General features: G+C 43.3%; 1 long non-coding RNA gene across 2 annotated transcripts; it reads right to left on the reverse strand.

Annotated features, from left to right (window-relative positions):
- Positions 1-18,896: 18,896 nt before the first annotated feature.
- Positions 18,897-51,163, reverse strand: LOC310837055. 2 transcript variants are annotated; one of them, XR_014560385.1, is made up of 4 exons: positions 50,625-51,163; positions 45,767-46,579; positions 38,529-38,616; positions 18,897-20,073 (listed from the first exon to the last, which is right to left on the reverse strand). It is a non-coding gene; the product is annotated as an uncharacterized lncRNA (long non-coding RNA). The 2 variants fall into 2 exon arrangements; XR_014560386.1 differs by lacking the exon at positions 18,897-20,073 and having other exon boundaries at positions 37,812-38,616.
- Between the last annotated feature and the right edge of the window lie 15,694 nt (positions 51,164-66,857).

The raw sequence follows: 66,857 nt of genomic DNA on the forward strand, positions 1-66,857 counted from the left end.
CATGAAGAAGGGCCTCTACTGCTGCTTGTTCTCCCTGCAGTGTTCAGAGAGACGACTCCATTTGTATATCCACTCCATTGAGTTTGGGAGACAAAGACTCAAAGGCAACTCCCTTCAAAATGGAGATTGGCAACCCAATACCTCTCACATGATCCTAGGTTACAACTGTCACTTGTACCAGAGAACAACAATCATTAACTCTGTAAGAGCTCAGAGTCCTTTAGAAAACAACTTTGTGGAAAATAAAAATAATAATTTATTATTTGTACCCCACCCATCTGGCTGGATACCCAGTGTTGGCAATACACATTTAGCCATTTTCCATTTTAAACCTTCGTGAATACATATACATTTTTTCCCATTTCTGTGTGAATTAAACCATAACACCTAACAATAAGCAGAGCATGAATGCAGCAGCCCCCTCCTGCTGTAGCTCCCCAACAATTGGGTTTGTATCACCTTGTGTAAATTTCATGCAATATTTTCATATTGTCCGTGTGTGTGTGACATTTCCCTTCTTTTTGTGAGGGAGGGGATGCTTAAGCTGAATTCACATGTGCACTCAAGAGAAGGGCAACTTTTCATCCATGTAGAGGCCAGTTCCAGGTCTGTTTACAGTTCAGAGGTAGCCTGTGTGAGGTGTCACTTCAGCCTGCTCGTTCATTTTTATGAAGAACAAAGAAGTTATTATTCCAAACAAGAATCCTACATCCTAGCAGGAGGCAGCAAATTAGTTTTAACGCAAGAGGTATCCCAAGGAACAGGAGGAGAGGCAAAGCTATGCCAGCAAATCTTGCCAAAGAGAAGAGCAATTAATTGAAGTGAGCCTGTGGAGGGAAATGGGAGGTGGGGAGGGAGGAGGAAATGGCTCATCAGTTTCAGAAGATGAACTACGAGATGACATCAGGTGTGATAGCAACTGTGAAGAGAGAAAGAGAGAGAGAGAAATAGTTAACAGAGACCAAAGGATGCAAAAAGAAAAGAAAGGCAGCCTGGTAAGATGAAATGAGGAGTGGCTTGTTCAGGTCTGCTGTAGGGAAAGAACTCTCACCCACCCCACACCCTCCCCTAAGATGTGTTCACACAGAGAGGAAGGAAACAAGAGAGTAACTTGTGATCACACACCCCAGAGGGAGTGGAGGAGAAGAAGAAGATTGTTGGTGATGAGACAGCAGCAGATTCTCTTCCGCCTCCCGGCAGGATATGAACGACCCAGTTCACACATTCACAGAAACAACACTCAGGAACCCTTTGTTAAAAGAAAAAAGTGGCTGGTTTTGTTCTGGCAGGATTTTTCCAACCCACATTCACTGTCGCAAATATGGAAGATATTTGCATTGTTGGAAAAGGTGAGGTGAATGACAGAGACACTGTCCGTGTCCTAAGGGTTCGACAAAACAATTGCTTTGTAGCAGATGGCTGTACATGAAGCAGGGTGGTAATCAAATGTATTTTGGAGGGGGAAAGGCACAAAGGGAAGTGATGTGATGTTCGCATGAATGCATCTTACCAGAGCTGTGAAGCTGGTTGGGAAACCTTTGGGTTGCAACTCTCTGGTTTGATTTCCTTCAGAAAAGAAAGGAAGTAGAGTAAATGGCATCACTCTGCGGACAAAGAACCTTTTTTTCAGCCTAAGGTCCATTGCCCTTCTGGAAAAGCCTTCTGAGGGCCACATGCCAGTGGTGCCTGGGACCAGAGATTAGTGGGGAAAGCAGTTAATATACCTTTGTACAATAGACTTATTTCTATAGGAAGAGGCATTACAAAAGTTCAAGGACGCATTCCAGCCAGACAAAGGGCAAAGAGGGCAAAAAGCAGGGCCAGTTGTGGATGTGGCCCATGGAGAGTTTTGAGGGGCAGATAGAGAGGCGTGGGGGGCATATCTGGCCTGAGGTTCCCCACCCAACCGTTACCCATTTGCATATTATTATTTTTTTGAAAATTACCTTCTCTCTTCTTGATCTTCTTTTGATTAAATAGCAAGAGGAGCAACACCAGTAGAGAAAACCTCCTTCCCCCATAACTTAAAATATCCAGCTGCTTCTGAACATGAAGGAACAGAAATATTTCCCCACTGGCCAATTGCAAATCCCACCTTCATTAAAAGGTGCTTCATTTAAAGATGGCCAGTCCAACCCATTGGTATCTGATGGAGTGGGGAAGTGCCTGGTTGCTCCAGGACTTCTGCAAGAATCAGAGGATGGCAATGCAACATCCTCAGCCCAGAAAGGCAGAAGAACCATGGGCCTGTGGTGTAAGCCCTATGTGCAAATCCCCTTCTTAACCTCACACTCTGAAGAAGATGAATCTGGCCCCATGGTTATGACAACAACATCTGGAGGTCTGGAGGTTCCTTATCCCTGTTATCAAGCATACCTGCAGAGCTTAGAGGGAGGATAGAGCTACCCAGTCAAAGGTCCTGCAGGCAGTGGGTGCTAGCATTAAGTGAGCAATATAAAACAATCAGTGGCCATTTCTGTTTGTCTTCACAGAGCAGGTTCTGCAGGAAGTGGGCCACTAATTTGCAAGTTGTGGTTTACCACATCCTCTCCCCAGTTTCTCCCTCTTCTCTATTTATTTATGTATTGAAATATTTATACACTGCACCTGCATTTTAAAATATGGTAAGTTGGTATACAACAGCACACAAAAATACAAAAGATCAATGAAAACAGCAATTAAAAACTTAAATAAGAACATAGCTAAAACATCAAGTAATTCTGGTTAGGAAAAAGAAATTCACATTGCAATGGCCTGTTTTTAACACCATTATTGGGAGATGATAGATGATAGATAGATGATGATATAGATAGATAGATGATAGACAGATAGATAGATAGATGATAGATAGATAGATGATAGATAGATATAGATAGATAGATAGATAGATAGATAGATAGATATATGATAGATAGATAGATAGATAGATAGATGATAGATAGATAGATGATAGATTAGATAGATAGATAGATAGATGATAGATAGATGATAGATAGATAGATGATAGATAGATAGATAGATAGATAGATGATAGATAGATGATAGATAGATAGATGATATAGATGATAGATAGATAGATAGATAGATGATAGATGATAGATAGATAGATAGATAGATAGATAGATAGATAGATAGATAGATAGATAGATGATAGATGATAGATAGATGATAGATAGATAGATGATAGATATAGATAGATAGATAGATGATAGATAGATAGATAGATAGATAGAGATAGATAGATAGATAGATAGATAGATAGATAGATAGATAGATGATAGATAGATATGGCAGGAGCGATGCCTGATGTTTGAGATTTTCAGTCAAAACCACAAATGCATGATTGCCAGACAGGCACATGGGGGGCTGACATTCATAGAGTTCCTGAATCAATACAGAAGGGACTGCATGAGGTCACTTCCTTAATCCTTTGGAGGTAAATTCTAACATTAATTAAATTAAAAAATAATTTACAGATTTAATCCTCAGTCCATGGTGAACCTCTACTAGCAAGGAGTTTCACAAGCCACAATAAAGGCTTGGTCCCTACTAAAGGCTGACTGATGTACAGAAGATTGCGAAACTACAAGTGCCTCGTTAGAGGATCTCAGTAATTGAAGTGGATCACAGGGACTCTATAAGTGTGAAGGGTGGCTGTTCACAAAGCTGGTCTGCTACTTTAAAAGGATAAAGAGAGAACGAGTGGTACAAGTGTGTGTGCATGTGCCTTTAAAAATGGTTAAAAATTGGGACAAACCTGAGCTATGTGTTTAAAAGTTAGAACTATGGAGGAAATAGAAATAAATGTAGAGTGAATGTAGCTGGAGATTCTTAACAGCAAGAAGCTTTCTGAGCAGCGAAAAGGGAGGTTCAGTGAAGGATGAAGAAAGACCATTTAAGAACAGAATGAGAAATACAGCCACCAAAGATGGTAAAATAATTCAAGCATTAAATGAATACTTAGGTGTTTACAACAGAGATGACTCAAAATATGTCAGCTGATGTGGGCTGCGCATCTCTGCTATACAGGAGGGCTTTGGAGGTTTTAAGAGAGAGAGAGAGGGGACAACAGAAGTAAAGAACAAGATTAACATTTGAAGGACTTTGTCATTTTTTAAGAGCCTACATTCAGCCGGTTCAAATGAATGCACAGTGATGCTGAATGTACAAGGTAAGTCACAATGTTCTACCTATTTGAATCAACCTACAGTGCTCATTTCACATGGCCGTGTTGTTGTTTTTAGCATTGTGAAATTTTCCAGTTATTGACATAAGTCCATTTTTGCTTGTGGCCACACTCATCATTGGTATGCAGTCCTCAGAAGGTTGCCCACAATCTAATGTGGTCCTTGGGCTGAAAAAAGTTCCCCACCCCTGCACTATAGGATATTTGATTGGGTGGCATTACCCACATGACTCACTAAGCAAAGAGGAAGCAGCAGCAGCCAGAATAAACAAGAGTGCCCAATAGTATTGAGGAGCAGAGGATAATTGCATAATCTTAAAGGCACTCCATACATTTAAAGCAGATTCAAACAGAGAAAGGCCTATCAATCTGCCAGTCTTTTCTTTGTCATGCGGGTGTTAAGTTGTTAAGAATACTAGAAATTGTAGCTGTGTTAAGGCATAAACTACAGGCTTTTTAGGATTATTGGGGGAAAATTATGTGCCATTCAGATGTGACCTGAGTGTGTTTTTCAGACAGAAATTCTAGTTGACCAAATCTGCTACTTTCCATCTGAAAATTGAAACTGGAGGATATTTGGCACGACTCTTAATCACAAGCTCCTTGCTAAACATACTGTTTCTTTCATGCAGTTTATGGATCTCATCGCAGGCAGGAAAAATAAATAAACAGAAGATTAAAAGATAATTCTAGTAAAGCTCAGATTCAACAGCAAATAAGTATTTGTTTTCACATCTTAAGCTGCCTAAGTGGAGAAAAGATCCTTTATGCTAGAGATTATAATCACATGTGCTATGCCTCACTTTCTACTAACTTGGAATTCCAGGCATGTCTGTACATGCTGTCACTGCAGACTCTCACACCAGCCCTACCCTTATCCCTGTGGTGCCTTTACTATAGCACTGAGTTTGTCCATTACAGGTGTGTGTGTGGGGGGGGATTTTCCTTCTGCCATTCTACCTGCTGCCATGCTACACTGAAAAGAAGCTGTTTTGCAACTGGCAAGGATATAGGCTCAATGTCAACCACTGTTCCACTAGATTACAGCCTTGCTGAACATTGATAAGTCTCCTAGCAAGCCTTGTTTTAAACAGCACCAGCTTCATTTTGAACAAATCACTCTATACCAAGAGTTATTTAAAGAGTTCTGTATTTCATAGTCTCAGAAATACCGGACCCTGCAACTGCTCAGGAACACAGAAATGAAGAAGCAGGGACAAGATATTACCATCTGCCTCACGAAACAATTATCGCCCCACCATCTGCTTGCACACTGTATGTGTGCATTTGTGTGTTGCTTAATGCCTGATTGGAGAGCTCTAAGGATTGGGGAGAGGTGTCATTGAAGATTGCTAATCACCCCAGTTGCTCTTTTGTTTGCAGAAATATCTTCCAGTTAGATCTCTGTGTGGTCAGCAAAATGCACACAGGAAGCTGACTCTGGAACCACTAAAAAATCCTAGGTTTTTCCCACCAATTGTCCAGTTAAATGATATGTATTGACCCTTCATATTTATTCAGTGAGTCTTAAAACAAAAACAAACAAAACAAACCACAGAAACCTAGCTGGTTTAAGACCAGAGTCTAGAAAATCAGTTTCCTCCAAGAGTGCCTGGATCTGGTCCACAAACACCCACTCAATAAACTTGCCCAAGAATGGGAGATTGGCAACAGTCTGGTACTTAGATTTTCCAAATCGGACGAGGTTTTCTTGAGGAATGGTTTTACCGTTGCCTCGTTCAAGCAGGCAGGAACCACCCCCTTTTACAAGAAAGCATTAATCACCTCCCTGGCCCAGCCAGCTGTCCCCTCCCTGCCAAGATGTGCAAAGGTCCAGAGTTCAAGTGGTCACCCTGCCCAATCCAAAATGCTCCAATGTATCTTTTCCCCAACAATGGCTCAAATAAAAGAGTATGGGGGCAGCAGGGTTAAAAATCATTTCTGTAAAAAAAAAATTGTTTCCCCCATCTTCCCCTCTCTCCCAAATGCCACTTAAAAGCTACAACTGGAAAATATTAACATAGCAATAGTACATTTGTGAATAAAAGAATATCATACAATGCCAGAAGTAACCAATAGTAAGAAGCAAAGCTCTTGGCGTTGTTCAGGGTGTTTGCCACTGACCCCAAGAGTCTCGTGGCCCCAAGAGTCTTGTCTCCCTCTTTGTGCTGCCTGTTCACCTAAGTTCTCCAAGCAAAGCATTTATAGGCAGGAGAAGGGTCAGCAGCGACAGATCACTTTCCCCCTTCTCTCTGGCCAGGGCTGGAGGAATTATTCTCAAGGGATGAGAGAAGTGAATGGACAACCATAGCAATGTGGGAGACGAAGGGGTGGAACGGGATGAGTGAACCTGCCGATTTAGCGTTTCTTTCTTATTTTTCTAATCTTAAGTGCAATTTTTCAACATTTCCACATCAGTTTGCAAATTATTACTCTTTTTAAAGTCCTCATAAAAATTCATCAGCATTTTAGTGTGAATTTATCCTAATATACCCATCTTTGTATACAGTAACGTATTTTTGCAAGCAATTCTCCCTAACAAGATGCTTCTTTTATATGCAATTGTCACTAACATATGCATTTTCACATACAAGTTACCTAGTAGACACATTATTATACACATTACTTGGCTGGACAACTGTATTGAAAAAGTCAATTTCTAAGCAAGGCTGTTTCAGGAAGTGCAAAATGCGCAGACTTGCCTTTAAATGCAAAATGAATCAAATTTCTTCCCCATCATCCCTAGTGACAGACCCACTCAAGGAGAGATGCCTGAAGAGATCATGTTGCCCAGGGGCCTTCCAAATCTTTGAGCCACAAAGTGGCAATCAATTTCATGTTTAAGCCGACCAAAAGGCCAATGAGACTTCATAATTATAATAATAATTTAAAAAGATGTCTCAACTTGTTTTTAAAATGAAGTCAGAACATTGGTTGGTGTTTATGTTTGTTAAGCCCTCAATGAAAATAAATGCAAATAGATGGGGCTGGACTCCTGTTGGGATTTTTATTCTATTTTAATAAGGGCTGTAAATCTTTTCTGATGCTGCATGCATTGCAATCAGGACATTCCACCTAGCAACCTTGTGTTAATTTCTAGCCAGCTTCCAATATGCACACATTTCTCCAGGGCATAACCTATCACTTCCTTCACTTCCACAATCACTGGCGGCCCGAAAAGAAAAGAAAAGAAAAGAGGAAGAAAGGAAGCATTTATGCAAATCAGTCCTGTTCCATCGCCTCTCCAAGTGAAATCCTGCAAGCTCCAAATCTCCTCCCCTGCACACCTTCCAAAACATATGTCTTTAAAAACGCACTTATCTCCCCATACCATAAGTAAGCATGCTGACTGGCAGATAAAACTTTTCTAAGAGGATTAGAAAATCTTTACATTTTTGTCTCCGGCAAAGTAAAGTGTCACCAAAGTAATCTGTAGTGAGAGTGCAACCAAGTTCCAGTGAAATGTTCCATGCCCCAGAACTGTTCAGCAGCCCACGTTAGACTTACCCAGAACACTCTGAACACTGGTTTGTATGAACTGGCTGCCCGACACCAACTCAGATCAGTGGGTCCTTTACCTAATTTCCCCATTATTTAAGTTAGACATCTTTCTCATCTCTACTACTCCATCCTTTTACTAGAGGGCTAACTCACCTGTGGCCTTCTAGATGTTGTTGTACTGCAACTCCCACCATCCTTGACTATTGGCCATCCTAACTGTGGCTCATAGGAGCAAGCTTCTAGGGGCTGAGTGGTTCTTCGGGGGCCCCAATGAAATATTTCAGCCCCCCCAAAAAAGTTGATGGCCATTGCTATTCAAATGGTGTGCATGCACTGTGTCACGTGTCAAAGTGGGGCTTACCTGCCGCCTTCTGTATTGTTTTTCAAGTTGGCCCTCCTTCTGTGGCTGATGACAACCAGAGTCCAACAGCACCTGGAGCATGACAACGAGGTTCCCTACCTCTGTTTTAACAGATACCAAAAGATTGGACCTTGCACCTTTTGCAAATGAAACATGTGCTCAGCTACTGAGTGGTGATCATGCCAATTATGGCCAGATCCATCTTTACAAAGAAAGAATTCAAAAACTGCTAGACGAGAAAGGGAGGCATGACAGAATTGTTCATGGTGTTGAGAAAGTGGATATAGAGAAGTTTTTATCCCTCTCTCATCATACTAGATCCTGGTGCTGTCCAATGGAGAAGAAGGATGAAAGATTTAGGACTGACAAAAGGAAGTACTTCTTCAAACAGTGCACAATTGGAATTTGTGTCCATAAAACATCTTGATGACTCTCAACTGAAATGGTTTAAAATGGAGTTGAATAAAGTAATGGAAGATAAAACTAGAAATGGCTGCCAGCTATGATGGCTCTATGCTGCTTCTGTGATCATAGGATCCTTGGTTCTGAAAGTAGTGCTGGAACTCACAAGTGGGGAGAGGGGTAATGTGCTCATGTACTGTTTGTGAACTTCCCAAAGACATCTGGATGGCCACCATGAGACATAATGCTGGCCTAGGTGGGTATTTTGATAGATCCATTGGAGATCCGATGTTTATGATATTGACGTTGCTCAAGTGATTTAACCACTCTTCTATTTCAAATTTTGAAATGTTTATTTTATTTCCTAATCCTCAGAAGGTTGGCGGTTCGAACCCCTGTGACAAGGTGAGCTCCCATTGCCCGGTCCCTGCTCCCACCAACCTAGCAGTTCGAAAGCATCTCAAAGTGCAAATAGATAAATAGGCAGGAAGGTAAACGGCGTTTCCATGCGCTGCTCTGGTTCGCCAGAAGTGGCTTAGTCATGCTGGCCACATGACCTATTGTATTTTAATACTTTGTTGGAAGCCACCCAGAGTGGCTGGGGAAACCCAGCCAGACATGCGGGGTATAAATAAATTATTATTATTATTATTATTATTATTATTATTATTACCTGGAAAAACTGTCTGCGGACAAATGCTGGCTCCCTCGGACAGTAAAGCAAGATGAGAGCCGCAACCCCAGAGTCGTCTGTGACTGGATCTAACAGTCAGGGGACCCTTTACCTCTATTAATTTCTTAAGAAAGAACCCAAGTCAACTACAAAGTATTAAAGCCCTACACCAGGAGTCAGCAAACTTTTTCAGCAGGTCCACTGTCCCTCAAACCTTGTGGGGGGCTGGACTATATTTTTTTGGAGGGGATGAACAAATTCCTGTGCCTCAAAAATAACACAGAGATGCATGTTAAATAAAAGCACACATTCTCCTCATGTAAAAACATCAGGCAGGCCCTACAAATAACTACAAATAAATAAAAGGACACATTCTACTCATATAAAAACATGCTGATTCCCGGACCGTCCACGGGCTGGATTTAGAAGGCAACTGGGCCAGATCCGGCCCCTGGGCCTTAGTTTGGCTACCCATGCTCTACACCTTAACCCAACACGTGCACAGTTACTCAGTGGATAATTCAGATCCTCTGAAAAGCAGAGCAGGTGGCACAGAGAAATTTAGGACTGGCTCCAGCCCTGAGTAGGGGTAGGCACTGGTAGGGGACAAAAGGCAGCAAAAAAATTATAGCACCCTCTTTTCCTAATAGATCATCATTCGTGGCTAGTAAGCTGTTTTTGACTCAGCAAGACACACATTGTGTGGGCCTAACCTATTAAAACCTACTGTTCCTCGCTGATGTAGATCCCCACCCAAAACTACTGACATGGAACAAAGATGAGATTTTATCCTAAGGTCTGGATTTGTTGTTCACGTCTAATTGGGACTTGAATTCCAACCAGCTCATTTGATATTGGGTGAAACCATTAATTTTATACTGCTAATCCCCAAAGAATCAGTTGGGTTTGGTTCACTGAAAATATTTTTTTAAAAATTAAAAAAAAAAGACTTCAAAGGATCTTTAACAAACCTGGGCTGAATGCCAACTTGTAATAAAAGCTAAAGCCAGATTATTTTTCACATAGTTGCAGGTTTCATACGAGTTTCATAAAACTCAACTATAGAAGAAGAATTACAAATTATAAAATTGGCACCCTATTAAATGTTTAATTTGAATTTGTAGCCTTCATAACAGGAAGCAGAGACAAACATTGATCCAAGTAGAACACATGTGGTAATTGTTCTCTTTAATAGCAAACTCAAGTCTTTGAGCTCCCATCATGGCCAAACTAAAGTGATGCTAGATGTGTTGCTTATTGTTGCCTACCTACCACCATCCTGGATCTGGTCTTTCTAGCAACTCGGTTACCCATTTTTTTACCTATGGCATGTTGTATGTTACGTTCAACAAGTGTCCACAACAAAGGAATGGTATACTCATCGTCCTACAGCTCGTCCTACACTCAAGTAGGACCCTGGCAGAGACACATGCCCGACTGGCATGTTCCCTCCCTCCTGGTCGATCGTTCGGGAGCTTCATGCTTACAACCTGCCTGAACATCACAGCAACCGATGCCAACAGACATCGGCACACTTAGGGATCCGCAGAGTCTTTGCAGCTTGCATAACAGACCTCAGCAACTCAGCATTTTGGCTAATCTACTTTATTTACATATAAACACACACTGAGCATTGCAACATGGCTCCCTCTCTTTCTAGCATCAGACAGCAAAGAGAAAGAGCAAAGGACAATAGTCCCACTTCACGGAACACAGTAACACAAACATCCTGTCTCCGTCATTTCCTACTCTGCGGAATGAAAACATATACCATCATGTGATAGATAACAATCCCATGACTGCATTCATGGAGCAGGAATTCTAACAGTTTTCACATCTAACATTCAATGAGTGTACAGAACAGCTAAGCTTCACAAATCAGCAAGCATTTAACTCAAACACTTATGCAGAGACAGCTTATGATTCTGTTCATTGTAATGTGTAAACAACCCTATAGTTCACATGTTGCATTCAGTGAGTGTACCTGTTGTACATATTGAGCTGTACACTTGTATGGTTATTCACATATAACATTCAATGAGTGTACCATCTGCGAGCTGTGTACATGTGTACAGAATAGTAGAGCTGTACAAATCTTGATCCAACAAGCCACATTTTTACTCTGAAGTCACAATATGATTCTTATCAAAGGAAATAAAGGGAAACTAAGTTGAAAAGTACCTGCAGGTGGTACACAAATAGCATTCTAGCTACTGTACCATCTATGCTAGGAAAGCATTAATAAACAACTCTATCACAGGAGCCTATACTTAAAAAAAAAAAAGTCTGAAAAACAAGACCTTGTGTCATGTTACTGCCTGGGATACATGAGAACAGAACAGCGATTTCACCTAAATTATCACTGCAGGAGAAAGGGGGAGATCCCACTCTCTGGAGTTTTCTCTGCAAAACACAGCAAAGAAAAATATAATAATAAAGAGGCAAGAACAAGGAATGGTACCCGTTCATTTCAAAAGCTAGATTCAGACCTATTCAAACCTACAGAAATGAGCCACTGCTTAATGTTTAGATTGCCTCTGGTATTGAAAACATTTCACATGCCTTTTCATAGTAATCCTTCCTGACAGCATCCTTGTTAGGTAGGCCAATATTATAATTTCAAACATACAGTTGCGGTTGAAATGTTCCTGATCACATATCTGATCACACAATAATTGCTGTTATATATTATGGGCTCTCATATTCTATTAATTGTAGGCCAAACTTCCAGGGGCCACATAGGGTGGTTGTAGCCAGAGGCAAAAGTGGTCGGAGCAATGAATATAAATTTTACCTTTGTGGAGGTAGGCTAGTTTCCGCACATGCTAACTCATCCCTCTCTATCCAGGAAAACAAGTGGCATCATGAGAGTTCTATGGCATATTTCAGCCAAGCAAAAATACCTAGTGGAACTTGGGAGGAGTTGTGATCTGAGGAGAGTCCCAAGGGCTGGAGGATCTCATTTGGCCCTCAGGCCTGAGGTTCCTCAACCCTGGCACACAGCTATTGAAATTATCCTTTCCATTAATTTCAACGGGTTGACTCTGAGCATGACCAATATTGGTCACAACCATCTTATTTTATTTATTTCATTATAATATATATGTAAGCCACCCTTCAGTCATGCAGATACCAGAGTGGTATACAGTAGGCAATGGAATAAAAGTAAACATGTCACAAAGAACAATACAATACAATACAATACAATACAATACAATACATAATGCAACTGTGCAATAACAAAAAGCCAGCAGCAATAATTCATCCTTATGACTGAGACCTCTTTGTTCTTCTTCGACAGTCTGATTGGACTTCCTACGGCACCAAGAGCTTCGGTCAGGGCTGCCCCCCCCCCATGACCCCAAAGTACAGAGGTGAAGTGTGTAGCTGACTGCAGTGTGGTTCCAGTGGCCAGCTCCTTCTCCTCCATCTCCTGCCACAGAGGGGGGAAGGAAGGTCAAAGCAGCCGGGTCCCACCAGTGGTGGCACCAGGAGGAGGAGGAGGAGGAGGAACCACCGGCCATTGAAGCCTGATGTGGTGTGTGGCATCACATATGCGGCATTGCCTCCCCTCATTCTTATAAGATGGTGCCTCTGTACAGCACTCTCCCTGGCCATGCCCTCTCCATACTGCATTGCTCACTCAGTGATGGCATGTCCATTAGGGCACATGGGGCACTACTTCTCCAACCCCAGTCTGTCCTCATCCAGTCCCTGCCTGCCTTCTGTCCTTCTTGCAACCAACCAGGAAGTGGTGCTAGCTTTTGCCCACTTGGAAGAAGCAAGGAGGAGATAAGGGCAAAATGAGAATCAGTTTGGCTCTTGTCTGTCATTGGCTGCCACTCTACCTGCTGTTGGGCTTCTTGCCTTCCACTTCTTCAATCTCATGGGCACTAGACATCACTGGTGACACTGGCTTTCCTATGCAGCCCTTCTAGAATGTGTCTAGGTAAAGTGGAGTTTGCTTGTGCAGTGCAGGTGAAGTCCCACCAGAGTGGTGGTGCTCTTAGTGTGCTGGGCTGGAACTTCACTCCGATTGGCTGTGGGTACAGCTAGCCATAATGGAGGGAGAAAGGAAAGCAGTTTTGGTCCTGGTATTGAGCTTGTTAACAGTGATATCTCTGAGCTCTGTAAAATCTACCCTTAGAGGATATATACAGTCAGGGAAGGCAGTCTCTGAGGCGGGGGATAGAGTGAAAGATGGTTATTCTTTTTTAAGGGTATACAGACATGAAAACTGGGAAGCTAAATTTTGGGAGAGGAGCTTTGCTTACAGCCCAGTTCAGTAGGAAGGAGATAGATCTTTTAGTGAGAGGAGAATAATCCCAAATCAGAAGAGGAGTGTGCATTGATTCCCTGGTCTGATATGCTGGGCCCAATAGAGGAACCTCAGGTGTGAGATTTCTAAAGCTTGGGAATAAGAAAGACAATAGGCAGGTTAATACTAGCCAGACAGAAAGTACCAGCCTGTTTTATAACCCACAAGGTATTGAAACCTAAACTGTAACACCTCTGTGATAAGTTTTGGTAACTGAAGAAAATCAAAATTGTACACTTAACATCTGATTGAGAAGCTTGTGACATCTGGTGTGTGTGTGTGTGTGTGTGTGTGTGTGTGTGTGTTTACCATTCTTGTGGTGAAATAAATCCTTTTTCTCTTAAGCTATCATAAGTCTCCAAGTGCCAGTTGTTGTTTTTTAAACACAAATAGCCAGAAGGAGAAGGGGCATGCTAGAGTTTGTTTGTTTGTTTGTTTGTTTGTTTGTTTGTTTGTTTGTTTGTTTGTTTGATATCCCATGTTTCACCCAGTGTAGGACCCAAGGTGGTTCACAACATGAAAATGAAAATGGACACAGCTTAAAAAAATACAGCAACCAGTCATAAATATTTTAAAATAATAACAAGTTACCATATTTAAAAAACCATGCTGAATCAAAACATCTTGAAACTCCCTAAGAGCACAGCAGGAGCAGAGGAAAATATGCAATACCCACTCTCAGAAGACCCTGATGCAACAGCCAGCTAGCGGCCAAAGGCCTGTTGGAACAAAAAGGTCTCTGCCTGCCGACGAAAGGAAAGCAGAAAGGGGGTCAGCCTAGCCTTACATGAACTGAAGTTCCACAATCTGGGTGCAGCCACAGGAAACACCCCAAACATTCCTGTGAGGGTGGCAGGGCTCCCCTGGAGATCTCAATACCTGAGCACGCTTATATAGGGAGATCCAGACCTTCAGGTCATCAAGCAGTATAGAGCTTTATAGCTCATAACCAGCCCTTTGAATTGTGCCTGGAAACAGAACGGGAATTTCTGTTCTCCTTGTAACTGGCCGCGGTCAGCAATCTGGCTGCAGCGGTTTCCACAGGCAGCCCCAGGTACAGCATGTTATGTTAATCCAAACAGATTACATGAACTGTGATAATGCTTTCCTCAGTGGAAATGGGAAAATATATTTGTAGAAACCTTTGAGCTTTGCACGGCTGGGATCAATAGCAGATGGCACGGTGGGGAGTGTGCACTTACCTGACCTACCAGCCGCTGAGTTGCTACTGCTTACCAGGAAGGGAAGTAAAAAGGAAGCAGGGAGGTTGGTTACTGTGTTTGCAACATGCCACCCTCCTTGCTGCCTCATTCCTCCTTCAGCCACTAAGCAGCAGTCACACACCTGCCAGGAGGCCAGGTAATCCACCCACCCCACCATGTTGTCCACTAGTGTCTGGAATGAAGCCTACCATGCAAGCCTCAGATCCATTATTCTGACCTATTTTGCCCTCTGAGCTCACCCACAACTGGCACATGCCCCCTGGGAGGTTCTACATGGAGAAATGTAGCTCTGTTGCTAGAGCATGAGGGTCTTAATCTCAGGGTTGTGGGTTCAAGTGCCACACCGAGTGAAAAATTCCTGCATTGCAGACAGTTGGACTAGATGACCCTTGTGGTGACTTCCAACTCCACAGCTCTATGATTCTAAGCTGAAGAAAGATTACCCACTCTTGTTTAAGGAACATATGATTTCTGGCTGTGCTGCCTGATATCCTTTAAGTGGAGATACTGTTGGATCTTGGTCCTCTACTCTTTGAGCTATGAGCCCAACCAATATGAGACTGGGCTGATAATGCAGTGCAGCAAAAAATACCCAAGAGATGGAATTATCTCTCAGCTCCCTCTCTCTCCCTCCCTCCCAGCCTCTCTCTCTCTCTCTCTCTCTTTAGGGATCAAAAGAAAGGTTGAGCTGTGGAAAATCGTACTAAGTCTTGTAAATACTGCAGCAGCTTAACTCATTTTGGTTTTCTTCTCTGCCAAATGCAGCAGAAGGAAACCAAAATCCACCCATTTAACACAGCAAATAAAATTAACAGGAGCAATGATAGGTCTGTGAAAATGTGCTGCTTTTTTGCAAGGAAAAATATAGAAACGATACAGAGCAGCAGTCATATTAATATGGGGAGAGTGGGCTTCAGATGGTTGGGAAATTTAGCTGCATCAAATAATTTGCAAGAACAATGGCAATAATATGTTAGAGGAAGGGCTAGGATTCCGTGGTAAAGCATCTGCTTTGCTTAGCATGCAAAAGGTTTCATGTTCAATCGCTGGCATCTCCAGGTAGGGATGGAAAAGCTCTCTGCAATAAACCATGGAGTACCACTGCCAAAATGGGCACGCGGGTGGCGCTGTGGGTAAAACCTCAGTGCCTAGGACTTGCCGATCATATGGTCGGCGGTTCGAATTCCCAAGGCGGGGTGAGCTCCCGTCGTTCGGTCCCAGCTCCTGCCCACCTAGCAGTTCGAAAGCACCCCTAAGTGCAAGTAGATAAATAGGTACCGCTTTATAGCGGTAAGGTAAACGGCGTTTCCATGTGATGCGCTGGTACTGGCTCGCCAGAGCAGCTTCGTCACGCTGGCCACGTGACCCGGAAGTGTCCTTGGACAGCGCTGGCCCCCAGCCTCTTAAGTGAGATGGGCGCACAACCCTAGAGTCGGACACGACTGGCCCTTACAGGCAGGGGTACCTTTACCTTTACCACTGCCAATCAGTGTAAGCAACACAGGACTACATGGAACAATGGACTGACTCAGCGCAAGGCAGCTTCCTATGCAACACTGATATGGAGCTTGGGAATTTACAAAGTATGATATTTCAGCTATCCCTACAATAGCACTGTAATGCAGATCTTTATTATGATATTATTTATCATACTGCTGATAGGGAAAGAGGTTGAAGATGTATTGCCTAGTATTGCCTAAGGTCAGCTGATAACAAGGGGGGGGATGACACTTTCTAATTTACAGCTTTATAAACATATCAACTCAGAGGCAGGGTCTGCCAGTTTCAGTTCTCCCAATTTCTCATTCTTCCATTCTTAATTTCAGGTCTCCACATTTTTGCAGCAATTTGTTATTTTTTAAATAAACAATTATGCAAATACTTAGTGCATATTTCTTCAAACAGACTCATTTTTGTATGCCATTTTGACTACTGTACAATTTTTTGCAAGCAATTTCTCCTAATAGAATTCATTTTTATATGTTATTATTCATTAATTTGTTCATTTCCATGCACACTTTTATTTAATATATGCTGGAGAAAAGCAAATATATTTCCTTCTCCTGAACTTTAATTAAAGCATGTGTTGCTTTAAAGCACACAAGGGCACTGCTCATCTAGGAATCAAACCTGCACCTGCTTATAATTTTTTCTTTGTCCAAGTAAACTCCACCCCTAAAAGCTGAGCCACTTTTGTAGGGCGTTTTCTCCTGACAAAATGTTTTCTCTTTTCTCTCTCCACTCATCATGCATGAATAAAGCCTTTGAACTCCAGAAACTGTGATTATTCTGATCTAATTCACCCAAGCTGCAAGGTCTGCTAACAATTCATGCATTTTTGTAAAGGTTGTTTGGCTGGACCACAGAATTGCAAAATTTGGTGGGGGGGGGATGCAAATTGGATAGGATGGCTGTGTTTTGGTTCCCACACTGTTTTGAAAACAGCACATTGATTCAGCTTTAAATGTGAACTTGATCCAATTTCTCCTTCATCCCCACTCAGATGTAGGGCCCACTGAGTTCACTAGAACTTGCTCCCCACCAATAAAAAGTATGAATAGCAGCCTAGCCTTCTAGAACTACATAGCTAAGGTATTAAATAGGACTAAAATTACTCAGATTTGGGAAGACTTGGATGCCACTGTTCCAGCAAGTCAAATGCAATTGTTTTCTCTATTTATATTGGATCAGATTAGATGATTGCAACTGGAAGATGTGGACAAGCTGCTGAAGAAGTGTCACCAACCACCTCCCTCTTGACCCTTGCCCATTTTGGCTTTTGACTGGGTGGGTCCAGGAAGTGATTTGATCTTTCTCTCCCAGCATTCCTGGGAGCAACCTTGCTGGATACGACCAAAAGCCTTTCTAGTCCAGCATTCTGTACTCACAGTGTTCAACTAGATGCTGAAGGGAAGCCCCCAAGCTCACAGGGTGATTAAAGCAGAAATGAAAGAGGTCTATAGAATACTGAACAATGCTAGAACCATGAAAACACCAAAAATATTTTTGTACTCAGATCCATCCAATAAAATTAATTGGCAGCAGGTTTAGAACAAACAAAAGGATATAACATGAAATTATCAACATGTTGAATTTGTTGCTAAACAAGCTGTAGTGATTCTCACAATGTCTTTTAAAAAGGATTAGAGAAATTCATGGAGGGTAAGTCTAGTGATAGCTCTTAGCCATGACAGCTGAAAATGGAGACTTAATGTCCAGAGTCAGCAGGGGCAATAGACTTTCTCCCATTATGTTCCTTTATAGTCGCTCTGCATCATTCTGCCATTGTCCCAGTTGACCTGAATTCTGCTTTAATGCAAATAAATGTTAACATTAATTCCAGAATCAAAGCATGCACAGTTGGACTTAGCTTTCATTCCTCCCGTTTATTTGTGACTCCCCGACCCCATTCTTAAAATACGGATATTGTAGGTATGCAGAAATGAAACACTGGCCATATTCAACATTCATGTGAATGTTCATATGATTGCATCAAGGCTCTTTCTGTGCATTGTTTTACAAATGTGCACATGTGGTCTTGCACATTGATGAAATGCCAGTGTGAGAGAGTGGTGGCTCCTCCTCTTGCAGCCTGACCCAATGCAAACACAGGCTGGGAGAGGGATGCCACAGCACTGGCTAATCAGAGGACAGTTCATGCACACACCAAGGCTGCAAAAGAGGCAGCTACCAGGAACAGAGTGGATTAGAGCACTGCAGTGCAATGCACTGCTTAGAATGCTATGGGGAAATGAGGGTGGGAGAGGAATACAAGTACAGATCCCAGGAAGGATTACAAGTCAGGCAGCAGCCTTAGGGGGCAATAGGGTTATTGGAGTATGGAGCTGAAAAGGAAGACTGGGTGGATATAACAGTTGCAAAAATCCAATGGTGAGCTAGAGATAAGGAGGGTACTGGAGGATGAGAAATTTAAGAGCCAGTTATAGATCCTATGATGAGAAGGGTCTCAATTCCTGGACCCACAAGAACGACTATGGTGTATGAGAAGGCTCTGAAGGTTCACATAGAGAAAATTCTGTCGGCCACATAAAAGCACTCTTGAAGCATCCATCCATACAATCATCTTCAGTGGCCTTTGGAGGGGGGAGGTGTTTTATCAAGGCACACAGGGAATCAGGCTGATCAGTAAAAACATCACACACAAAAGAATCTTGAGGCAACAGTGGCTATAATAACAGCAAGATTGGAGTCTCCTTTTAGTGACAGTATTTTATCAAATGCACACATGCATACTGGTATTACAGAGGGTACACGTGAGCTAATGGAACTGACAAGCAGGGCAACAAACCAAACGTGTATTGCAATATGTACAAAATTTGGAAATGAAAACAACAGCAATGAATAATGGAGAATCCCCATAGCATCAGTTCTGCTTTAGAAACAAGGCTTGTTAATTCAAAACTCCAAAAGCCAAAGAGAAAGTACAGGTGGTAATTTTTGAAGCTTCCCCATGAGAGAGTATACTTCCTATGATAAGATCCTGGAAAACAGATCCTGGTCTGATTCAGCAAGACTCTTCTTATGTTCTTCTGTTTAATTCTCAGAGCAGATCCCCAACCCTTTTTCTGACATGGGGTTGTTTTTACCTCCCAGTCAAAAATATAGCCCCCAGCTAGCATGGAATTAAAAGAAGATGTTTAGACATTGATTCTTATTACAGAATTTTGCATTTGTCTTCGGGTTGTAGTGAGAAGTTTTGGTTTCAGTTTCAGAAATCTATGTAAGCTTATATACCCTGTGGACACTGGAGCCATAGCAATAAGCAGACGTGGCATTGATTTAATTCAGCACTGAGTTCTCACTGATGCTGAAGCAACATCGAAGAAGGCCTGAGAATATAGAATTAAAACCATCCATCATGTGCTTATTGCACTGCACTGGCTACAGAGTTCTCTGGGAACCGGTGAAAATTTTAACTATCAGAAGAGGAAAGGAATCCTGGGTTGAAAAATTGCAGTTTCATTTTGATCAGTTGAATGAGCAGATGAATGGGGATGTGGTGGGGAGGAGGCTAGCTATAGAAAAAGCTTTCATGGTCTTTGATTCCTTTGCAACATACAAAACCACCTCATTTATTTAGGGATGGAGAAATCTGTCCATTTTAGATTCTCTCAATTTCTCATTTCTTCTGTCTTAAGCTTGGTCCCGCCCTGCCCCCACTTTTCTTCATATATTTGCATCTTTTTCTTTTAAAGAAAAGTCTAAATGAATATTTGAATGTATTTTCCTGGAGGCTATAAATGACTACTCATTATTATGTTTATGCTCAGCCTCCAGTATTGGAGGCAGTGATGCTTCCTAATACCACTTTCTGGAAACCCCAGAAGAGGAGAGGGCTCTTGTGCTCAGGTCTTACTTGCAGGCTTCCATTAGACATCTGGTTGGCCACTATGAGAAGAGGATGGCAACAGGATGCATATTTCTCTAAGTATATACATTTTTATATTCAATTTCGCCTGACTACATGCATTTTTGCCCCCAAAATGCAATTTGATACATCATTTTCACTAATGAATGCATTATTCAGTTAGAGAACTGCATTACAAAATTTGGAAAGTGCAGATTTTGAAAGAGAGCCGTGTTTTGTTCATATATTGGTTTGGAAAGTTCAAATTTGATCACCAGTCAGGAGGATTATTAATATCCCACCAGAGATGGTTGGGCATTTTCTTTAAAAAAAAACCCAAACCAAATAAATGGTGGAATTTATTAAAATGAATTTGCTAAGTGGATCGGAGTTAACTATAGTTGGAGACCAATGACCTAATTTACTGTATGGTTTCTGTGTCACTTATTCCTCAAAGTCCTCTGTCCTGGAATGTTTAGTTGGTAGGGCCGGGTGGTTGATCTTGAACAATAATTCATACACACTATAACCAATTAATCCATTGGCTGAATCAGACCAATGTGGTCAGATTAGTAGGAATGGATGAATCTTGTAATTTTTAGTTTCTCTCAGTTTCTCAGTTTTCCAATCTTAAAATCAGTTCCCTGTATTGCTGGCTGAATGTTGCTGGATCTTCTTTAAATCTTCTGGATGGGATAAAGGCAGGCCTTCCCCATCCCATTTTTAGAATGAATTTAGATTACTAGGGAGGATTATTTGTCCCATTACTTTCATTCAAGGGCCACCATGCTGTTGCTTCTGAATTGCCTGCATCTGGGGAATTCAAGACAGAGTCATGGCTAAAACAAGGAGTCCTGGAGGGTGCTTCTTGATTTAATATAAAGACCCCCAACAGTGGTCCCTCGGGTTACATACGCTTCAGGTTACATATGCTTCAGGTTACAGACGCCATTAACCCAGAAATAGTGCTTCAGGTTAAGAACTTTGCTTCAGGATGAGAACAGAAATCGTGCGCTGGTGGTGAGGCAGCAGCGGGAAGCCCCATTAGCTAAAGTGGTGCTTCGGGTTAAGAACAGTTTCAGGTTAAGTACGGATCTCCGGAACGAATTAAGTACTTAACCTGAGGTACCATTGTATACTAAACCATGGATCAGGATAGAAAGCTGTAGCCTTCACACACACTGTGTGTGTGTGGTCAGGAAGCAAGACACTGGAACAAAAATACATTTGAAGCATTTTGGAAAGCTGTTAGTGGTCTCTATGGAAATCTGACACAGTGCAATGAATCTGGAGGGCTGACAGGCTGGGGTGTTTGAAGCAGTTCTTCACCCATGTTCAACCTGCATGCTTGTAAATGAGAGTGTGCTGGTCCAGGGGGGAGGTTACCATGGGGCAAGGCCCAGGACCTGAGTCGAGGGTCGGCAGACAGTCCTCCTCGGGTGAAGCGGGGTCCACAGCGAGAAGCCGGGCAAGAACAGGAACTCTGGGGGAACAGGACTGGACGCTGGCCAAAACAGCTCTTCAACGACGTTGCTCCCGCAACCTGGGACTGGGCTGACTGGCCTTTATCTTCTCTGAGGCCAGGGGCGGCCCCGGCCCCCAGGAGACCCGCCTCTCCTGGCCTTAAGGTGAGCACTCCTCCTGGGAGAAACCAGTTCCCTTCGCCTCTCTGCTCTGAGCCTCTGCAGTTCAGGAGAGACTGAAGGGTTACTGGGCCCAGGGGGAGACTCACCTGTAGGCACTGAGTCCTCAACCACCTCTGGAGCCAGAGTGGACTCACCTGGTGCCTGCTCCTGAGGATCCGGCACAGGTGCAGGCGCTTCAGAATCAAGGCCCTGCCCCAGTTCAGCCGGCCCTGGAGGCGGGGACTCCTGTGCAGGCTGGGATTCCTCCGGTTCAGCCTCTGAATCGGATTCCCAGGCCATCACAGAGAGCAACTATGACAAATGCTTTGAATCTCCAGTCACCTCCTTCCAGGAGAAACAAAGCCTGCATAAGTTCCACACCCCTGAAAGTTCATTTCACTGCTCAAAAAAGCAAGGTGAGCATGGCAATATTTTTGACTTTTAGAAGAAGGAAAAGAAGAAATATGTCACTGTGATCCCAATATCTGAATATTTATTTATTTATTTATTTATCACAATTTATTTGTACCCACCTCCTTAACTGAAACTACCCAGAGCAGCAACAATATATGTCACTATCTGCCTGCCTGTATTTATTAATTATTTCATGGCATGGAAAATGGATATGTATGGTGGGGGTGGGGGGGGAGAAAAGCATTTAACTAACTCTGAAATCACAGCACTAACACTTGGAGTCGCATTATAGATACAGATTTCCCTCCATAAATATGACATACAAGGCAATCTGCAACTGTGAAAGTCATTCAAATACATATTTATAGCAATCAGGAACAGAGAGACTGGAATGCATTTTTTATTCTCCTTCAAAATCAACTGAAGGTTTTATTGCTAATGCTTCCCATTACGAGCAATCTGGAGATTGTGATGGGCCTTTTGTAACATGACCTCCTGAGGTTGCCGTAGAGCTTAGCTATCAGAAAACGCTGTTCCTGGTGAACCTATAGAGTAGCCTAGTTCAGCATTCTAACAGTGCAAACTTGTTCACAGGTGCAGTCCAAGTTGACTACAGGAGCAGCTCTATGCACAAACGGCAGGAATGGTGTAAATTAAGCTGGCATAAAGTTACACCAGAGGCTAATCTCTTCCATCAGCAAAGTTGCTGCTGATCTGCCTTAGCCTTGCTTTTAAATAAGTATTTAAAGGAGTGCTATACACTGGGTTGGCAGATCACATGACCAAGCAGATAGCTTAGAATCCACCCTATATTCCCCACTATTGGTCCCACCTTCTCCACACCCCTTTTGGGGGACTTACACTGGTCTCAGCTCAGCCAGCTGAGCTGGGATGAACAAGTTGCTCTGGTGCATCTTTGGTTGAGCTAGGACTGGGGACTTAAGTCCAGCTGAGCCCAGCTGTGACAGGAATCAGCTGTCTGAGCCACTGCATCAAACGCTGCTCATCCCAGTGGATCTTGCTCTAGGATTGCCTCCTACATACCTATTTTGCAAGAAGCCCTTCAGAGATTTGTGGAATTAAAAGGGTAAGGTTGCACACCTTGTTGGACTCTGTACTTTACAATCTGTGCAGGCCAAGGCAGATGCCATTCTGCATACTGAGGCAATCGTCTCAGGTAGTAGATAAGGGAATGGCAAACCATGCTCACCCCCCGGGTTCAGCACTTCCCCCCTCCAGCCTGGCAAGGTTGGACCTGCCTCTCCACCTCTTATCTCCCTGTGTGTCTCCTTTTATGTTTATACAATGTGTGGGTGACATTTCTCTAATTCTTTTGCATTGCCTGCCACTTGGATACAGTGCAACGTTTTTAAAGCAGAGTTCCCCTTTCCCTACTGTAGACCACATTCTCCACTTTCAAGGGCATAGAACAGCATAAAAGGTAAAGGTAAAGGTACCCCTGCCCGTACGGGCCAGTCTTGCCAGACTCTAGGGTTGTGCGCTCATCTCACTCTATAGGCCGGGAGCCAGCGCTGTCCGCAGACACTTCCAGGTCATGTGGCCAGCGTGACAAGCTGCATCTGGCGAGCCAGCGCAGCACACGGAACGCCATTTACCTTCCCGCTGGTAAGCGGTCCCTATTTATCTACTTGCACCCAGAGGTGCTTTCGAACTGCTAGGTTGGCAGGCGCTGGGACCGAACGACGGGAGCGCACCCCGCTGCGGGGATTCTAACCACCAACCATACGATCGGCAAGTCCTAGGCGCTGAGGTTTTACCCACAGCGCCACCCATGTCCATTTCTCTGATGAAAATAGGGACGTCCCATTCCATAATGATCATTTTACTATTTATACCCCAACCATCTGACTGGGTTGCCTCAGTCACTCTGGGCAGCTTCCAACTTATATAAAAACAGAATAAAACATGAAAGATTAAAAAAAAAAACCTTCCCTATATAGGATTGCTTGGGGGTTGGATAACTGCAAACCCTCCAACATTTCTCCAATGAAAATATGGACATCCTAAGGAAGGAAATGTGGGATATTGTGGGATCAAAGGAGAAACCCAGATGGCATCTCTAAATCAGAGATGTCCCTGGGAAATAGGATCACTTGGAGAATCTGGAAAAGTTGTAACACTGCAGTGTTTTCTTTTGTTCTTTCAGTAGGAAGTCAGTAGGAGTCAGAATCCTGAAAATTGTACAGCCAGCTTTGCTATGGGAAATAGCCACATTTTACAGCCACTGTAATAATGCAAATCATATCGGGAAACTAGCAGTCATATCCATGGACATGACAAATCACACCTTGCTTCCCCTGTGTGTCTGTGTCCCTGGGGGCAGGTATGGGCCCTCTTGTTTCAAGCAGAATATTTGAAAATAATTAGGAATTTTGGAAGTGGCCCTGCTCTCTCATCCCACATTATAGTGCTACTTTGGGACATTTGTTTGGCCTGTATGGCTTCACTGTCATTTTCTCGTGTGTGTGTGTGTGTGTTTCCTTTTAGGCTCATCCATGATTTAGTAGTTAGCTCCCAAAACGTCCTCCTGAGTCACAGGGTACCAGCCTTCCCTGCAGTCTGGAGATATACAGCTATTACTCCAGTCAGCCTTGCTCTTGGGTTTATAGTGGTTCTTTTAAAAGCTTCATATTTTATTCCTTCAGGGACTGCTGAGATTTTTATGGAGAAGGGGCAGGCAGCCCAGCCCACTCTTCTATGCTGGCACAGATGTTTGAAAGCTGTTGCTGATGTTGCCCTTCAAGTAACAAAAGGTATTTGGAGTCTGTTCAGGGACCAGTTCCAAGATTTGGGGGATGGGTCTCTGATATGTGTAATAAATGAGGAAGGTGAAACATGCCCATTGTCTGAGTACAAATCATTGTCCTCTTACAAATTACCAAAAGAGAGGAAACACATCATCAACAACAAAGATGCATAAAATCTGCATATCCTAATTTATTCATTTACATTATTTGTAAAGATTTCTTACCAGGCCTCCATTATAAGCTCCCTCAACAGGTTACAATGCTAGCGTTACTCTCTGCACTTCTAGTCTTTAACTGTATTTCCCACACAACAACTGCTGTTTAATGGAGCAGAACCAGATACATGGAATGCAATCATGCATTTCACATGTCATCTGTTTTGGAAAAATGAGAAATGGGAGACACTGAAATTGACGTGTTCACCTAGTCCTAGGAGGTGCCAAACAAAACCTGCTCCCAGCCAGGCTAATGGAGGAAGCCTCCCTGTCTCACTTCAGCCTTTGATGTAACCTGGTAGTATGGCTGCTGATAGAGGCTGTTCGGGTCCCCTTTATGTAGCTTGCCATGTCCTCTCTCAACATCAGCCCTCTGAAGTTCTTATTGCACACTCACACACAAGTTCATTTTATTAAAAATACAAGTAACTCTGTGCTCCTAGCATATTATGTTACTTCTCAGTCTTCTCAAGCAACCTTAACAACTGTTGCCAAAAGAAATGTAACAGTTGTTTGGGGATTTGAGTTTTATTTTTGTGCAATGGTTTTGTGATACATGGTTGTTTTTTCTGGTGTGTGTGTGTTTTTTTTTTCCCACATACTTGATGGATTTGTCAAAATAGCTCTGTAATTAAAATTGAATGTAAGTATAAGAATACATTACTGCCATAATTGCATGGTGCTATTTTGGCTTGTAATTGAACTCAGAAAGCTGACAAAATTAAAAGAGAAAAGACCTCCCCTGCCCCAATTTCCATGGAAACAAGAAAAAAAAGCTATATCCTGATATTGTTGCTTGATTCGAATGAACCCAGCTTTCTGCAAACCCACAGCTAGACCTACATAGAGTTTGTTTCTGGTGACAAAATCAGAGGCCCTGGACCCAATCCATTCCCTCCCAAGGCCACAGAGGCTCATGTGGAGAGGGAAGCTTCATAGGTAGACCTGACACTAACATGAGGCAGGCATTCCTGGACAACTCGTGGAGTTTAAGCACCCTGAACAGACTCAGCCCTGACTGACTGTTGTAGAAGACGTTATTAGATTTTTCAAAACTGTGCATGAAGATGGGGTTGGCATCTGAGGCCTGTGTCTATGTCTCAGTTATGTGGCCTATTGTTTCGGGTGAGTAGCTGTTTTAGGTTGGGAAGGGGCTGTCTGTGAGCAAGTACAGGCCAGTACCCAAGGCTTGTGAGAGAGAAGTATAATTGTCCACTAAGGGCTGTTAGTAACTGGTGACAAATTTGAGTGGCTTCAGCTGGGAGCTGTTAAGTGACGAGAAGTGGTATTCTGTCATTTTCACATATTGTCCTGTAGTGGATTATTCTTTGACACCAGCCTGACCTTGATTATATCTGTTTCCCCAACATCTCACATCATTGGGTAGGTTTCATAGTCTGAGGAATGCCTGGTGCAAATTCCTGAGTTGTGAGTCTTTGTATGATGAACCTGAACAGATGTGATGGTATTGTAGGGCTTGTTTGAAGACAATGCTTTTTGTGTCCTCCTATGTGAAAGCTGAAAGTGGAGTGAAGCGTGTAAGTGGGTTTCCAGTATCAGGTGGTGCTTATATCAGGGTGGCTGGAAAGGAAGGTTGGTAAGGCTTGTGGACTCGTGTCAGTAGTATCAGCACATTTGCCAAGAGGGGTAAGTGGTGGGAAAGTAAGCATGTACCAACCTCTCCTCTCCTTCCAGTATTAGCACAGCAATGCCACTTATAGGAGGCCAGGCACACACTGCTGCACCTCTCCATTGGCTACCCCTGGCTTACATATCCATTAGGGAGTGGCAGAGCAGCATGCAGAAATGGAACCTCTTGTGTGGATTGGTCTAGGCTGAGGTCAAAGGTGATGCTAAGGTTATTAGAGCCCTGATGGAACTGTACTAGCCCAATGGGAGATGCATTGCTTAAAAGATTGGCCAGTAATACTTCTTTCAAAAAACCAAGTTTGCACTGATGTTGTTGCCTGTCAAAGCTCAACTGGGAAGTCATTCAATGGGCCAAGCACCAATGCAGAAAGAGCCCTATTCCCACCTGCCATAATTCATAGGGGAAGGGGATCTGGAGGTCATGAGGTTTTTTCATCAGAATGATGAAGCTGCTTCATCAATTCTCCTAGCTTCAACCACCCTAGGATCATTTGAAACTTAAAATGATCTCTCCCCTCCACTACTTCAACACTGTAAACTGTTGCCTACAATTACAGAACAACTCCATTTGATGCCTTCCTGACACACTGCTGAGGCGCTCTATATTATTATTTTCAAATCAATGCTTAAATGGATAATTTGTATGCGCCAGTGAGCTAGTCAAAAAATTCACAATGTGCCTAAAAATATCTATTGTGCCAATGGGTAAATCCTGGCAAGTCACTGAATCAAAAGGAGCATGACAGAGGTGATTGGAGGATGTAATGGGAATAATTAAGCTGTTTTCTGTTTTCATTGTAGGGGTAAAGTATGTGTTTTTTGCCGAAATCTAAAAACTTGATGAAAAACCCGAACCTTGTTCTGATGGTGGCAGCTCTCATTTCCTCAATAACTAATTAATTCTGACACCCCAAGCAACAAATCAGAAAGCTCTGAATATTCAGTGTGTGATTTGTACCTGATTTGCAACAGCCTCCAGTTTTGCTGTTATTTAAAATTCAGTATTCAGGAAAGCCTGGAATATAAAGGCAGATTGCAATGCCTCAAAGCCACCCTGATGAATTGGCACAATAGGTGGGAGGTACAGTACTGATCGTCAGAGCCGTGATGACAGCAGACAGCCTTGTCCACTGCAGTTTAGAACAGGGGAATCAAGAGCCACACAACCAGAGCTGTGATTCCACTGGGATCTACCATTCCAGAATGAAGGAGGGTCACCCTTTGGAATGCTGCATTATTTGAATGCTACAAAGGCTCATACATTTTGGCACCTGAGGCGAACCAGAAATTGGCGGCCTTCTGTGAATTGTAGTTTGTTAAGGGTGCTTATGAGAGCAATGGATCACTTCACTGGCCAGTTTTTCTTTCTTTCTTTCTTTCTTTCTTTCTTTCTTTCTTTCTTTCTTTAAATATTTTATTAAATTTCCTCTTTTATAACAAATTACAAATAACAATTGTCCAATTTTACATTTTTCATTCTCTCCCCCCCCCCCCGCCCCTGGTGACTTCCCTCATTTCTTCCTTTCTGGTTTGTTACAAAAATTGTTATTTTCTGCATGTTAATGTACATAAAATGTCATTACATTATCTTCCTCCATGTTTTAATTAAATAAAATTGTGGGTGTTTATTCAAAACCTGCCAGTGAGTCCAATTCTTTAAGTTGTTTTTGTAAATAAATTGTAAAAGATTCCCATTCATTTTTAAAGTCTCTATTGTTCTTTTCATGCAATTTATCTGTTACTGGCCAATTTTCTTTAGTGAACCTTTAAAAAAAATAAGGTACCGGAATGAAATGGCTGGAGATTAGATCCCCCTCCACAACCTATTTTCAACTATATGACTCTGCACTATACACAGACAGACAGAGAGTATGTGTGTTCCACCCCTCTCTCTTTTCTCCTTTCCCTTTTCCTCTCATTTTTCTTTCTTTCTGTGGTGTCCTCTGTTTTATGCACCCTAGCTTGGTTATTACTGTTGTTATTATTATTATTGGTTTTGTTTCATTGCACTTCTCTCTACTGGTTTCTCTTTCTCTCTGTGTGTGTCTTTGTATTTAATTATGCTAGTGTAGTTTCTAATGGATGGGATACGGTGGCTGAGTATGGGGACACATGTGATGAAATGTGTTGTTGTTTTTCTTCCCATTTGCTTTCAACCTTCTACTGTTTGGGCACCTCCCAGGAGAGAGAGAGAGAGAGAGAGAGAGAGAGAGAGAGAGAGAGCGAGCGAGCGCACTATGATGAGACAGCACTAAGAAGTCCGAAGTACATGGCAATGCAAAAGTGTTCATCTGAGCTTTATTTTAAAAAGAAAATGGGGGAGAAGGGGGGGATAGAAGAGCAAGAAGCAGACAAATGCCCTTCTACGTAAAAGACCCAACTCCACTCTAGGAGGAGAAAAGGAGGGATGGGGTGAAAGGAGAGAGGAAGGGAGGGACGAGAGAAAAGGGTAGGCATGACTATTCAACATTACTTATTATTGTTAAATTTGTATACCACCCTTCAGCTGAAGATCTCACAAAGGAACATCAGAAGAGCATCTTGGCATGGTCCATATCCCAGGCATGACATCAGCGCTTCATCAGGAGGCTGAAAATGGATATATACCCAGTGCCTGAGCAAAAGCCTACCTACATCGTAATCAATGAAGTTGTGGCCAGTTTTAAATCCTGTAACATTATATTAAGTTTGTTTACATCTGGGGCTGCTATTGGGACTTTGCCCCCTGGGGTGGGGGGTGGGGGTGCTGCAAGTGGGTCTGCAATTTCCTACCCCTGATTTCAGCTTTCTTTAAAGCAGCAAAAAGCCATCTGTGCCCATCACCACATCTCCTGCTAATGAAGCTTGTGATTTAATTTTGCGTTGTGTAGAGCAGCACTTCCTCATGTCTAGCCTGAACCTACTGCCAGTTAATTTCTCTGGGTAACCCGTTTCATAGAATTATGAGAAAATGAATAGGTTTCCTCTGCCACAGCCTTTTCCATTTTCTAGTAGTTGTTTTTCTGCCGAAAGCGATGATCTACTCCCTCTTTTCGTTTTCAGAATTCTCAGTATGCATTGCCTTTTCCTCATTTTTGGAAGTCAGGGAGGGGGAGTGTGTAATCTTGTATCTTTTCACATGGCAGAGGGGATTTGTAAGTCAACCCTGTGTGATGTGCATTCATCAGTGCTATGGAAACCCCACACTTATTTTCTCCGAATATCGAATTAAGATGCAGCGGTGACCTTTCTCTCTTTCGTGTGCAATTGCATGTAAACTATACGATTATTTCAGACTGCCTTATCATTCCTTCTGGGCTCTGTTGGTACACATAGAGATGAGCCAAATCCATTTTTAAAAAGAAATAAAACCAAACAATTTTTTTTTCCAGAATGCAAAGGTCAGACCTAAAAAAACAGTTAAGGTTTAAGAATAATGAGGCTGCCATGGTTGCCTACAAGGCAGCTTGTGTTCTACGTTGACACGGTGCATAAAGTAAGTGGATGCTTTTCCAGTTAATTTATCTTAATTAAATGTGGTAGTCGGTGTCCATTGGGACTGTTAGGGCAGAAGACAGGGAGCCCTACAGTAGGTGGCAACAGAGTCATCCTCTTCCCTGCAGAGGGCAATACAGAGACTAAGTGAAAAGGCCAACTGACAGTGCCAGTCTCTGAACTGATATGCCCCCATGAACCAGTCTTTACTCTTAATAAATTTTAGCCAGTATGCCAGCAGCAGGTAGGAATGCTGATGCGCTGCACACAAGAGCAGATAGGTTGCTGCCCAGTCAAGTAATTGTGGCTGACCTTATAACCCAGCCAGTTCAGGAGAAAGCAAGAGGCTGACTTTGCGGAGTGGTGGAACCATGCTGCAGCCAGAATGAACTATGCTGTCTATTTCTCATCCTCTCCTCATGCAGACTTAAGCGGCTTCTTATTAGGGTTCCCTGCACAATGACCTCAAGGATCTCAGGCTGAATCATGGTACATCACAAACCTGAACTTCCTTGCCTATGAAGCAGGTTCCTAATCTCTTTCCAGCATTCCTAAAACACAAAGAACAACATAATTTATAATCTGAACCTGCTGCAAAAATATTTCAGCATGCAAAATACTCCTGCCATGCCCCCTTCTCTGTACCACCCACTCCCAGAACAGGAACTACTGTCCTGCATCTAGTACCTCCCAAAGCCCAGTGCTCCAAGAGACGGGTTGGGTTAATCTCAGAGGCCAGCATTTCCCCTGTTATGCCTGAAGAGATCTCTGGGGCCTTGGTGCACACAGTCCAGGGCTGATCACCAGGCTAGGTTCCAAGCACTGAGCTTCAGGCTCCCCACTGAACCTTTTGAGATGGGCTCACTAATATTAGTCTGCTGCCTGCCAGTGCAATACAGGATTGAGCTCCGAGCTGAACTGCAATCCCTTGAACTCTGTTGAATTGTGAGCATGGGGGGACGCATATTGGTCAATCAGACATTTGAAGCAACTCTAACGAATGATTTTTAAACACAGATTCTCAGAGCTAATTAGCTTCTGAACTAAATGCAAAGTGTTTGAAGATGGCACTTGCATCTCTTCACATATAATACACATGCATAATAAATACATCAAAGTGCAAATCAGCCCTGGAGGGTGGCATGGCACATGCAGCTCCCCCTGTTGTACATGTGTGCTGGGAACAGAAAGGAACTGGCTGAGCTTGTTTTTTGTCTTCATAAACTGAAATTAGTTTCTGTGACCTCAGATGTTTATTGGTGATCGACCTTACCCTATTTCTTTTACATGAGAAAACACTCCAACACACACACACACACACACACACACACAAACACACACACACACAGCATTATGCAAGGATTTGAAGCATATGGGTTGAATCATTATACTCAGTAAGGTCAGCATGATTGCAGCAGAAGGATATAACCAGCTTTAATGCAATCTCCTTGACACCAGTTCAAGTCCATCACGCGTCGTACCCCTGCAAATAATTCCCTTGTAAAGTATTTGTCAGAAGTGAAATGAGTTGGGAGTCAAAGCCCCACAGCTCTGCTGAATATATGACTAGCATACTCTGAGCTGGTGACTGGCAATTGCCATCCAAAAATGTCACTTTTAAAGTTGTCCTTGGAAAGGGATGTCACCCTCAATCAAAGCTTCAGCTCAGTGACAGGAAAATTAGGATGGCGCCTGCAAGAGATTCAACTCGACCCAACAGGGACGCTGAATGTTTTCAAATAAGATCATATGGGGAGTTAAATTCACTCTGTCCCAGAAGTGATATTGGTTGCAATCACCCTGTGCAAAGACTCCACACATATTTTAAAAAAACAAAAAAACATTTATTTCCAATTGACTAGTTTGCAAATAGGCAATCCTTGACTATACAGTAAGACTGTCCATCAATCAAAGAATTTAGCTGGTCAATTGCATTTAAATACATCTGTATAGTAATGAAAGATCCCTACAGGTGCCTCTTCCAGATGATGAAAGAAGGGAAAGAGCATAAAAGTTGATAAACAAAAGCTAGCTCTCATCATATGATGGAAAGCTCTCTCTTTAAAAAATAAAAATAAAAATCCCAGTTGAGATAACATATCAGAACCCAAACTACAACAAACATGCCCTTAATTCTCAGACACACTGATTAAAAAATATTCCCTACTGACTAACTCAACAGAGGGGGGGGGAATTAATTGGCTTAATCTATCAATTAAACTTCACAATCATCAAGCCGAACATTTTGATTGAGGGTGACATGCCTTGCATGGTCATATTTAAAAGTGGCATTCTTGGTTGTTGAGTATGCTCAGAGTATGCTAGTCATATATTTCTTGTTTTGACTTCCAACTCATGTCAGTTCTGACAAGGGTCTCTTCACAGGACTGGGAACCTAGGAAACTGCCAGCTGCCTACACTCGCTGGTAGCAACTCATCATGTTTTCCCGTTTCAGACAGAGTTCTTTCCCTGCCTTATTTCAAGATGCTGTGGATCAAACCTGGGACCTTCTGCAGGCAAACCACCTGTCCTACCACTAAATCGAGGTTCTCCTCATGACTATCTGGATGCAAACTAGGTGCAGGGGGGAAGGCCCAGACCCAGTGGCCTTCTGCATTCACTGGATCCAGCTTCCAGTGCACACTGAGGAAACCTGTGACCAGAGAGATGCTATCCTGTGCTCTACTGTCCAGCTCTGGCCCAAAAATAAGTAAGTTAGTGTGTTTTGTTCCACCAATAGACCAGATCATAGGAGCACAGGAAGCTGCCTTATACTGATCCATTGAGTTCAGGATTGTCTACAGGGACTGGCTGTAGTTCTGCTGATGCAGGCACCAAGTATAGATGCCAGGGATTGAACCTGGGACCTTCTGCAGGCAAGAAAGACGCTCTGTCACTGAGCTGCAGCCCTTCAGCCCCAACGAAAAGGTCACATAACATTCCATGACATTTATAGAAGCTTCTGATCAAGTGTGCTTCTTGCCTTGGGCAACAGGGAGACCTGCTTTTGCCCCAGACACTCTGGGCAGCTTCTAGCATATACAAGAACAGAATAATGTATTAAAAATTAAAAATTTTCCTATACATAAACTGCAATTGCCTAGCCTGCATTTCCATAAGAGTCATAAGACACAAAGCTTGATTTCAACCTTAGCTTAATTTCCAGAAGTTAAGGTTCATCAGACCTTGGCAGAGGTCAGGACCCAGGAAAGACAGGCTGTCCATCCAAGTGGGTCAGAAGCAGGTGTCCTATGTAAAGCAGCCCAAGGTCTAGGCATCGATTCTTGATACCAAGGAAGCAATCAGAGGGACTAGAAGCAACAGCTGTACTTGAATGATCACATCTCTGCTTAGTAAGTCAAGATATGAACGAGCTTCATGCATCTGCATACAGCCACTTCTTCCTTTGTGTGTGCTGCAAACCACCCAGGAAGCCACAGCTGATAGCTTCTTGTCACATCTGAACCAGGAAATGACGGCTTGTGAATAAGCTAGGATATAAAGCATAGCTGTCAACTTTTCCCTTTTCTTGCGAGGAATCCTATTCAGAATAAGGGAATTTCCCTTTTAAAAAAGGGAAACGTTGACAGCTATGATATAAAGTTGACCTAACATCTTTGCCTTTCTGTCTTATTTTGCCATAGTTTCCAGGTGTAATGGGGAGGCATAGTTTACAGGAGCTACTTGGCTTGTTTCCCCATTTACACCAGGCGAGGAGCAAAGTAGCTGGGTGCAGATGCAGGAGGCTCATTCATATCTTGGCTGAAAAAGCTGAGATGTGATGGTTCTAAAGCAACCGTTCAATATACTCACACCAGAATCAACTTACCCAGAGAAGCAAGCTCCAAAAGCTGGGCTTTATAGTGCCTGAAGTCAGCAAAAAATGGTCCTCAATAGCTGGCTGACAATTACACAGGTAGGCTAGTACTCCAGTGCAGTACAGAGTGCAAAACTCTGCGAGTGAATCAGGGCACTAATTGTGCAAGATGTCAGAGTCTGACTGCAAGGGCCCTCACTGCAGTGAAGGAGAACTGCTGGCCAGTGGCATCAATGGGTCCATCTTGCAAGCTTCCCTGCTCATATCAGGGAAGAGCATGAGGCTCTTAATCTCAGGGCCATGGGTTCGAGCCCCATGTTGGGTAGAAAGATCCCTACATTACACAGGGTTGGACTAGAGGACCTTCAGGACCCTCTTCCAACTCTACAATTCTATGATGGTTCTATGATTGCTGCATTGCTGTGCTCATGGCGGGGGTTATCTAACAGGGAAATGGGGAAAGAGAAATAAGGGGAGAAGTAACATGAAAGAGAAAAGTAGGGAAGAGAGGGAGTAAGGGGGGGTGATACAAGAGGAAAGTGGGAGAGAAGGGGATAAAGAATGCTCACCCCAAGGAAGTTCCTTTTTAACCATACCCTTTTAAAATGTGGTTCTTTTGGTGGGGCAGTATTATTGGGTTATTACTTTTATTTTTATTTTATATACTGTGATCCTTTTATGTGAACTGCACTGAGACCTCCGGGTATAGGGTGGTATATAAATTCAATGAAGGAGAAGAAGAGAGGGGGGGGGAGAGAAACTGGTAAGCAAAGTTTGTGAGAAAAAGAGAATAGCTTAAAGAAAATGGGTTGTGCACTGTCAGCTCAGGTCTCATCTACAGCCCCAACTCACCCTCCTATGCATCCCTGAGAGATTCCCCCTGAAGGAATGCAGATCTGCATTTTGGGGGATCTGAAGCTTGAACTGTTCTGGGGGGCCCTTCGCAACCAGCAACAAGATCTGGGTAATCACTGTTGCCTTCTTCTGGGGTTGTTCCACAAGAGATCACCACATTTTATTTTTTAATAACTATTATACCTCCAATTGGGATGCAGGTGGCGCTGTGGGTTAAACCACAGAGCCTAGGACTTGCCGATCAGAAGGTCGGCGGTTCAAATCCCTGCAATGGGGTGAGCTCCCATTGGTCTGTCAATGCTCCTGCCAACCTAGCAGTTCAAAAGCACTTCAAAGTGCAAGTAGATAAATAGGTACCTCTCTGTCGGGAAGGTAAACGGCGTTTCCGTGTGCTGCTTTGGTTCACCAGAAGCGGTTTAGTCATGCTGGCCACATGACCCGGAAGCTGTACGCCGGCTCTCTCGGCCAATAAAGCAAGATGAGCACCGCAACCCCAGATTCGGTCACGACTGGACCTAATGGTCAGGGGTCCCTTTACCTTTACCTTTATACCTCTGATTTTGATCAAAATTGCTGTACTGGATTATCTCACATGTCAAAGTCACTGGTGTGAATAAATATTTCCTATGCCCTATATTTTCCAAGTTATGAAGGGGAGTGAAAATTAAGGAAATGTTATAGAGTGGTACCTCCAGTTATGAACTTAATCCGTTCCGGAGGTCTGTTCATAACCCGAGGCACGCTTTTGCTAATAGCGCCTTCCGCTGCTGCTGCACCGCCGGGGCGCGACTTCCGCTCGCATCCCAGAGCAAAGTTCGCAACAAGGGGCATCTACTTCCGGGTTAACGGAGCTTGTAACCCGCAGTGTTCACAAGGAGGACGGTACATAACACGAGGTTCCACATGCAGGAATAAATTGACTTCTGGGCCCCTCTGGGATTAAGAGTCCTGAAGCTTTATTAGATCCTAGTAGATCTGCCTCTGAGCCCTTATAATAAAAAAGTATCTCACCCACTCCCTTACAAAGTCAGACAAGTCAAGGTTGGCTTACAAGATTGGCAAAAGGAAAAAAGAAAAGAAAAAGAAAAAAGGTCCCACTTTCGCACCTACAATGATCAAGCTTAATATGAGAATGTAACAGGCAATAAACATGGAATTAACACTAAGAGACTAGAATTGAATCCTACTTAACACAATTAATTTGAATCTAAATGTGCACCAGAAATAAAAAAGCACAAATCTACATATAAAAAGGGACAAACTCCAATATAATCTAATCAAGTAATAAAAGAAGCTATTTTCCACTTTCTCTTTAATTTGCAGATATTTCCAGTTCACTCACTCCTATAATTTATTTTCTTGTGCATTAGGGAACTAACTAATTTTTTTAAAAAAAATGAAATATAGAAACACATTTTCCATAAAATTGCATATAACCTTCTGCTAGGTGTAAAACTAACTTGACAAAGCAATAAACAAAACAGAAAAAGTAGCTATTAAATCCCAATGGTAAAATATTTCCCTTATCACATTATTTCTTTCTTTTTTTTCTTTTGCAAATTGCTCAACTAGCTTGCTGGTTTCAGGTTTCTGCTTAATTAAAAATGTGGCCTTGTTTAAGTAACACTCTCATAATTTGTGTATCAAACTTTTGACACAAAACCATTAAAATTCATAAATATTGCTGTCCAGTGGAAATGAAATTAGGTCTGTCTTCCCACTTAGGTGTACCTTGTCAACATGAAGAGAAGTCCATCTATTGCCATTAGCTTCAATTTACATAAATAAATATGCCTGCTTTATGGTAAATTAAAAAACAATGGAGTTTTGGCACAGATTCCCAAGTCTCTAAGCTGCCCATTTGCTACCAAGCCTAATTTGGGGTGTTGCTACTGACATCTAAAGCCTTATACAACTTGGGGCCCTCTTAATTCATCAACTGTCTTTTCCCCTATAGTCCAGTCCATCCACTGAGATCTGCAAATAAGGTTGTTCCAGCACCTGTGCAGGTACATCTTCTAATGACCAGGGGGCAGTCCTGTTCTGTCCAGCCTCCAGAGCCACCTCCCGCTAAGGTACAATGGGCTCCATCTGTGACAATGTTCTGGTGGATGCAAAAAACCTAGCTGTTCACCTGAGCATTTTTCACAGCCAAGATTTAAGTGATGACTTAGAAACACAAAAAATTCCTTCCAGTAGCACCTTAAAGACCAACTAAGTCAGTTCTTGGTATGAGCTTTCGTGTGCATGCACACTTCTTCAGATACACTGAAACAGAAGTTTCCAGACCCTTCTATATAGTGAGAAGGTGGGGAGGGGTATTACTCAGAAGGCTGGTGGGAATGGGTGATTGGCAGATAGCTGTGATGAGCCTGTTGACGACTCTGGCGTAAGGTAACAGGCCAGACCTTACGCCAAAGAATAAACGGACATAAATCGGACATCAGGAATCACAAGACAGAGAAACCAGTAGGAGAACACTTCAATCTCCCAGGACATTCTATACAAGATCTCAAAGTAGCTGTTTTACTACAAAGGAATTTCAGAAATAGACTGGAAAGAGAAGCTGCTGAATTACAACTTATCACCAAACTTAAAACCATGGAGAAACCTGGCCTGAACAAAGACCTTGGATTCTTATCTCATTATACATGACAAAGCCATTTTTCACCTTTTCACCCCTTGCTTCTTCCTGTAAGACCTATTGCAGTCGTTAAGAGTCGTCAACAGGCTCATCACAGCTATCTGCCAATCACCCATTCCCACCAGCCTTCTGAGTAATACCCCTCCCCACCTTCTCACTATATAGAAGGGTCTGGAAACTTCTGTTTCAGTGTATCTGAAGAAGTGTGCATGCACACGAAAGCTCATACCAAGAACTGACTTAGTTGGTCTTTAAGGTGCTACTGGAAGGAATTTTTTTTGTTTAGAAACACAGTGAGCTGCCCTATACTGAGACTATTGACCCATCTAGCTCAGTATGTACACACTGATTGGCAGTGGCTGTGCAGGATTTTAGGCAGGAGTCTCTCCCAAGACATGTGTGAAGTTGCTGGAGATTGAACCTAACCTGAGATGCTATAGAAGGATAGGTACTTGGATGAATGAGTTTCCTACTGGTATATCAGATGAACGGTTTACCAGCTCTGTAAGTATTGTGGAGTTAGGATTGCAGAAGCACCTTGCTAGGCTGAAATCATTCCTGTTCTCCTCTCCACTTAAATAAACCAAACCAAAAATCATCCAGGTAATTGCAGCTGAGACAGCTTCTTCGCTTCATTCATTTCAGCATACTCCCCAGGAAACAAAAGTTAGCAGATGTCTTATCAATAAGCACCAGCCATTTCTTCATCTATAGCACTCTTCGAGAGCCTAAAGACATGGAGAATTAATCTCTTGCATTTGCCAGATGTCATAGGAGCAGGAGCTGCTTCTTGATCCACTTGTCTCCTTCCCTGCCTTGGGTTATATTCAGCACACTTACTATTAGCTCAATGGCTTTTTATGTTGATTATCATCCTGTTGTCATAAATAAGAGGCTGGCGTGCATAAGAGATGCAATTAAGGGCAAACAACATCAGATGCTGTGGGAGGAAAGGTCTCGTTGAATACCACTTCAGCTTTGAAAATGCCCTTTGCATTGATAAAATCTGTAGCGCTTCACAACCGTTACTCACCAACAGGCGAATGTTCACATGGCTTTAGAATCTTATTGCGCCAGGATCTTCAGAATGCAGTGGTAGTCGGGGATGTTTTTCACCAGTTCTAGATGGGGAAATAGCTGTTAAAAAAAATTCTATGAACTAATTACATTATGTATAAAATGCAGGTAAGTACCATAGAAGCATGTGAAAGGGTAATGGGATCATAACAAAAGAGGTCTCTCATGGAAAACTACCGGCAGAGCAGACACCAACAGGACACTTTTGAAGGAAGAGTGAGGGGAAGCCCTGTGGCTCAGTGGTAGAACATCTGCCTTGCATGCAGAAGGTCACAGGTTCAATCCCCAGCACCTCCAGGTAGACTAGAAATGAAATCACTCCAGTCAGTGTAGACAATACTGAGTTAAATAGACCACTTGTCTGACTCAGCATAAGGCAACTACGAGAGAGCCCTACCCAAAAGCCTGGAGAGCCATTGCCATTCAAGGTAGACAATACTGAGCAAGATGGACCAATGGTCTGATTCAATATGAAACAGCTCCTGTGAATCTGGTGAACCTAATGGAAATGGACACGACTTACTTGGGCTGAAGAAGACAGGTGCTTTGGTGCCAGAGGATATTCAAGGTGATCGCTCTCATTGCTAAGTCCAATTGCATCTTTGCTCTGAGTCACTGTGAAACCTGGCATTTTCACAGGTTTCAAATACTTATGACAAACATATTAATAGCTGGCAACCAGTGGCAGGCAGAGCCAACTGTGAATGCAGCCACCGTTCCTCTGAGTCAAAAAGCAGATGAAATGACACAGCAAAGTAAGGTATATATCAGGTTTGTGGGCTGTGCAGACATGAACTGAGGTAGCAGCAGGGCTGGCCCAAGACATTTTTGCACCTGAGGTGAAACACAAAATTGCATCGCCTTTCCCTACCAGGAAAGAAGGGGTGAGTGAATATCTACATTATGAACAATGGGGGAATAAAGATCAGGAACAAGAGTAGGAGTAGACCGTGGGAGGAAAAATATGAATCCCTGTGACCCACGTGTGTGGGGTGAATAACAAAATAATTGGCTGCGTGCCTGGATTCAAAATGCAGGGCTAAGCAGACTCTCCCACAGGAGAGAGTCCTCAGTAGCAGAGTTTAACCTCACAAAGTCAAGCAGCACAGTGAAGCCTTAGGAATGTAGGCTGTTAAAGCTTTTGTCCCATTTAGTCTCTTTGCAAAGTGCTCCCCTCTTTCTACCCTTCTTGCAATGAAAAGACCACACACTTTTTAAATATTTTACTTACAAAATGTTCCAAAGGTCAGGTTCATGCATTTATCCAAGCAGTAGCAAGGAGAACACCGACAGAATGCTCTTGGGCAGAAAATACAGGAAGACAGCTTCAAACACATGTTCTAAGCTTGGAACTTGCTTTAGGCATGTATTCCTTGGTCAGTTAAATGGTGTAGAGGGAGTGAGAACAGGAAGAGAAGGCTTCACTTCCTCTCATTGGAAAAGACAGGGCATGGCCTAGCTGAGTCTAGGACTCCAGCTCTATTGTCTTAACCCCTTCATGCACTAACTGGCAATCATACATAGTTATGTTTGACTGCAATTTCCCACAGAGACCAGGAGCACCTCCTATTTCTTTTGACAGCAGCAAAATTGACTATAGTTGAATTTTGGAGATCCTTAGAAGCAGATGTGACAAAGGACTGGCATGAACAAACCTGGCAACTTGCTCTCATGGATAAATTGGCTCGGCGATTAAGAGACAGGAGGACTCAGCACACATCCGAATTTTGTCCCTAATTCTTTTGTACAATATGCTGCTCCTCTTATACATGGATGCCATTCTCCATTGGTACATAATTATCCTGACTGTAACTTGGAACACACTACAGAAGTATTGCTTTCCCCTGTATCCTTTGTTACTGCTATTTTTCCTGTCCTATTGCTGTATGAAATATAAAAGCAATATGAAGTTATCTTTTTAAAAAAAAATTTAAAAAGACAGATTCACCCATCTCTGCCTTGGAGAAACTGTTGCAGAATTTCTCCTCTCTCTCCCGCCCCTCCCTCATTTCCATGCCCAAAAATACTGTGGGAAATTTAAAGAGGCCATTTCAGAACAACCCTAAAGAAAAAAGGATAGCAGCTGCTTGATGAAAAGCAGAAGCCTGTCCTTACAGATGACCTCCACAAGTTTTAAAAATACGAGGATCTTATTAAGGACAGAAAGCAAAACACTACATACAAAAGAAACCCTGGGTTTTTCTAATTTGTTATTGATCTTCCTAAACAGTTCAAAGAGAGTTTTAAAAGACTCATAAATACAGAGATCAAAAACTGCCTTAAACACAAATATTTCATAAAGTTTTTCCAAAAGGAAGACACGATTGCTTTTTTAAAAAAGTCTTCCCTAGCCCACAAACCTTAAAAAGTTGGATCATGTTGTGACTTCTTCCCAAAATTGTTATGATCAGTCACTTTAGACTTCCAGGCAGAGCCACATAATTTTTCTAGTCATTTTTGTGCAGTGATGCACTCTTCTTTCCAGCTTTTAGCATATGCCATTCTTACAGTTGGGCTGCAATCCAGGCCCAGTTGGTGCAATTCAATGCACTCATGTTGCTGCCTCCATCCACCTTGGGTATTAAGATAGGCAGAGATGGCTCTCTTGGTAGCTCTGCCACACTTAGACGCTTGGGGGTGGCAGCCTGGGAGAGGGCATTCGCTGTGACATGCAGCAAATTATGGAATTCCCTCCCCCATAGATGTGTGTATGGCACTTTCTTTTTTTCTCAGATGCTAAACATACATTTTCACACTGGCTTTTGACAGCTTAGATATGTGTCTAGTAGATTTGAGCAAAGCCCAGATCCCTCATCAAATTGGGAAGATTCAGACAGATTTGAGCTTTGGCCAAATTGGGCTGAGACAACTCCAGATTGCCCCAAGGCAGGCCTGCCCACTCAAAGCAATGCAGGGCCAAAATGCAGGGCTGCTTTTGAGGTGGGACACAGGGGAGAGGAGAGGCAGGCAAGCAGGCAGACTCTGCAAAGAGCAACACAGGGCTGTTAAAAGAGGGCTTTCAAACTGCTCCTCACTACATTGTGGCTATGCATGCCTGTTCCCAAAAGGGGAGCAATCCATAGCTAAATGTAAGGTAAGGTAAAGGTAAAGGGACCCCTGACCATTAGGTCCAGTCATGACCGACTCTGGGGTTGCGGCGCTCCTCTCGCTTTATTGACCAAGGGAGCCGGCGTACAGCTTCGGGGTCATGTGGCCAGCATGACTAAGCCGCTTCTGGCGAACCAGAGCAGCGCACGGAAACGCCGTTTACCTTCCTGCCGGAGTGGTACCTATTAATCTACTTGCACTTTGATGTGCTTTCAAGCTGCTAGGTTGGCAGGAGCAGGGACCGAGCAACGGGAGCGCAACCCGTCGCGGGGATTCGAACCGCCAACTTTCTGATCAGCAAGTCCTAGGCTCTGTGGTTTAACCCACAGCGCCACCCGCGTCCCATAGTTAAAAGTAGAAGTCGGCAAATGTGTCCTCCTTTTTGCTCTTCCAAATATGGCAACCCTAGTTTGTGTGATAGCTGTGCTTCTGGGGCTAGTCCTTTGAGCCCTTCCCCTTGATGTTCCTTGTCCTTGTTTCCATTGCTCAACAAAGAGGGACAACCACTGTTGGGACAGACAGCTACTTTTGTCTGTCACAATCATCTGGCATCCTGTTCTGTTGCATGGAAGTTCCATTAATCTACCACACCAAGAAGCCATTGATAAACCTATTAAAGCAAACCGCTATTTATTTACAGTTGGAAATTCCACAATTTAACCATGCATTGTATGAAGTATTGCCTACACCCTCATATCATGAGTGGGAAGTGGTAGGTGGCCACTGATCACAAGATTTCTCTGTTTTTCTCCTCCTTCTTCCCCCCAGGTTGAATGTTTTATTACAGTCAAGGAGGATCCAGAAAGAACTGGATTTTCCTTGTGCAATTTAAGTTATTTCTCCCATGTTGCCTTGACATTCCAGCATGCGATGATGCATCTCGTTAGGACGTAGGTGGGATTTTCTCACAAAGAAGCTACATGGGATTTGGAGTGGGTGGGCAAAAAGAGTGCCGAATCTAAGAAAAGGTTAATAAGACTATATAATATCATCTCACTTTAGGGGGCTGGAGGCAGATTGGAAGAGTGGGAAGTGGGGGCAATCTGAAGCAAACGCTGAAGAAATAAGAGTCAAGCTGCTATGGAAACGAAGGAGATGGAGGGGGGAGCTGAATCTTTCTAGAGTAACGGCCACTGCAAGACTTTTAGGAGCAGGAGATGATCTGAAAACATTTTTGTTTTTTAATCCCTGGGCAACTTTTTCTAACTTTAATGATCTTGATGAAAGATGGGGATGAAAATAGCTGTGCAAGTGGGTAGGTGGCATGGCACTGTCTCTCGCTAGAGAACAAGGGAGGAAACCTGGCCACCTGAAACAGGATAGCTAGCATAGATAGAATGGAGGTTTCTAGAAAGGTCTTTTTTTCCCTTGGGCACTCTTTAATTAGCTGCAGTCACACAAACAGAGCAATCCAAACCCTTGTTGCATCAGATGGAGGGGTGGAGTTGAGGGGAGATGATCCTCTGCTGGTGTAGCATTCCCACTGCCATAAGTGTGTCAAAGGTCCTGCTTCAGAGGAGAACAGAGGAAGGGGCAGGACTGAGCTGAGCTCCCCATCCTTGACCTGAAAGACTTTAATTCTGCAGAAAAGACCACAATAATAATATTAACTCCCCTGTTCCTGCAATGTGGGGTTGAGTCACAATGATGAAGCTGTCTCGGAACGTAAATCATCAGCAACTCCAAGAAGACCCCAAGGCCTGAGTGAAGAGGTACATCTTCAGTACCTGATGGAACCAGAGGATAGATGGTTATTGACGGATCTCTAGAGGCAGCACGACAACTGAAGAACCCTCAAAAACGTCACCTCTCATGCCGTTAGTGCCAGTATTGCCCCTGTAGAACTCAGCAGGGAGAAGGATGGGGACAAACCTAGAATGAGTTGGCTCCATCTATCACTGGCTCTGGCTCCACCTACTGCTAGTCTCCCCGATGTCCAATGGATACCAGCCACCACTACGTCCCTCATCCGGCTTCCAAAAGTTCTAAAGGCATTGAACATACAATTTCAAGCTTAAACAAAAATAGATTTTATCAGGATCTTCAGTTGGGGGCCCGACAGCAAATTCCACGCAAGTACAGTTTTTGAAAGGGTGCATGGAATATGACTGGGTTTGTGAGACCGACTCCCAGCTTAAAGCCTGCATTTCCTTATTGACAACCTTCTTGTGGCCAGTTAGCAGGACCAGGGAAAATGTTGGTAGGCCCAGAAGAAACTGGGCATGGCACAATGGCTGGGACACCTTCATATAGTAGGTTATGTTCCAACTACACAAAACCCAGAGGTTTATCACAATTCAAGGACAACTTCCAGGCAAGTAAAAACACTTGAGGAAGACCAGTGAAGGGTGTGGCCATGAGGCAAGTGTAAGTGCCCCGAGGAGAGTCTCAAGGGGAGGGTAGAGAGGCCTGGGGGAGGGGGCACATGTGGCTAACAGGATATCCACCCTGTGATCTTTGGATGAAGGACAGGATAGCTCAGTCAGTAGGGTATTGGACTCTTAATCTCAAGGTCATGGATTTGAGCCCCACATTTGGCAAAAGATTCCTGCATTGCAGGGGGTAGGGATAGATGATCCCTAGGATCCCTTACATTTTGATGAGTCTAATTAATAAATAAAATAATGATAAAATGGCCCCCACCTAGAATACACCTAGACCCCACTATCTATATGGGCCAGACTTTGCCCTCTGGTAGGTTTCACCCATGAGTTTTTTGTGCCCTATATTCAACAATGCATAAAACCAGATCTGCTTAGTAAAATGTGCATTTATTCTGTGTCTTCTTAGTTGTTAACTAACCTAATCTTCCATTTTAAAATCAAAGGTGGTCTGGTGACAAAAAGAAAGGCAGGGGAAAAACTTGGCATGTGATGAGTTGATCCTTTCGAAAATGTTTTCCGCACAAGACATTTCTCACCATATGCTTTACAAGTTGTTTGCTAGCAATGTGGTGGATGCTAATAATATATCCAGTACAAATTCTGCTGGTTTATTTTTATGATTCAAGCAACATTTGGTTTATCCATTTGAAGACAGAGAATTTACACACACACAAAGCCTATTTCTGAACTGTAGAATCTACAGGATCTGAACTGTAATAGGATGGGGTCTTTAGGAGTCATCTCATTCACTTTCAACAGACAATATCTCCAGGACTCATATTCTGGCCTTTTTTGATTCAGCCAAAGGGCTAAGGTACATTGGTTTTAAGCTAACATTAATTGTCTTTAAGGTTGAAATGAATGGATTTCCTCTATGCAGCTACAGGTGAACTTTCCAAAAAGGAAGGATAAGCCTGTTGCACTAGGCTATGCTTGTTCCAATAGCATTCAGGAAATTGGAAGATGGGCATCATCAGTGATCTGAATGTTCAAAACAAACACTAATAGCCTCTCCTGCATCTGGCAGTTAATTTCCTAATATCCTAGTCAAAACTAACTAAATAAATATTAGGACATATTTGCACTAAGATGCTGGTGGATTTTTGTGACTTTTAAAATAATAATAATAATAATAATAATAATAATAATAATAATAATAATAATATGATGCAATTTCTGCAGAAATGTGGAGAACTGAATTTAAGACTGGAGAAGCAAGAAGCTAAAATTTGCTCATTCCCAGCATCTTCGTCCTGCAGTAGCATCTTCATGCCCATCATTTCCAGCTCCAAGGGCCTTCTAGTCTTCTCCCACTGTGAGAAGTGAAGTTACAGGGAACCACTCTGTGGAACGCCCTCTGAGCAGAGGTCAAAGAGATAAATGACTATATGACTTTTAGAAGACATCTGAAGGCAGCCCTGTACAGGGAAGTTTTTAATGGTTGCTTTTTTAATTGTGTTTTTAATATTTTGTTGAGAGCCGCTCAGAGTAGCTGGGGCAACACAGATGGGTGGCATATAAATAATAATAACATCATCATCATCATCATCATCATTGGAAATAAATTCCAAAAGGTTTTGTTTGTGGTTTCCTGCATGTTTGGTTTTGGGGGGAAGATCTCTTATAGCTTCAAGAGGCACAAATCCTGCAACTGCACTGAAAAAAAAATGGAGGAGGCACTTAACAACATCCCTATACTTACCCATGTCATTTCCTCTTCCTTGCTTCCTATAATTGTCTGAGTAGTCTTGTAGTATGTCACACTTACAGGTTGCCATGAGCCCCGCAGTACTGTCAGGATCAAGCTTGAGTTAGCAAGTTCTAGCAGAGGAGGAGGAAGAAGGTGGTGGCTGAACTGTGGAAACCTGAGTTGGAAGAGAGGGAGGCTTTAATTGTTTTGGAGGGGGAAGAATGGATAACGGTTCTCTCCAATGACCTGCCTTTGGACCTTCCCAGCAGAGGATGGCAAAGGCCTTCCTCCAGGAAGCAGGGGGCAGCATCCACTGAACAAGAGGGTTCATCCAGTTCTGAACTTCTTGCCCTACTCCTGAATCACAACTCCTGGGTCATCAGTCTGTTGCTGAACCTTTACCAATTACTTGAATGAATATGGATCACTTCCAAGTAAGAGCCCCTGCTTGCATGCATTGGGTGGAAGCCTGGATATTTAGCAGAATGTAGAATGGGCACTCATTTCTTTTGCCTTTCTGGTTTCTTGTATTCTGATTATTAGTATTATTTCCATCTGTCTGTCCCTTTCAACTCTTCCAGCCACTGAGCTTTTCCAATCACTGCCTTCCCACTTTGTTCCACTCAAGTCCAGATTGATATTTCCTTCCCAGCCATGAAATAGTCTGTTCCTGTCACCCGGTGTTCAGCACGTACGGTCAACATTTCTCGGCAGAAGAGAGCAGTCAGCAGGAGAGCTTGTTTCTCGCTACATAATAAATGCTTTGGCACCAGTTCTGGGCATCCATCTGTTTTGCCAAAGACTCTGCTAAAGACAAGCTTCAGGCTGGAGGAGAAAAGCAAAGACTCCCATAAAATATTGTTTTCATTATGTTGCAGACTCCTCTCCCACCTTCATGCGCGCGCACACACAAACACACACACACACACACCTGTCAGAAACCAAATATAGAGTGTCATTATTCAATAAGGCATCATGACTGGAGCACCCCCTTATAGGCACAGTAATTGTCAAGGTTGTGCACAGCTAAGAAACTCCAAACACTTCCTTGCAGCCCAATCTATCTTTTCCTTCTCTAAATTCGCGAGTTTTTTTGCGAAGAAAGTCCTGTTGCTCCGCCGTGACCTCCCTGCCAATTTAGATACAGTGGCTGAACTGGAGGCCCCTCGACTGACTTCAGGTCCAGTGTTGGACCATTTCGATCGGATACTCCCTACTGATGTGGATAGATTCCTCCAAGTTGGTAGGCCCACCACCTGCCTCCTTGATCCGTGCCCGTCTTGGCTGATTAGGGAGTGTCCAGATGTTGTGCGGACCCCCCTGGTTGAAATTATCAATTTGTCCCTTGACACGGGGACATTCCCAGGGGAATTGAAGGAAGCAGTGGTATGTCCACTCTTAAAAAAAAACTTCATTAGATCCCTTAGACCTATCCAATTACCGCCCAGTTTCCAATCTTCCATACCTGGGTAAGGTAAGTGAGAGAGCAGTTGCTGAACAGCTTGGTAGGTTTCTGGAGGAAACATCGGCATTAGATCCATTTCAGTCTGGTTTCCGTCCTGGTTTTGGGACGGAGACGGCTCTGGTTGCCCTAACAGATGATCTCCGTAGACAACTGGATCGAGGCGGGTCAGGACTGCTGATCCTTTTAGATTTGTCAGCAGCCTTTGACATGGCCGATCATGATCTTCTGGACCACCGCCTTGCAGACGTGGGGATACAGGGCATAGCCCGTAACTGGTTGTGCTCTTTTATCTCTGGTCGGGGACAGAGGGTGGCACTAGGGAGGGAAATGTCGTCGCGCCACTCCTTTGTGTGTGGAGTGCCGCAGGGCGCAATTCTCTCCCCGATGCTTTTTAACATCTTTATGCGCCCCCTTGCCCAGATTATCCGGAGCTTTGGGCTGGGCTGTCACCAATATGCTGATGACACTCAGCTCTATCTGCTGATGGATGGCCACACTGACTCGGCCCCGAACAAACTGACCAGATGCTTGGAAGCTGTGGCTGGATGGTTTCGTGGGAGCCGATTGAAACTAAATCCTTCGAAGACAGAGGTCCTATGGCTAGGTCGGGATGGCATGGGGATGAGGGACCAACTCCCTTCTCTTGCGGGGGCCCAATTAGTGCCATTGCCTTCCGTTAAGAGTTTGGGTTTAATCCTTGATGCCTCCCTTTCCATGGAGGCGCAAGTTACAGCAACAGCCAAGGCGACATTTTTCCACCTTCGCCGCATCAAGCAATTGGTCCCTTACCTTTCCCGCCCCGACCTGGCCACAGTGATCCATGCGACGGTCATCTCCAGGCTTGACTACTGTAATTTGCTCTATGCGGGGCTGCCCTTGAAGCTGTCCCAGAAACTCCAGCGGGTACAGAATGCTGCAGCGAGGCTCCTCACGGGGTCTCTGCCATGGGAGCATATTCACCCAGTGCTTTTCAAGCTGCACTGGCTCCCGGTGGAGTACAGGGTCAGATTTAAGGTGCTGCTTTTGACCTTTAAAGCCCTTCACGGCCTAGGACCCTCGTACCTACGGGACCGCCTCTCCTGGTATGCCCCACGGAGAGCCTCAAGGTCCATAAATAACAACACCCTAGTGGTCCCAGGCCCTAAAGAAGTTAGATTGGCTTCAACCAGAGCCAGGGCCTTTTCAACTCTGGCTCCGGCCTGGTGGAACGCTCTGCCTCATGAGACCAGGGCCCTGCAGGATCTGATTTCTTTCCGCAGGGCCTGTAAGACAGAGTTGTTCCGCCTGGCCTTTGGCTTGGAGCCAATTTGATTCCCTCCCTCTCTCTCTCTTTTTTCCCCCTTTCTTTTCCTTCTCCTCCTGCGATGAGGGGAAAATATTTTAATATTTTAATGTTCCATTATTTTAATGTATTTTATTTTTGTTTTTAAGTTATAACCATTCATCTTGTTTTTATTATTGCTTGTAAGGCGCTCTGAGCCCGGCCTTGGCTGGGGAGGTAAAAAGGTAAAGGTAAAGGTACCCCTGCCCGTACGGGCCAGTCTTGACAGACTCTGGGGTTGTGCGCCCATCTCACTCAAGAGGCCAGGGGCCAGCGCTGTCCGGAGACACTTCCGGGTCACGTGGCCAGCGTGACATCGCTGCTCTGGCGAGCCAGAGCCGCACACGGAAACACCGTTTACCTTCCCGCTAGAAAGCGGTCCCTATTTATCTACTTGCACCCGAGGGTGCTTTCGAACTGCTAGGTTGGCAGGCGCTGGGACCGAACGACAGGAGCGCACCCCGCCGCAGGGATTCGAACCGCCGACCTTTCGATCGGCTTTTACCCACAGCGCCCCCTGCGTCCCTGAGGGCGGGGTATAAATAAAAAATTATTATTATTATTATTATTATTATTATTATTATTATTATTATTATTATTAAATTATTAAATTATTAAATTATTAAATTATTAAATTATTAAATTATTAAATTATTAAATTATTAAATTATTAAATTATTAAATTATTAAATTATTAAATTATTATTAAATGGATGGTCATTACAATTGCACTGTAAAAGGTAAAGGTAAAGGGACCCCTGACCGTTAAGTCCAGTCACAAACGACTCTGGGGTTGTGCGCTCATCTCACTCTATAGGTCAAAGGAGCTGGTGTTTATCCGCAGACAGTTTTTCCGGGTCATGTGGCCAGCATGACTAAGCTGCTTCTGGCAAAACCAGAGCAGCGCATTGAAACACTGTTTAACTTCCCGCTGGAGCAGTACCTCTTTATCCGCTTGCACTTTGACTTGTACTGCAGAATCATTCAAATGTGTATATATCTTTAGCTGGGATCCAAACTTTGACGTAGTTTATTGAAAGGGCACTATCTAAAAAAGGAGAAGACAGCAATAGCATATTTAAACCAGGCAGATTGTGGAGGAGGGGCTTATGGTAGGGATGGGTTAATTTATCCATTTCACTTTCGCTCAGCTTCTCATTTTTCCAGTTTCCAGTTCTCCACATTTCTGCATCATTCTGCATTGTTTTAATTTTAAAAAAAAGCCATCGTGAGAATTTGCCAGCATTTTAGTGTACATTTTTGATACTCGTGACATTTTTTATGCTGTTTCCCTTATCTCACACGGGTTTTCCCCAGAATATAATGAATTTTTGGCATGTTAATTTCATTAGTGCATGTGTTTTTATGCACGCTTACTTCTAATATACAAAATTTTGTTCCCATTATTTGGAAGAATGACATTTGGAGAAGTGTGGATTTTGAAGTGTAGCTGTGTTTCAGTTTGGCATTTGGAGAACTATAGGTTCCCTATTCCTGTTATAGAGTGGGCTTACAGCTGCTAATGCACACACACACCAGCTACTTTTAAGTACAAAAAAACACAGGGGCTCAAGGATATGCACAGATTTGCCACTTAAATTTGAGATCTGAAAACTACCAGATGTCAACAAACCTTCAGCATTTGGGACTAAATCGAGAAGTATATTTTATTTATACATAGGGGAATCTATAATAATAGGCCCTGCTGCACTAATGTAGCCTGCAGCAGTGAACTGTGCAATTTTGATTCAAATTAAGTCAGTGCCTCTCAAATCAATATCACTCACTCATATTTCTATCAACAGCTGACACATTCATTGAGAAAATGGTTTTTTATGCATCCAAGGAAATTGTACTTCAGGCTTCTTTAGATGGCGCACATTTGATGAATGGAGTCTGCACTTCCATTATGTGGGAGAACATTTGATTTCTTCAGTGTTGGCATTGTGGCATCTTGTTATCTTACATCCCCCATTATCAGTCCATTCATTTCAAGCTTATTCTTTCTACATCACCTTTCTCACCCTTTGTAACAGATGTACTGTACTATGTACTCTGACTGAAACAGATAATAACAACTCAACTGTCTCCCTTGAGTCAAAGTCTCTCTGTGTGTGTGTGTTTCAAAGAAAAGATGGCTTGGCTGATGATAAGTATAAGCAAAAATAACTACTAGACAATATAATAATATAAGGATCTGAAATGGGAAGACTGACAAGGGAAAAGGTCACATAAATCTTTTGGTTATAGCTTGAAGAAAGTTGAGAGAAACTTTCGTAATGGTTTTCAGCTCCCTCTTTTCTTCCTTCATTACCAGCTCTCGTTTTTTCACTTGTTCTTAGAGAAGCCAGGTGAGCCTGGTAACACGTAATATGCGTCATAATAAAGTACAGACGTAAGAATTCTAATGCTATGGCAGAGGAAAATGTTTCCCTGTACACTTTCTTCATGCCATGCATAATAGTATATGCCGCTTGCCTTTTCTTTAAACTAAAGAAAGCCCCAAATGTTGTAACCATTGCCCATAAGGGAATTGCTTCAAGCACTTGATGAGTTTGTTTTTCATTTTCTGAGATAGTAGAGTTTGAGACCATTGAGAGAAGCAAGCAAGTGGGCATCAGCAGCACTGGCAAGGAAGAGGTGGTAGTGACAGTGGCGTAGCGTGGGTCGTCAGCACCCGGGGCAAGGCAAGTAATTTGCGCCCCCTAACCCGTGGATTCACGCCCCCTAACCCGTGGATTTGCGCCCCCTAACCCTAACCCCCAGATGTTGCGCCCGGTGCGGCCGGCCCCCCCTGCACCCCCACCCCCCACGCTACACCACTGGGTAGTGAGCACACTCATGGAGGGGGGTATACCGAGAAGAGCCTCAAATGCATCAACATCTACCAAGGATCACAGGTTTACAGAATCATAGAACTGGAACTGATGTTGGAGGTCAGCTTCCAATCATCTACTCAGCACAGGAAACTTGCACCTAGAGCATCCCTGACAGGTGATCCTCTGGCCTCTGTTTAAATGCCTCCAGTGAATGAGGGTCCCATCAGCTTCCTCCAGGGCAGTCTGTTCCACTATTGAACAAATGCTACCATTGGGAAGTTCTCTGACGTTTAGCTGCAATTTGCTTCCCTGTGATTTCCGCCCACAGTTTCCAGAGAGCAAGTTAACTCCATCTTCTGCCTTCGTGTGGTGTTTTATATGAAGACAGCTATCGTATCTCCCTCCCATTAATACCCCAAAAAGGCTAGTGTTTCTCAGGGAAATCTGTTTACACACTCTTCTGCAAGTGTCCAATAGTAATGCAGTTTGGAGAAATCAAGGTCTGGTTATGAACATGCAAATTAGCCCAATAAAAGATCCCTACAACTCTCATGAGGGCTTCAAAATTACACATTTCTGCAAGAAATGTTAATTACATTTTTAAAAAAATAAAAAAGCAGCTTTTAAGTCCCGGCTTTTCAAAAAGCCCAAAAAGCTATGTTTCCCAAACAATTAATTAATGGGGGCTATTAAACCACATTCTATTACTTTGAATGGACTGCACTAGGACAGTCACCCAACTTGGATGAAGCAGAGAACACACATATCTCTTTCAGAAAATAGACGGTCTCCAAAATGAACTGCAAAGTGCATAAAAGCAAAATAGCAGGAACGTTTGGGCTATCTGCACTTATTTCCTTTGCTGCAACCATAAACACAATACAGCAAAGTAAAACTGTGGTAGAAGCAGTGGACACAAGAACCTCTTTAAGCTACCAAGCCATTTGCTTAACTTTGAATATAGATTAGTCGGGAGCACCCAGATACAGTACATATAAATGAACAACCAACACAACTTTTTATTGTTTTTCTCTTGTCATTAGACATGGGAATGTCTTATTAGACAGCTTGAGGCCCAGGTATTTAAAGGACTGCCTCCCCCATGCTCCTGACATTGGCAAGGGAGGCACTGTTTGGTGTTTCTGTGGCCAGTGAATGAGTGACATGAGGTAGGTCATTCTCTGTGGTAGTGTAGCACCCTGCTTGTGGTTAACGCTTAGCTGGAATGAAATATTCAACGCAGCAATAGAGAAATTAAAATAGTAATTTATTTGTCAGACAAATAAATGAGAGGCACAGTGGTATATGGTTACCAAGCTCTGGCCTGGCCTCCTGCCATTCTGGCCAGCACTTATATTTCCTTAATCCAGCCCCCTTGCTCCTCCTGTGGCTGCCTCTGTCCAATCAGCCTGGTTGAAATTCCTATTGGCTGTTTGCTAGAACCAATCACAAAAGATACACCCATTTCCTTTTGCCCTTTTATGGGAAACAAAAAGCTATATATTCTTCTATCTATAAATGACAAATAAGTAGTAATATATCTTACACTTGTCTCAACAAGGAACCTTAATTACCAGCTCACCTCTTGCCCTCCTTGCCCTATTGCCTTCCAAAGCAGATAGTTAATCTTAAATTTTTATCTTAAACAGATGTCAAGGATCTTGAGTTCACATCATCATTGAAAGATCTCCTTTTGGAGGTCTTTAAACAAAGGCCTGACAACATATGTGTGCTCTGATGGTGTTTTCCTGCCTGACAAGGGGGCTTGGCTGGTGGCTGATGGCCCCTGTGATATCTTCCAACTATATGAAATAAGAATCTAGCATAAGGATTTAACATTTCTTAGTTTCTAAATCCTTTGCATAATTACATTTAAGCCAATATATTTAATACATAACATAAATAACCTTTTAAAAGGAAAAGAAATCTTAAAAGGATCTCAGTTTAAGAAAGAAACAACTTTAGAAAAAGACTTCCCAAAATACTCTCTTCCTTTCTGCCAGCCAGATGCTCTTGGCCTTTTAACCTTAGGAAAATATGGCTCAAGTTTAATGGGAGGCACATGGTTTTATTTTACTATTTACCCACTCTTAATTATGTTTATCTCTGCTTTTTTATCTTCTGTAATATGTAGGGTCAGTGTAACCTTGGCTCTCAGCCTGTAATTCCCTTTTTATGACTTTGAGAATTGTTTTCTGCTATAAATCGGGGGGGGGGCCTTGTCCAGGAGAATAAACATCTTGCGAAGGTTCTTTAGGCAACTGGTCTTCTGCCTGGCATGAAACATTTGAAAATCTTTAAGCTCTTTTTAAGATACAGGCCCTGATCGAAATATAAGCTTTGATAAAAATGCAGGCTTATGATTAGATGCCTCAGTAGCACCCCTTTTGCAGGGAAATTCACCTGCCCCTCCCACTGGCATCAGTTGAAGTCACATTTATTTACTCATGTCTATGGTACATAAATGTAAGTGCTTCTTTTGTCAAGTCTTAACTATCATATATGTTCCTTCCTTAGGTGGGGTGGGTCAGGATAAACTTTACAATATTTAGCTTGTAGCACTGGTATATATATCAAACTGATTAGGTCACTGATGCCTCTTTCCTTTCCCTCTCTTTATTTACTTATCTTTTTACATGCAAGTTAGAGAATGACTGAAGGTATGACTTCATTTAGAATGCCAATAATTATGTAGGTTTTAAAATACTGGGCTACAACAGGGAAGGACCCTTGGTTGGTGTGTTATTTCTCATCACCTTGCAAGAACCAATATAAAGAAATGGCAGAGTTTGCTCCTTTCTCTACTGCAAAGTCTAGTGGTTGCTAGTCATGAAAATAGGTATGAGAGGAGAATATGAATTGATGTGGTCTCCTGAAGTGGGGAAAAGCAATGCCACTCCTCAAATGCAGATCCTAAAGGACAAGGGAGGTCTAAACCCAGTTGAAAGCTTGTAGGCTCCCCAAATACAGTCTACCACCTCCCCTCTTTAGGTTTCAGATGATACCATCCCCCACCTGCACCAGCTAAATGCTCCGAGAGGAGAAGGCAGGCGGCCAAACAGATGGTGAGACAAACAAGAGGTGTGGAGCATTGTTATATAAGATGCACACAGACTGAAATCGATGTCATCCTGGAATGTAACATTGCCTTTTGAGCCTCCAACATTTTCCTCCTCCTGTCCCCCCCCACCACCTTCCTTTGGTATTTAAAACAGACTATATGGCCAGCAATTCATTTATATTTCCTATATAATTAGTCACTGGCAAGTAAAACAAATTAGGTGCTTGATAAACACACACAATTATATTTTCAAAGCATTTGTATTTATGCATGGAAGATGGGACGATTTTATGAATGTGTAATCAGGGATGTAAAATTGGAAAGAAAACAAAATTGAGCACAGCTAATTTGGTAGGGGAGGCAAATTAACGCTATGCCATGGGCTTTGCATGTGCATTGCCCTGATAAACTTCTTCCTGGCAAAGGTTCCTTCTATGCCAAGGATGGTAATCCTTCTTCTGTGCCTGTCCTCTTTTATTACTCCTTTGAGGAAATGTTGTTTATAAAATAAAGATCTGCACAAGCTCAGATAAGAGAGTGCCCATTTCCCACCCGCACCCCCCATTAATAGCGAACAAGCTGGGACAGGCCAACACACTGCTTTTCTCTTTGGTGTACACACACACACAGGGCAAGGTACCAGCAGGCTCTTCACTTGAGCAATTGCGGCAGATGTGCCCCATGAATAGGTTGAAAGGAAAAGTTCACAGATCCTGAAATAGCAGGACAGAAAAGGTGGAGCTGGGAGGTCTTCTGCCCTAGCAGGAGCAATAATGAGAAGAGTTGCGAGTGTGCCAGATGTAAGATGCATCTTGCATATGCAAGATGCACAAGAGAATGAATGAGAAGCAATGGGAAGCTTAAAGCAAAAGGAAGTGGGCAAAGAAAGCTGGTAGATGCTGGCATCAGGGAAACCAGGAACAGACAGGAGTATAGAAAAGGAGAAGCCAACAGTGGGACAAAAGGAAGTGCAGTAGCCAAGACAAAGGAAAGGCAATCTGGCTGAAAAAGCAAAAATAATAAATAGAAATCATTTAAAACAGTTCCAAAGAGTCACTCGATCAAGATATACACAAAACTCAGAAGTTCATCTGTTTATCATTTGTGGGGGCATTAAAACCTGGTGTTGTTTTGCATTTTATTCTATTTATCTAGCAGCTCAAAATGGAGACAAGTGGAGGGATTATGGAAGGTTGAGAGAACAGAGTTTATTTGAAAAGTAGTACAATCTTGCACTGATGAGTTTTTAATTTACACTGAAGCAGAGAGACACAATGGAAAGGGTCATTGGTTAGTTCTCAGTGGCAAATGGGCATTTGGACTGTACCACTTTAGACCATTTGGTGCTGGTTCACATTTTGCAATGCAGTTCTTCAGCTACACAGTGTATACAACAATACATATACTGGGGCAAAGTGTGCATACAATCCACATATAATGTCCTATGTGAATGTCTGGAAGCAGTTGGAGGATGGACGGGGTTAACAGATTGAGGCTGAATCCTGACCAAATTACTACTTTCAGGGGACAGAGGGTGGAGGATTCCCTAGTCCCGAATAGAGTAACGGGCACCTGAAGGACTAGGTGTGCAGCCTGGGAATCCATGGAGGCACAGGTTAATTGTGTGTCCAGGGCGGCTGTCTATCATCTCTATTTGGTACGCCGGCTGAGACCCTACCTGCCTGTGCACAGTCTTGCTAGAATGGTACATGTTCTGGTTATCTCCCGCTTGGACTACTGCAATGCGCTCTACGTGGGGCTATCTCCGAAGGTGACTCAGAAACTACAACTAACCCAGAATGTGGCAGCTAGACTGGTGACTGGGAGTGACTGACGGGACCATATAACACTGGTCTTAAAAGCTCTAAATTGGCTCCCAGTATGTTTCCGAGCACAATTCAAAGTGCTGGTGCTGACCTTTAAAGCCATAAATGGCCTCAGCCCTGTATACTCTACACCCCCATCATTCAGCCCAAACACTGAGGTCCAACTCTAAACACAAATTTAAGGCCATAAAAAGCCCTGCTAGATCATGCCAAATGCCTCTCTAGCCCACCATTCTGTTCTCACTGTGGCCTACCAGATGGCCATGAGATGCCTATAACCAGGACCTCAGCCAAACAAAATTTTACCCCATTGTGAATCCCAGTAACTGGTATTCAGAGTCAAACTGCCTCCAACAGTGAAGACGGAACATAGCCATCGTGGCTTGTAGCCACTGATAGTATTGTCCCTCATGAAATGTTCCATTTCCAGGGCATTTGGGTTTATTTAATCTACAAGGCTGAGCCCATTTTCCTTATTTTTCTCACCAGAGATATTTCACGCTGAGAGAATTTTAAGCAGATTTATCTGCTAAAGCCTCTAACTAGAAAACTGTGGGGGGAAATGAGATGCTTATCCTAATAGCATAGGTGTGCTGTGAACAGATCTGGTGTCTAAAAAATCTGGCATCGCTAGGCAATGAACGTCTGTTAGCTGCTAAGGACAATCAGAAATACCCTTGACTTTTAATGAAGGCCTTAATAGCATCCAGCCTCATGCTGTTGCTGCTCAACTTTCAACTCCCAATTTTCACATTTCTTGATTAATTAAATCATCGCTTTGAAGCGGCAGGCATCCTACACAGTGACAACTACAGTAAGGGTTCCTCTTCACTTTTAGGACTCCACATCTCAAAGCCTCTGCCTTTGGGTTTATTACATCCTTTGACTCTAAGGGTCTTTGATATCTTCCAGTTCAAAAAACAAAGGGCAGGCCAACTAAATTGTCTTTTTTTATTCTCTTCCTGGAAAATGCAGCTGGGGCAGTGGCAAAACTCATTGCCTGGGGTGCCTTCAGTGAAATGCTTTTGAGTCTTGCAGAAATCTGTTTCAGGGGAACTCAAAGGGTCAATGACTAAAAAAAAAGCAAAAAGCAAGGAACTGGTGTGCCCTGTGAAATAAATGTTGGACTCAGTGTATCAGAGCCTAAGGTGAGTCCTTGGACCAAAGAACCATCTAGTCCAGCATCATGCTCCTACAGTGGCCAATATGAAGCCTCTGAGAAGACTGCCAGCAGGACCTGCCTTCAACAGCACTTTTACCAATTTATCAGCAAATGGGGAAATAGGCTCATTGTCAGAGGGATCATCAACGTATTTTCTATCAATTAGTACTATTGTCAGTGGAATAGTATTCTAAGGGTTGTTTTCACATATTACCCACCAAGAGAGACTGTCTACCAGAAAGAGGATACCCAATAGTAAGCTTCAGTCAAAAATGGCACTCTGGTAATTGCATATGTCTGGACAAGAAAGCTCTGAAAGCCTGAATAGGATGGTTCTCACCCACCCCCAGAAGTGTCCTGAGTACACCCAGCCCAAGAAGGACAAATGGTCAGTAGTTTAATTCGTTATTGACAAAACATGGATCTACAGTAGTTCCTAAGGTGCACTGAACACACACACACACACACACACACACACACACACACACACTGATTAAGTTATCTTGCATCCTCTCCCCAGGCTTCTGTTCTAAGATGGACTGTTGGAGAAGTGGTGTGACCACTCCCCACCCACCCAACTTAAATACCCTCGTCTGATAGGGCATGTACACAAAACCTGTCACTTCCTCTTCAAGTCCCTCCTGCTCCTGGGGGACAGGGGGAAGGGGATGGAGGGGATTCTACTGCCCCTCCACTCCTAGCACATCCTGCCCTTCCTCCAGCCCTGGCTCCTGCCTCGCTACTCCCTTCCCCTGGATCACCCTCTGGCTCCACTGCCTTCACCAGACACTCCTTGGAGACCTGCCACTCCTTGACAAGAAAAGGAAAGATAGTTCCCGCAGCCTAGAACTAGGGATGGGGGCAAGAGTGTCATAATCCCCTCTCCATACTCTGATACAGACCAGAAGTGGGAGGCACTTGAAGAAGAGGATTCTGAAGGGGAGTAAAGAGGGAATGAGAAAATGAAGCAGAGCTCCTCTCTACCTCCAGATGCACCCAGATCTACTGGCAAGATGGCAATTCTCAAGGCTGCCTCTTTTCCACCCATAAAGCAGCAGGGGCTTTTAGAGATCATGGAGGTTGTTTCCCCACCAGAGAGTGAAGAGGGCTCAGGGGAAACACCTGTTGGGACAGAGGGTTCAGAGCAGGAGGAAGCCTCATGGATGTCTCTTAGGGAAACGCACCACATCAAGTGAAAATAGGAAACTTATTCTGCAGGAAGGTACCCACCTTCAGATCAATAACTTCTAGCGTGCCAGGGAGTCTCTGCCTCTGCTTAAAAGCTTGGCAGTTTGGTGGGGTAACTCACTGGAATATCTTCATTACCTTCATGCAATCCTGGGACCCTTGTTACTGATCTTGGACACCTGAGCCTTGGGCAGGACTTATTGTTGCTACCACTTTGACTTCTAAGACCACCTGAATGAACTCTTTCTGTGACACTGAGTGAGGACCTCTAGTCTGCTCTAATAGGCCTTCACTTCCTTTTGTACTAGAAAGAGCACCTGCTGACATTTTTCAGCGGGAAGCAGGACAAAGCACCATGCTCCACATTAGGCCATGCACCTTGCACATACCCTCTCCTCCTCAGTAAATGCTGTGACCACCTGCATCCACTCGCTGGCCATTACTGACAAAGGATGGATATTCCAGGTTAGCCATTGTAAAGGACACTGACAGCATTTTCCTAGCAACATGAGACTTTCTTTACCAAGCTCTGCTCCTGAGGGCAATGCCTGACTTGCTTCCATGTAAGAACAAAAGAAGGGCTCTATTTGATCAAATGAAAGTCCAGCAGTGTGTCTTCTACATTGGCTTAAAGATATGTATCTGGAAAAGCCCAAAAGCAGGGCATGGTCATAACCTTCTACTACTGTTGCTCCCCAACAGCTGGTCTTCTGTGGCATACTCCCTATGAACCTGGAGGTTGTAATGAGCCAAGTACCAGGTGCCATGGGATAAAGCTTATAGTAAGGAGAGCCAAAGAAGAAGCCTGGGGACAGGACGAAGCCAGGGCTGAAAGAAAACCAAAGGAGACAGGAATGTGCCTGAACTCCAGAAGAGCTTGTTGCTCAGGTAAGCTTTAACTAGAACAGGAAGCCCTCTTATAGAACTTTCTGTTCCTCCTGTCCAGGGAGATCCAATGACCAGCTTGGATGGCAGGGGCAGTTCAAAGTCTGAGGACATGCCTCAACGCACAGTTGAGTGGCTCACCACACTGTTCCTTGAGGCAATATGTCATGATTGTGGCATCCTTCAGAGGAAACTTTAGAGAGCAATGGCATGAAAGAGCCCTGCTACCACCACCCATCATCAGAAATGTGGGTGGCGGCAAAGAAAGTGAGGAAAGAAAATGGGGATACTGAGTTTTGTCAGTTCCCACCCTACCCCAGGTTTGGCTGAAATGCTCCTCTGAGAACTTCAAGCCCAGCATTAGTTTGCACAATCACAGTTTCCCAGACAAAACAGCAAACTGCAAGCTTCTGCCACCTTCATCCTGGGCAAAAGGGGAAGGGATGGGACCCATGAATCTGTGGCTGTTTGTTCTCATGGCAACTCATTAGCTTGCCATTCCATCTGAATACCATTACTGTGTGTAAAAGAAAAAGGAAGAAGCCCTGATCCAAGGCACTGATGTGCAATAAAAATAAAGTGTTTATGTGTTCTTTCAACCTCCTCCTGTCCTCCCGAAACTCTCTGTATCAAAAAAACTCAGATTATTTACCAGGAAAAGTATCACTTCAGTCGTAAGAGCTATAAACTTGCCTTTAAAATTAGGGCTGAAATTGTCAGGTAACTGATTTGTTTGCCTAATGCCATACCTGGAATCTTGCGCGCGCGCACACACACACACACATATCCCCCAAGCCCTGCTTCTCAGAGCCGTTACCATGCAGGATGATGAAGGTTTATTTGCAATGCAATTAGGAAATCTTTAAATACTGTTTGGTGGAACAGGGAGATCCGCCGTAGCAATATTTGAGCTGGGCTGGTGAGTCATCCCCCATTTTAACTTCATAAAAAAAAACCTCAGGACTGCAAAGTGGGAGGCACCAGCCTCTTTGGAAATGCAGTCACATAGTGACAGTCCTCATTGAAAGTGCAGTCACATGCCATTATGCTACTTTTATCCAATATGAGAGCCACTTATTCTTAGCCAGCCTCACACGGCAGGGAAAATGGAATCTGGCGTGGAGCTACTGCCTCTGATGCCGACTCAGGCACATGACTCCCCTAACCCCCACTCCTTTCTTCTTCTCAGTCCCCCCCCCCCCCAATAAATAAATAAGTAAATAAAGCCACTCTGGGAAAGCAGGTTATTGTATCAGGCTGCAAAGAAGCAGCACAGCATTCCTCTTCCATAACCAACTCGTTTCAACAGGGGCTAAGACAGGCAGCATTCTGGAGTGTTTGTTCTCAGGCTTCCAGGACAATCTTATGCCTTTACTCCAAAGACTTGCTGTGCTCAGTGCAGCTCTATCTCAGGCAAGCATGCTCTCCAGGCTTTCAGATAGCTGGCTCTCCCAGCCCAGCCTGGAAATGTAATGGGGTAAACTGGTGGTCTTCTATTTGCAAAACAGATGCTCTACCACTGAGCCCTTCCCAATTTATTGTAGCTTTTGTAAAAATTCAGTGAATGCTAAAAAAATTTTTTTTTTGAAATGCCCCTATTATCTATTATGAGCAGCCCCTGTTTTCTGTTTCCCTTCTCTGATAAATTTTGGATTTTGGGAGTTAACTTTCTAAAATATCCCCCAGGTGTTTCCTCACCACCACCAAGACATCTTGCCCTCACCCTTCCATGTACTAGCTGTCAGTGGACAGGATAGCATTTTCCACTACATTCTAGGGCAGGAGACTAGCTTAAGGGATGCTGGGCGATCCTTATGGCACACAGTGCTATCTTCCAGCATTCTGGCATCACCTCCTACTTCCCAATAAAAGGTAAAGGACTCCTGGACGGTTAAGTCCAGTCAAAGGCAATTATGGGGTTGCGGCGCTCTACTCGCTTCAGGCCGAGGGAGCCAGCGTTTGTCCACAGACAACTTTCCAGGTCATGTGGCCAGCATGACTAAACCACTTCTGGTGCAATGGGACACCGTGACGGAAACCAGAGCGCACAGAAAAGCCATTTACCTTCCCGCTGGAGTGGTACCTATTTATCTACTCGCACTGGTGTGCTTTCGAACTGCTCGGTAGGCAGGAACTGGGGCAGAGCAACGGGAGCTCCCTCTGTCACTTGGATTCAAACTTGCCAACCTTCCGATCAGCAAGCCGAAGAGGCTCAGTGGTTTAGACCACAGTGCCACTCACTCTCCTACTTTACCTTTACTTTCCCCACTTTCCCTACTTCCCAATATTCGCTAAGGTGAACATAAATCTCTGTTGGCTGCCAGACCAGGCCAGATCCTAATGGAGCCAAGAGTCCCTTGATACCTCCCGACACCGATGCCACTGCTCTATACCTGGATGGGATTGGGACAGAATGGCAGTGAGGACTGGACACAGGCTGGGGCACTCCTACCCATGTGACCATACAGGCTTACCAACTCCATGCAGGTAAGCAGAGTTGAGAGGGCAGCTCCACCTTGCCAAACATGCTGCTACTAATTCCCACATACACATTGCAAATTAGAAGTACAGAATCATAGAGCTGGAAAGGACCACATAGGTCAGGCATCCCCAAACATGGACCCTCCATATGTTTTGGGACTACGGTTCCCATCATCCCTGACCACTGGTCCTGTTAGCTAGGGATGATGGGAGTTGTAGTCCCAAAACATCTGGAGGGCCGAGTTTGGGGATGCCTGACGTAGGTCATCTGGTCCAACCCGCTGCAATGCAGGAATCTTTTGCCCATTGTTGGGCTTAAACACACGACCCTGAGACTAAGAGTCTCATGCTCCACAAGTTGCAGGAAAAACACTTACAAATGCAGCATTATTATTGGGAATGGAAAGTTTAAAGTGATAGATGTGATTCCTAAAGAGGAAAGGCAGACAATAGAGAACAAAATGCCTAGAGCAATGTATTTAAGGCAATGCCAGCCAGAATAGTTGTGAAATAGTCTTTCTGTACTTGGAAAATTACAGTTACAGATAGGTAGCCGTGTTGGTCTGCCATAGTCAAAACAAAAAAATTCCTTCCAGTAGCACCTTAAAGACCAACTAAGTCGGTTCTTGGTATGAGCTTTCGTGTGCATGCACACTGAAGAAGTGTGTATCTGAAGAAGTGTGCATGCACACGAAAGCTCATACCAAGAACTGACTTAGTTGGTCTTTAAGGTGCTACTGGAAGGAATTTTTTTGTTTTGGAGAATTACAGTTATCCCACTTTAAAAAAAAGGAGTCGCATTTGCTGGACAGGGGGCAGGGAGAGGACTAATGAGGAAAAACATGAGGGTGATGTTTTGTGTATAGTGCCATGCAGATGCCCTGTAAAAATGAGTGAGCAACACATGGCTAGTCCACAGTAAACACCCGGCGATGAAAGCACCCTGAGCTGAAGGAAATGGAAGATGTTTGAAGGCTTGCTTTCTGCAAAAAAAGAGGGGGGCTCAGTTCTCTGTATTCATTTTTTAAAGTGTTGTTACAAAAAGTTTGGTCATGGCTAAATGATCAAAATATTCTCCATCAAGCTACAGCATATCGCTGGAAATGATTTCAGACAAAGAGAAAACTCTCTGCAATGCCTGAACTGCTGCTCTGTGATCAACAACAAAAGGGGGCGGGGGAATCATATCTCTTGCAATCAAGTACCAGCTGCTTTGCAAGGAAAGATTATGCCTCATTTGCTCATTTACAGTTTGCTTAGTACACACGGCAAAAATATGCTTCTGGAACCAGAGCTGGCCTTTTCAAACTAGGCAGAATGAGGCAGCCACCTCAGGTGGGAGGTGCTGGTGCCAGCAGCAGAGTGCTGGCAAACAAAGTGATGTGCAGTATGCAGCCTAGTTAGCTTGCTGTGTTCAGGTATGGTTAAGGATGCTGTCTTATCACAAAACAAGATTCAATCACCACTGCAGTCAGTTTCTGTGTGCAGGATTGAGTGGACGTGCCATTTTGTCCTTTGCCTCAAGCTGCAAGATATCTTGGCCAGTCCTGATTGTGACTCTAAATTTCAGTGTGGTTTTGGTGAGAGTGCCCAACTTCTGCTGGAGAGATCTGGGTTCAGAAACTTGCTTGGAAGTGCCATTGGACCAACCACTGTCTCCTGCCTAGTCTTCCTACCTCACATTGCTGTTGCAAAAAATTCCATCCCCACAGGTGGAATGTCCTGAACTCCTTGGTGGATGGGTAGAATGAGAAAAAAAAAGCTAGGGTAAACATTTTGGATGGGTAACATGCACATTCTACTTTTGAAGAAATCTTTCTGACGGCTATGACAAAACAACGGTGATGACCAACATGCCCAAAAGCCTTGGCTCTGAAGAAGGATCAATCTTTGGCCCTTTTGTGAGAGCCTGGATATAACTGCAAAGCCAAAAGTACTATTGCAGCAGGGAAGAGGTTAAAAAAAGTAGTAAGGGGAAGGGGAATGGTGGCACTGCTGCCTCCACAAAGAGAAATATAGAGACACAACCAAGTTCTGGTGGCAATGGTGCGAGACTGGCTTCATTATTACCAAATAATGGAGGCTTACAAGTTGGACAGGAAAATTGGCTTCCAGGTGGAAAAATCAAAATTGGAAACAGAATTGTTAGAACCCAAAATTAAGAATTTGTCAAAAATGTATAACTTGCTGTTGAAATGGAATACGCAGGATGAAACGGTGAAATCAGCCATGATCAAGTGGGCACAAGATATTGGTCATAACATTATGTTTGCTGACTGGGAACAGTTGTGGACCACTGGTATGAAATTTACGGCATGTAATGCCCTAAGAGAGAATATTATGAAAATGATTTATAGGTGGTACATGACCCCAGTCAAGCTTGCAAAAATTTACCACTTGCCTGATAATAAATGGTGGACGTGCCCAAGGATTAAGGCTTTCTGGGAAATGATATATAATGAAATGAAAAAGGTATTTAAATATACCTTGCTGAAGAAACCAGAGGCCTTTCTCCTGGGCATGGTCGGCCAATTGGTGCCAAAGAAGGATAGAACATTCTTTATGGATGCTACAACAGCAGCAAGAATACTCATCGCAAAGTATTGGAAGACACAAGATCTACCCACCTTGGAAGAATGGCAGATGAAGGTGATAGACTATATGGGACTGGCAGAAATGACTGGCAGAATCCGAGACCAGGGAAGAGAGACGGCGGAAGAAGATTGGAAGAAATTTAAGGACTATCTTAGGAAACATTGCAAAATTAATGAATGTTAGAATGATGTTGGTTTAGAAATTAAGTGGTTTTCAGCTGTAATGACTAAGTAAAAAGAAAAGAAAGGTTAAAAATTAAATGAAAATTAAGGGAGAGGATTTGTTGAATTAATAATTAGAAATTGGAATGCAGAAAGGGGAGGTATGAGGAGGTCGGGGAAGTAAGTTATAAGAAAATAAGGGAACAAAACTTTACTTGTTTTTAAATAGTTTTTAGTTTTGTATTTTGTTTTTTATATTTGTTATTTTTTGTGTTTGTGTTTTGTTTTTATTACTTTTTTTTGTATAACTTTTAAAACTTCAATAAATATCTTTTTTTAAAAAACAAGTTCTGGTGGCAATGACTGTGGGAGTCACTGGCTAAATTAGAGGCTGCTGATGTGGTGCCTGTGGGAACAGTGGTCTTCTCCTGGTGCCTGTGAAACCTCTTAGCCCCTTCCCCAACTCACTGTCTCCTTGGTCGTGAGGTGGGAGGCTGGTTGCTTTCTCCGTTGAAAAGCACATAGAGCTAAAGAAGGAAGTTGGAAGAGTGTCCCTCTTTCACTTTTGCTCTTTCAGCCCTGTGCTTTTCAAGACCCAGGTTAAAAATGAGGTATGTGCACATGGAGTTTCCCTCTTTCTATCTCTTGGGGGGAGGTATGCTGCTATGGGGGTGAATGAGTGACCAGAATGGCAGTGCCCACAGCATTCACTCAAAAATCCACAGGTGCCTAGAGTACTAAAATGCTTGTGACCCCTGAGCCAGGCCATGCAGAGGATCGCCTGAGATGATGGCAGAAATCAGTGTTTGAATGGTGCAGCAAACCATTTTAAAGTGATGCCTTTCTCTGGAAGTGAAAACATTTGAGATCCACAGATCCCCCCCCCCTTAGTTTCTTAACAGTAACACCAGGATTTTAAAACAAGTTTTTCTTTTACCACCATGTGCACCAGCTTAACCTTTCTTTGCTCTCCTTTTCTATTTTACAATGCTTATGAACACACATTTCTGTGGCAGCCGTTCTTGCATTGCTCTCACACCATCCTGCCCTTGGCTCACAGCTGAGTCAGCACCATAGGCAAGAGGGAAAGCACATTTCTGTCACTCTGAAGCAGGCCATAGCTCACCTGGTCAGGCTGATTCACCAGAGCAACTGGCAGGAAGGCTGGGGAGTAGGCAGAGAGTGCTGGCAGCCAATGACAGAGAACATTTGTCTTGGAAACAATGGGAAAGTGCCAGGAGGGAAAAATCTGATGGTCAGCAAATTGCATGTTGCTTTAAGCATAAGCTGAAAGGCATAGTGTGGAAAAGGCTTTATTCTCTTTAAAAGAAAGAGGGAAAGTGTTGTTTTCTTTCACAGGTGTGGTAGAACCTGATTTGGCAATCAAAGTCAATTGGGTAATTAGCCACAAGAAGATGTCCTTTAAAAACCATCTGGTCCTAGCTACTACCACTATCCTTATTACAGATTGCCCTTCAACAAAAGTTCTCAGAGCAGGGAACTCAACAAAATGCAAAATAAAATCAGCAATAAAATCATAAAGCCACAATATTTTAAGAAGAAGAAGCAGCAGCAGAATAATTGTCCATAATTCCTCCAACACAGAACAAACATCTTGTTAACCATGCCATAATATCAAAATACAAGAAAGAAGATTCCAACTAAACATTAGGAAGAACTTTCTGACTTTAAGAGCTATTTGACAGTGGAGATGAAGATGGCGGGTTCTGTTTTTAAACAGGCTGAATGGCTATTTCTCAGGGATTTTTTAGCTGTGATTGCCACACTGCAGGGAGTTGGACTAGATGACTCTTTGGGTCCCTTCAAACTCTACGATTCCATGATTTAATGCCAAATGGAACATATGTGTTTTCAATAGGTTTCAAAAAAACATCAGGAATCCATCATTTGTAGCCATAACCAAAGAAGTCCATCTGAAAAAGGAATGCCACTTGTCTTCATACAACCAAGATGAGGAATGAAAGCTTGTGTGCCAATGCAGCAGTCCCGCCTTGGTTCAAATCTACGCTTCCAGGTGTCATAAGAAAGCTTCAGAGATAGTGCAGGATAGTGCGCATCCCGGAAATGATCTCTTTCAGCTTCTGCCTTCTGGAAGAAGGTACAGGGTTATAAAGACTA

The sequence above is a fragment of the Podarcis gaigeae genome, assembly GCF_964106915.1.
Source record: "Podarcis gaigeae genome assembly, chromosome: Z".
Taxonomy (NCBI): Eukaryota; Metazoa; Chordata; class Lepidosauria; order Squamata; family Lacertidae; genus Podarcis; species Podarcis gaigeae.